This window comes from Miniopterus natalensis, chromosome 2 (assembly GCF_054644295.1).
Source record: "Miniopterus natalensis isolate mMinNat1 chromosome 2, mMinNat1.hap1, whole genome shotgun sequence".
Lineage (NCBI taxonomy): Eukaryota > Metazoa > Chordata > Mammalia > Chiroptera > Miniopteridae > Miniopterus > Miniopterus natalensis.
This window is the reverse complement of record NC_142082.1, coordinates 142,565,830-142,619,279: the sequence shown is the minus strand read 5'-3', so window position 1 is coordinate 142,619,279 and position 53,450 is coordinate 142,565,830. Positions and strand designations below refer to the sequence as shown.

The 53,450-nt window shown below is 49.7% G+C and overlaps 1 protein-coding gene across 2 annotated transcripts; it reads right to left on the bottom strand.

Moving 5' to 3' along the window:
- Positions 1–15,762: 15,762 nt before the first annotated feature.
- Positions 15,763–44,500, bottom strand: FAIM2 (Fas apoptotic inhibitory molecule 2). 2 transcript variants are annotated; one of them, XM_016201258.2, is made up of 12 exons: positions 44,410–44,500; positions 41,050–41,242; positions 38,260–38,363; positions 37,772–37,836; positions 37,312–37,365; positions 31,545–31,595; positions 31,177–31,216; positions 30,409–30,446; positions 29,058–29,145; positions 28,755–28,850; positions 27,054–27,107; positions 15,763–15,947 (listed from the first exon to the last, which is right to left on the bottom strand). In XM_016201258.2, exons 1-12 carry the CDS (start codon positions 44,422–44,424, stop codon positions 15,798–15,800), a joined length of 948 nt encoding a protein of 315 aa, XP_016056744.1. In that variant the 5' UTR covers positions 44,425–44,500; the 3' UTR covers positions 15,763–15,797. The 2 variants fall into 2 exon arrangements, with proteins under 2 accessions (XP_016056744.1, XP_016056745.1); XM_016201259.2 differs by having other exon boundaries at positions 38,260–38,327.
- Between the last annotated feature and the right edge of the window lie 8,950 nt (positions 44,501–53,450).

The window sequence follows — 53,450 nt, the reverse complement described above, 5'->3', positions numbered from 1 at the left end:
ATAAATATTTGTTGAATGAAAACTCAATGTCAACAAATGCTACTGGGAAAACTGGTTATTCATATGCAAAAGAATGAACGTAGACCCTTATTGAAAGGTTAAGGTGGGTGGTTTGAGGGCAGGCTAAATAGCCTCTCAGATTGTGGATAAATAAAAATGGAATTTATTTAAGGAAAGGGGATGGGGTGGGGGATGGGGATGTCCAAAGGGAAGGGTTACACAGCACTGAGTCAAAGGGTATTGGGTCCATGATGGCAGCAAAAATATACATGAGATGGCGAAACAAGGAAGGTACAGAGAAGAAGTAACAGGAGAACCTTCTTGGTGTAAAGGATGATGCTCCAATCAACTGAACCACCTGGCCAGGGCTGAATATTACTTTTTTTCTTACATTTTTGGCTATTTACTCTTTGATTCTATCTTCATATGACAGTAATTTGATAGTACTCCTTTACAGAGAGGATGACTAAGAATTTAGTCTTTTCTTAGCATGGCAGACCAAATTTATTTTATTTTTTGATTGTTTAGAAAAGTTTCATGTTCACAATTTGTTATTGGCAATATCATGTAAATATTTAGTTTCGTTATCAAAATGGGGAAAGACCTTGATCAAAATTTCTTTCATCTATGAGCTGTAAGATTCCAGAGCATTTCAAATTTTCTTGTGCAGGGACTAATCTTAGATGTATTCTCTGAATTGATTACATCTACTAGCCAATTTGTCTTTGAAAACCTCATTATAAGTAATGTATTATGACTTTTTAATTATCTGTGTCAATATCAGTAATGTATATCATCAAAAATGTAAAAAAGATTGGAATTCTGATAAATTGTATTCTGAACAGTTCTCATCAAAAAAGAAAAAAATGAATGATACATTTAAAATGATACACACTGTGTTACTGAGTATATTGCCAACAAGACAAAACTTCTTTGGATTGGATGTCAATAAGGACAGAGACTTCTGCTTATATTTTTGTACAGCTGATGATGGGAAGAATTTTCTTCAGATTAGCTTCTGGCTTTATACATTTTCAAACTTGATTTTCCTCCAGTACCTTACACTTCTGGTGCCAGGTGCTGTAGGAAATGTTTAGATCTTGATTTGAACTTTGGCCTTGCACCTACAAGTCACAATTCCAGGTGAGTTAGCAAATAAGTAGGTAGATAAGGCTCCTGGAGCTATCCCTCCATCTGGGCGGTGGGTCATAGCTCAACTATGCGTGCAAGTAATTGTAAACCAGGTGAATAAATCCCAAATGGAATGTATCCCAACTAAACTTCCCCTTAGCTGGATTCCAAAAATGCCTGTGGCTATTCCAGTGCCATCTAACACAAAGGGGAATGTGAAGGAGGGCAAGTTGAAGTGGAAATAGACAGCAGTCTTAACCAACTACAGTTAAAATATCTTACTTTTTCAAACTTTATAAAAACCTTGTGAACATAATTCTAGGGCCTTGGAAGGGTCTTGTGTGTAAGTGAGGACCCTGAAGCTTGGACTTCATTAGCTCCACAGTAAATCCATCTCTGTTTTGCACACAGCATGTACCCAAGCACTGTTAAGAAGTGGAATTGAAAATATCCAAGATAGAAATAATTCACATGTATAGTGGCTCCTATGACCTTGCAAGGAGGCTTGTGCGACTGACATCCTGACCCATGGTCCACCCCATCCTACTCTCCCATTCTGTCCCTCTCTAATCATGCCTCAGAGATTCTGCTCAGTTTCTGACCTCCTGCCTCCCTCATTGCCTACAGTTGGGGCTCAGGGGGCCTTGGAACTGAGGATTAAGCACTGAGGATATACTTTAAAATATTGAATGTATTTTCTGACATAAGCAGTGTTCCAACAAGGAACTCATACCTGGACTTTCAGAACACAGCCCATCTATAAATGGAGAATTTACTCTTTAATATAATTGAAAAATTCTGCAATTAGTCCCTGTAGAGTTTGAAATCACTTGGAATAATAACCATACAATTTATAAATGGAGTGTTATAGCTGAAAGGCAACCAAGAGAGTACCATTCTAAACCCTTCATTTTCAGATGAGGAAACAGACCCAGGAAGTAAAGGCGCTTTCTCCAAAGGTGGAGTAGAATTAGGCAGGGTAGACTAAGTGCTATAACAACCAACCTCCAAATCTCAATAAAGGTTTATTTCTCCCTTATGTCACAGTTCAGTGTGGGTCAGTGGGGGAGAAGGGAAGGATCCTCTGCTTCTCAGAGACTTCATGGACTCATCTAGAAGTTCTGCCTTTCCCAGGGGCCCTGAAGTCCTCAAGTAGTCTTCTATATCTGGCTCAGAAGAGGGAGGAGAGAGCCTGGAGAATCTCAAGTGATGATTTTGGGGCCAGGTCCAGAAGAGGCATTCCTTACTTTCACACACATTTCATTGGCCAGAACTCAGTTCCATGGCCCCCACCTGGATACTAGAGGGATGGGGAATATAGCCTAGCCATGTGTCCAGGAAGAACAAAACATGGATTTGGAAGAAAACTAGTCTCTGTCCAGGAAGAGAGGGAGATGAGGAAGAGAGTGAATATTTGTAGAATATTGGCCTGAAGATTGGAGCTGGATTTTTGTACATTAATTCATTAAATCTGACATAGGCTTCAGATTCTCCTTGTTCACATGTTGGTGTTTTTATTTGTCTCAATCCCAAATGGAAGGTAAAATGGAAACAAGGATATTTTTCATCTTCCATCTCTCCCTTAAGACACATTTTAGACTCCAACGGATGCATAAAGCCAACAATCTACCTTCACTAACTACTGATGAGATGGAGAATGTATATGGAGACCGTTTGGAAGACTCTCTAGCTCACCCTCCACAACCTAAACTATTTTCTTGTCCTTTTTGAAATCCCATAGGACCTGCAGGTTATTAACGGCCAATTCCTTCATTTATTTTCAGAATCTCCTCTTTTCCCCTCTGAAATAAACTTTTATTTATTTATTTTAAAAAATATATCTTTATTGATTTCAGAGAGAGGAAAGGAGAGGGAGAGAGAGAGATAGAAACATCAATGATGAGAGAGTCACTGATCGGCTGCAGCCTGCAACCCGGGCATGTGCCCTGACCGGGAATGGAACCCCGATCGCCTGGATCCTAGGTTGACGCTTAACCACTGAGTCATGCCCGGCCGGGCTGAAGTAAACTTTTATTATATCAGTCAGGGTTCTTGGTTGACAATACTCTAGTTGACAAACAGAAAAGGAGCAAAAAGGCAGAGATGGAAAAGAGAAGACAGAAAATAGGGTCCAGCTTAGAAGATCTGATATCCAAATAATAGGACTTCCATAAAGAGAAAGCACAGGGAACTATCAAATTATTAAAGAACTTTCAAAGAAATAATTCACAAAAATTTCACAGAACTGAAGGGTCTATCAAGTTTCAGGTATAATGGATTTATTAAAATAGTTCCAGAGCAAGACATTGCATGGTAAAATTTCAGAACATTGAGGATAAAGAGGAAATCCGACATGTTTCCAGAAAGATTCAAAACAAAATATTGCATACAGAAGATCAAGAACCATAATAGCACTGAATTGTGCACAGCAGCCACACTGGCAGCTAGAAGGCAAGGAAACAATGCCTTGAAAATTCTGAAGGAAAATTGTTTCCAATCTTTCATTCTATACACAGCCAAATGATTAAGTGTAAAGACAGAATGAAGACATTTTCAGACATGCAAGAAGCCAAAAACATTATCTTCCATGAACTCTTTCTGGAAAGTATTTCCCACTAAAATGAGGTAGAAAACCAAAAAAAAAAAAAAAAAAAAAAAAAAAAAAGGGAGGTTCATGGAATCCAGAATGCAGCTTTACGACAGAGGAGAGTGGTGAGGGAAACCCAGGGGGGAGATGAAGGAAGATTCCTGGACAAGAGGTTCTAGCAGAGCTTGAGAGTGAACACAGGTGAGAGAAGTCAGGAGATTCTGGGAAGACGGCGTCAACATGAAGAAATTGATAGACCGTCTAATGCATTGGAATACATCGAGAGGAGGGTTAAGAAAAACAGTTATTAGTAAAAACATAGAAAATTAAGGTAATGAACAGATAACAACAAAGATGATTAACCTCCAGAAGAGCAAAACGTGTAAGAAAGGAAAAGTAACCATTGTATATTACATAGCTTAATGCAGTAGGGTTTGTAGTCTTCATTATGTAAACATTGAATATTGATCAATCTGCAATTATGGATTAACCGAATCAGAAGGACCCAGGGGTTGGGAGGAAGAGGAATGTGTGTGTGTGTGTGTGTGTGTGTGTGTGTGCATGCGCGAGCACACACATACACTTGATTTCCATCTCTGTTCCATTTTGTTTTTAATCCTTTCTGATTTTTTTTTTCTCTGAATGCCCTTTTATTTTCTTTTTCAAACTAATTTATTTCCCAAACTTTCAATAATGCACATGTATTAGTTTTATAGTCAGAAAAAAATCCCCATTCATGTTATTATAAAGAAAAGGTCAGGAGCCATGTCTGCAGGCATCTTCGGCTTCTCTTAATTCACCACGGACTTAGCACCCGTGAATTTTTCTAAATGTTATTTGGGCCGACTTCCATTTTCAGCACGTACCACTGGTTAGGCATAATGAGTTCCACAGCGTCACCTTTCTGTACAGTTTTCTTTCATAGAATCATAGAATCTCACATTTTCACTTACCATCTTTCAAACCCAAGGGTCTTCCTGAATTCAAGAATTTTGTCAAGTGTTTAGGACAATGTGGCTGAGGCAAGGTCTGTGAAGGGAAGCAGTGGGCGGGGACCTGGAGTGCTTTGGGTTCCTGGGAGGCAGTTGTTGGTGATGAAACCGGGAAGGAGGGGACTGGGAGGAGGAGTTGAAGAACCTTTTCCTGCTAAGGATGCCAAGGGAGGATGAATCTGTTATCAGGCTCCCTTGAGCCTACGGAATAAAGTCCAAAGTCCTTAAATCAGAGCTTCTTGAACGCAAATGAATCACCCAAACCTCTTCTTAAAATGCAGATTCTGATTCAGGAGCTCTGGGATGAGCCCGGAGTCAGCATTTCTGACAAGCGCTCAGGAGGCGCCAAGGCTGCTGCCCGCAGACCATGCCTTAAGGGTCCAAGGTGACCCATGAAGTCCCTTAAAACTGACTGCTGGTCTGTTTCTTCAGCTTCACCCCCTCTGCCCACTCTCCATCCCATTCCAATGTCTCTATTTCAGCCATGCTGAGCCACTCAAGTCCCCCGAATAAGCCTGGTGGGAGCTCCATATCCTTGCACATGCCGGTCCCTGTGCCTCGAATCTACCTGCCCTCCCCGCGCCCACAGCTGCTCTCCTGAAACCCAGCTCATGTGTGTCCTCTTTTGTGAAGACGTCACCACCCACCGTCCTTCAGAAAGAGTGAATATTTCCCTCTTCCTACCTAGATGGGTGTCAGTTACTCCCTTTATCATACAATATTGCAATTTTACTATGAACTCGTTGAAGGAAGTAACCATTTCTCATCTTTGTATCCCCAGCATCTGGCACAGCGCCGGCAGCTGAATAAATGCCTCCTAAATGAATGAGTGCTTGTTTTATACAGAAGGGGTAGTGCTCAGCAATTTGTAGTTTTACATGGAGGACAAAGCAATGAAATTAAGACTCAGGAAAGGGTACTTGATGTGCCAGGTAGGTGATGCCCGGAAACTGCCACTACTGCCAGCTTCCTTTCCCTCCTCCTCCCCTTTCTCCTTCCTAACTTTTTTCTCTACTTATTTATTTTTTGAATTTCCTTTACAGTCTATCTTATTACATGGGTTATGTATTTTTTTCAGTTGTGAACAATTAGTAAATCTAGATAAACCACAAGAAAAGACCTAACATTTTACCACCTGGAGATAACTATAATTAACAATTTAATGTATATCCATCTAGATTTTTTCTAAGTATACAAAAAATTTATGTATGTATCTATATACTTAATTATCATTAAACAAATTAATGTTTTAAATACTACTCACACAAACCCAACTGGTGAGTATAACTTACTTTGGTGATAGATCCAAAAGCATACATTTCAGAACATTTTTGAGGAACACAGGCCAATTAATGTGTAGAATATCTTTTAATCTGTTTTTATCTAATTTTTCCTTATGATTAGACTCAAGCTTTGCATTTTTTGGTAGAAATTATATAAGTAGAGTGTGTCCTTGTCAGTGCATCACATCAGATGGCACATAGTGCCAATTATTTGTGATGTAAACTGATTCAAGGTTAAGGTGGAATCTGCTGTAAAGTTACTATATTACCCTTTGGAATTAAAAAGTAATCTGTGTTGTGGTCAGTGTGGCTCAGTTGGTTGGGTGTCTTTCCAGAGTGCACCGAAAGGTTGCTGGTTTGATTTCCAGTCAGGGCACATGCCTGGGTTTCGGGCTCCATCCCTAGTGGGCTGTGTGCAGGAAGCAGCTGATCAATGTTTCGCTCTCAGGTCAATGTTTCTCTTTCTCTCCCTCTCTCTCTAAAAATCAATAAAAAAGTAGTCTGTGAAAAAAAATCTGTGCATATGAAAAGATACTAAATATTATTAACCATTAGTGAAATACAAATCAAAACCACAATGAGATACTACTTCACACCCACAAGGATGGCTAAAATATAAAAAACAGACAATAACAAGTATTGGTGACAATGTAGAGAAATTTGAAGCTTCATACATTGCTGGTAAAAATGTAAAACAGTGCAGCTCCTCCAGAAAACAGTTCTCAAAAGGTTAAACCTTTTTGAGGTCATAAGGGTACATAAAAATGAGTGAAGTGCTGCCCTGGCCAGTGTGGCTCAGTAGTTAGAGGGTCAGCCTTAGCACCAAAGGGTATTGGGTTTGATTTCTGGTTAAGGACACGTACCTGGGTAATAGGTTCATCCCCAGCCCTGGACTGGGCATGTGTGGGAGGCAACCAATTGATGTGTCTCTCTCATATTGATGTTTCTCTCTCTCCCCCTTCCTCCCTCCCTTCCACTCTCTCTAAAAGTCAATGGGAAAAATATCCTCGGTGAGGATTAACAAAACAAAATATAACAAACAAACAAAGTACTGATGCATGCTTCATCATGATGTCCCTTGAAAACATTATACTAAGTGAAAGAAGTCACAAAAAACCCACATATTTGTATTATTCTATTTATATGAAATGTCCAGAATAGGCACATTTCTAGAGATAGAAAGTAGATTAGTGGCTGTCAGGGGGTCTGGGGAAGGAAGGAATGGGGACTGACTGCTAATGGAGGGAAGGGGCAAAAATGTTCTACAAACAGATTGTGATGATGGTTGTACAACTCTTGGAATATACTAAAAAAACCATTGAATTGTGTATTTGAAATTACATTCCAATAAAACTGTTTAAAAGAAAAGAGGAAGTAATGTGTGTGGTGATAAGGTGGAACTACATAAATATTTCACTCCTTATCAAACTTTCACCTGAAAGTTTGGCATCCATTGATTCTTGCCTGAATCAATTATTATTTTGGTTATAGCAAAATTTTAATTTTCTAATTCTTTCATTGTTTCTATATTTATTAGTTGGGCATTTTACTTAAGGAAGAGCCATAAAATACATTAAAAAAATTTAAAATATGATTGTACTCTACATAATACTTTATAATTTGCTTTTTGATGTAACTTATGCAATATCTTGGCTCTATGTAAATATTTACCCATATCACCATTTTTAATGGCCAGTTAGCATGTCATAGAATAAACATATCACAATTTGTTAAACAGTCCCTTATTGTTTAATATTTATGTTTATGTCAACGGATATGCTTGTGTTCTTTTGGCATTTGTCCAATTATTTATTTAGGATAAGTATCTAGTATCTATTCTGGGCCAAAGGGCCTCTACTTCTAGGTCACTTGGTACTTTTCCCAACTTGTCTTCCACAGTTGTTTCCCAAAAACAGATCTAATCTTGTCACCTCTCTCCTTAATCATCTTCAGTGTCCTCACTGCCTATGGAATCTAGTTCCATTTCCTTGGCAGGGCATTACTTGGTCCCTCATAACTTGACTTCTCTCTACGTTTCAACATCTTCTCTCTCTACTCCCATCTCCCTATACTCCAGCTACACCAGACAACTTGCCTTCTCTTAACAAATATGACATCCCATGCCACCAGACCTTTGTTCGGGCTGTTTCCTTTGTCTGAAAGACCCTCTTCTCTCTTGTCTGTGTGACTGAACTGTGCTCATCCTTTAAAGACCCAGCTCAAAGGCCTCTGGGAAGCCTTTTCTAACTCCCCATATACCTATACTAGCATGGCACTTACCACATTACAGTTACTTACTTCCCTGTCATCTCCATACTACTACGCTGAGTTCCTTAAGGACAGGGCCTCTGTCTTATGGTAATAGACAGGTGTTGTTTTTGCCTGCTTGACATTCAACTTTCTTTTGGGAACCATACTCTGATTTTTCCTTTGGAGAAACATCCCTCACCTCCCTCATCCTTGTCAATGAATGTGGCTCCAGGGTGAATATATTACCTAAGTCCAGTCCGTCAATGCATCCCACTCCAAAACCATCATGACTGGTCCAGCGGAGAGCTTCTGAACCAAGGAGGACCAATCAGGGTCAACCAGTAATTCTCCTGGAATTGCTGAGCCAGAGAACTCTTAGAACTTACACAACAGCACTTTCATCACATTCCATTGGTCACAGAACTTGTGGCCATTATATTAAACTGCTTCATTCTACCCTCTGGCCTCATGAAAAATATATTCAGCCTCTTCCCAAGGCCCCCAAAAGTCTCATCCCATTATAACATCAGGCTCAGCTTGATGTCCAGAATTACATCTAAACCAAGTCTGGGCATTTGAGACTCTTCAGGTTTGGTTCTTTGGCTGTTCTCAATCTAAAGACTTCAGAACTAGAAAGACAAGTTATTTACTCCCACTCCCCTGCACACGCACGTGCACGCACGCGCGCGCGCGCACATACACACACACACACACACACGGTACACAGTGGTGGGACAGGCATAGGACAACTACAATAGAGGTTCTGGTTCAAAAGGGAGGAAATGAGAGGCCCACAGCAGACACTGGTTAGAGCACTTCTGAACTCCAGCTGGCCACATGTTGACAGTTCCTTGACTAGGGCCCAATATTGCTCCTTAGCAATGATTCTGTGGCTTTTAACTCCACTCTCTGGCCTCTTGGTTTTGCCTGAGTCATCTTTTTTCCCATAGGAAATAGCCCATCTTGCCTCTGAGTAGTTTTCTCAGCCTGTGTACACTCATAGAAGTCAAGGAGTCCAAAGACCTCTTCATTTTGCACTGTCTCTGTTTCTGCCCCTTTTTGTTCGAGGTGGTGGTGCTTCTACCAATACAACTGTCTAGAAAACTCTGTGGGTTTTCTGTGACTTATTGGGGAGCACTCCATCAGACAAAAGTCACACATATGAATCTCTTTAAGACAAGGACTTCTCTATTGGGACCCCCAGTGAAGCTGCTGAGGGGTAGTATCTTTATAGCAGCCCTCTTGTTGAACAGGATGGCTCTGCAACAATTGCCTTCTAGAGCCTTAGGAGTACTCTGTCTGTCTGAAATCTTAGATTAATCTTTGACCTTCCTGAGGTCTGAACAAAGGGTTTTACAATCACACCTTTGCCGTCATCTTTACCAGAAGACCATTTTCCCCCGACAGCACCCTTGATTTGATCTTTGCGCTGAGGTCTTTATTATTTTGAAAATTCTTTGCTGCCTGAAAGATTGCCTTGGGGTTTTTACATCTCCTCCAAATTCTGCCTAAAAACAAAATGATTCCATCTTTAACTCTTCTCTCACTCTCTATTTTTTATGATACCAAACCAAAATAAACCAGTTGACATTTTCAACATTCTGCCGGAAATCTTCTTAGCTAGCTCCATCACTTCATTAGGTAGTTTTGCTATTTTTCACATTAGTGTAGATAGGAGTTTTGCTAAACTTTCTCCTATCATGTAACAAGAATTTCTATTCCTCCAATTTCCAATTACATTTTCCTCAACTTTCCTTTGAACCTTCACCTGCAGTCTTTTCAAGTACCTTCCAGCTTTCCTTAACAGTATCATCGAGGCCTTTCTGGGATCTCCTACCACCTGGTCCCAAGACCAATGCCACAGTTTCATATGGCAGATGGCAATGTCTTGCTGCCAGGTGCCAAATTCTGTTCCACTTATCTGTGGCTGCATAACAAACTACTTCAAACTTAGTGGCATAAAACAGCAACCATTTTATTATGCTCACAGATTCTGTGGATTAAGAACATGGACAGGGCACATAAGGGATGGTCTTTCTATGCTTCATGATGTCTTGGGCCTCAACTGGGAAGACTCAAATGGCTGGAGTATGGAATAGGCGAAGTTTGAGAATCTACTTCCAAAATGGCTTGTTCCTGTGTATGAATGCCACTTGATGGGCATGGCTGGAAGACTGCACTGAGCTGAGTCTCGTGGCTAGAGCACCTACACATAGCCTCCCTAGCATGGAGAAAAAGGAGCTAACAAAGGAGCATAGAGCTATTGAGGGACAGGATGGGGCTCACTCCTTTTGGTAGGGTTTTCTTAGGAAAGAAAGCAGAGACCTTGGAAAGGGGTTAGGGACAGTAGGCCAAGAAGAATGTTCCTCATGCACCTGTGTGTCGGGTCCACTAGCCAGACTGGAGTGAGGCATAAGACATCTGTGAGCTGGATCAGGTCAGCTCAGCTCTGGAATTTCTCCAGCCTCACTTGGGAGCCTGAGAATGAGAATGAAGAGACTTGGTGTGAAGACCACCCCAGGGGGGCAGGGAGGGAAATGTGCACAGGGATCGCCACTCGAAATAGTAGCTACCAGTAGGGAGTGGATGGTGTAGTGGGTTGAATAGTGGTCCCCCCAAAAGATGTTCAAATTCTAAGCCCTGGTATCTGTGAATCTGACCTTTTTGGGAAATAAGGTCTTTACAGCTGTAATGAAGGATCTCAAGAAGAGATCATCATCCTGGATTTATGGTGGACCCTAAGTCCAATGACAGGTGTCCTGATAGGAGAAAGGAGAGGGAGATTCAAGACAGAGAGACTCAGAGGAAAAGGTCATGTGAAGACAGAGGCAGAGGTTAGAGGGCAGCCGCGGGCCAAGGAACGCCAAGGGCTGCCAGCTGCCACAAGCCAGGAGGGAGGCATAGGGCCATTCTCCCTTCTAGCCTAGGAGGAACCAATCTCACTGACTCCTCCATTTCAGGCTTCTTGCTTCCACAGCTGTGGGAGAATAAATTGCTTTTATGGGCCATCCAGCTTGTAGTACTTTGTTACAGCAGCCCTAGGAAACTAATGAAGACAAAATGGATACGTGATAGATATAGTGAGGCCGAAAGAGTGGTCGGAGGCAGGGGAGGTGAGGGAGCCAGCGTTACCAGTCCTGCCCACCCCACTGCTGACTGGACTGCCACCCCATCTCTCCTACCAGTTCATGCCCCTCAGCCTTTCATACCCTTCAGGTCCTGATCCACATCTCCTCAGCCCGTTCTTCCCTGCCGGGGTGACTTCAAAGAGCATTTACTTGGGACTCAGCGGAGTGATCTCAAGCTGTTGTGTATGTTTTCTCTCTTTCAATACAGTTAGTGTTTTTTCTCCCTCTCCTATCTCTTGCTGTCTTTGGAAGTGCTTTGCACACAGTGGGCACTTAATAAATGTTACTTATTCTCTCTTCAAAGTCCCCTAACTGTTGCCCCGCACCTTTCCCTGTTCCAGGTTAATTTATACCAAAACCTGCCAGAAGCTAGGATAATGTCTCCCATTGCTCCACTGTGATGTGTTCCCTTCCCACACCCCACCCTCAGAAACAAGTCCTTCAAAGGAACTTGGTAATCTAATCATCACTCCATGTGTCTTCTAAACCTACTCCCAGTCACTAACTTGTGTATAAACTTGGATAAGTCACTGTATCTTCCACTCCTTAGTACCCTTTTAGGTTCAATAAAAGGGTTGCTGTGGATTCATTCATTCATTCCTCCATTCATTCACAATGTGTTTATTAAGAGAGTGCCACAAGCCCTGTGAATTCAAAGGTGAACAAGACACAGTTCATGCCTTCAAGGAGTTCAAGTTTTATCGAAGGAGGCAGGAGTGGTTAAAACCCAGCTAGAGTGGCACAGGGCAGGGGGCCTCCCAGGTGGGAGTGGCCAGGACACCTGGGGGAAGGGCTGAGAAAAGCTACACAGGAGAGTTGACTTAAAGCTGCTGTTCTTGGGGACCCTTCCAAGTACAACAAGGCTTTCTTTCTAGAGAAACAAATTTTGGGTCAAAATAATAACCTTCTAAGGAACTGTGCACAAAGGAGCCTCTAGCAGGACTGTGACAGGTGCCAGCTCTCTGGGATTCCTTCCAACGCTAGGATCGCAAGAGTCTCCGCAAAGGGGAGCAGTGTCTTTCTTCCACATAAATGTGGAGAGTTAATTCACACTTACATACACTGGGAGAAGCAGCTCTGGTGTGAACCTTTCACCCCAAATCCAGTTGAACCTCACGCACAGACTCCCCGAGCCATCTGAGGCGACAAGCAAAAGGCAGACAAAGAGCTCAGGTGTCATAATTACTTTTATTCTTATCTTCTGTCAGTCACGGACAGGGAAGGTGAGGCCGGGGCAGGGTAGCACTTGCGACTGAGGGTGTGCGTCCTCAGACACTGGGAGGAAGCTCCAGGGTGGGATGCGCACAATGGTTTACAGCAGAAAGGTAAACAATGTCCGAGAGATGGGACGATGGTTGGACTAAAGGGAAAGCTGGAGGCTGACCAGAGGCCTGGGGAGGTGGGAGGAGAGCCAGGAATGGAAGCCTGCCCACAACAACTCCTGCCCTTGGGCCCTCTGTCTCCGCTGCAGAACCAGGCCCTGCTTTTCCTCAGGCAGCCACCGAGGGGCAGCAAAGTGCTTGTGTGAAATCCCAGCCCAGCAGAGCGCTGACAGCCTTGGGGCTTGTGCCAGGTGGGCCGAGGGACGAGAGGTGGAGCCTTTCAGCGTAAGGGTGTCTGTCTGATCCTGACTCCCCTGGTAGGAAGAGCAGAGGATGGAAGAACCAAGATTCCTGGGGCTTCCCCAGGTGATACAGGAGGAGGCAAGCATGCACCTTGGAATCGGGGTGGAAGTCAAGGAACTTGCATGTGCCTCTGGGGTCCCCAATCTGCAATCTCCGGGAGAGGATCTCTTGGTCTGTCTTCCCCTCAGCAGGAGACCTCTGACTTCACATCACAGATGGTCAGATTCCTGGCTGCCTCTAGCTTTATGAAACCCAACCTGTCCCTTCCTGGGCCCAGTCCCACCCCTGCCAAAAATGGAGGGACAAGCAGGTCCCCTCCTCCTCTGCAGCTTGTGACACCTGCCCATTTTAGGTTTCTCAGGTTTCTCATAATCCTGCATTCCTGTTCCCCTGCCCTTCCTCCTTCCAAGACCCATCCAGGTGTTCCTGGGGCTCCTTGGGGCTTGGATGCAGGTGGAATGCTAGGTCTCAGCACTGGCTCTGCTGCCAGCTTAGTGCCCCCTGGACCCTCTCAGGACCCAGAGGAGGAGACTGCAGCATAATCTGCTTTGCCATGGCCCTGAACTGTTCTTCACATTGTTTATTGCCAAGGGCTTGACCCCCGCCCACCCCCTTCTGCCTCAGCTTTTGGAGCTCAGCGTCTCAAGTCCTGGTTTCTGCATAAACTGTCCTGTGAAGAGGAGGACTTGGGGGAGTGGATTCGGAGAAGTGAGGCCAAGGCCTGGCTGAGTAGCAGGGCAAAGGGGGAGTTCTGATCCCTCAGAACCGAGTCAGGAGATTAGGAGATGAACGAAGGGGCAACTGGATAAGAGTGTTTGTGGAAATAAGTGTTCTGGTGCCTCTCTTGTGCCACTTGGTCATGGTCTTCCTTCTCGCTGATAGCAGAAGTGAACCACAGACAGCAAGAAACGTTTGCTTAATACCATGAGGCAGCGAGGCTGGGAATCAGACACCAGAACCTGGCTGCCTAGCTTGTGTCCTGAAGGTGGAAACCAGGGAGTGAAAAACTGGTGGTGGTAGTGGGAGGGGAGATGGAAGGCCAGTGCTGTCACCAAGGACAACAAATCTCTAGTGATGCAGAGCCTGACCACCATGCAGCCTCATTGCAGCCCCACCCAGTCTGTTATACTATCCTGGGCTCATTACCAAGCCCCTCGGTCTCCTTTGCCATGGGGATATGCAGAGTCCCACCTTTGTAGGATGGCTGAAATGGATTAATTTAGGACAATACACAGTAGGCATCTCACCCATGCTCGCAATTGCCTTTATCTCACAAACAACCACCGCCATCACGTCTTGGTTCCCTGTCCCCTCAAATACCCAAGATGTAACAAAACTTCAGATGCTTCTGTAATATTTCTTGAAAGCTGAAAATAGGAAGTGTGGGAAGGGAGGGTTTGGGAACACAGATAGTACGCCTAGTCACTCTCCCCAGGGGCAAACAGGTTCCTCAGCATAGGGGTAAGAGAGGTATCTGGAGGGACAGGAATCCACTCTGAACCTCTCTGACCCCACCCAGTAACTTTCCACTGGCCTGGAGCCGGCTGCTCGCACACACATGCTGGCCGCACTGACTGCACGGCTTCCCCCAGGCGTGGCCCCCGGCCCCCCCCAGGGCCTGCGGGGGGCTGGGTGGCTGACGCACTCCCTGCTTGAGATCTCACCCGCCTAGAGGCTGATAAGGAGGCCTGGCCTCATCACATGGGGCCAGCTGGAGGGACCGGCCCTGGCTGGATAGCTTCCAAATTACAGAGATGAGGCGATAAGGAGCGGAGGGGGCTCAGGGACTCTGTGCTGAGTGGCAGGAGAAGCTAGGGAAAGGGACACAGGCACAGCCAACTGAGGCCTCAGGAGGCCTGACTAGGGATAAGCCAGCAAATGGCATTAGATGGGGGAGGGTTTAAGAAATAAATGTGCGGAAAACCGCCTGTGGAAGGGCTGGGGGCAGGGTGAGGCTGAGACAAGAGGGTGAGAGGAATAGGTCTCAGTCCCGCCAACCCCACAAGCTTCCTGGGTGGATGCAGGTCGGGTGACCTGGTGGGACTGCAGAGCCCAGACCTCCCAGTTCGCTGCCCTGCACCCACCTCCCTTGGAGCCCCAGGACAGGCCCCCACTTAGGAGCAGGGCCTCCTGCTCCCGCCTCCTGCCCCAACAGTGCTCTGTCATGACCCAGGAGGGTAGAGGGCTCTCCCTTCCTATGCCTCTCTGGGTGCTCTTGGCCTCAGGGCTCCAGTCCCTAGAAATGGGACAGCCATACTGTCTACCCATCTCCCCCTCCAGCACCCTATAGACCACCCTCACCTCATCTCCCAGTCATCCCAAGCCCCTTCCTTACAAAGCCTGACCTGGAAGGAAAGAACAGAGGATGTATTGGACACAAGATAGTGTGGCCCAAGGTCACACGGCTGTGACAGCTTTAGGGGGGATCTTGGTGGGGGTGCAGGGCTCAGCCAGGCTTCCTGGGGTCTCTTTCCTATATCTGAAATCCTGTTGATCTTCTCTCACTTGCCCCTTGGGTCCTCAGACCCAGAGGACCCTCCAGCCTGGACTGTCCCAGTTTGGGAGATGTAACTTGGGGGAAAGGGTGGCACAGGTCATGGTGTGACCTCAGCCCCGCAGGGCCCCTCATGGCACAAGTACAAGCTACAGGGAGTGAGAATGAGGGATAGGCTGAGGGAGTGAGCAGGCTGGCCACGGGCTGGGCTGGCAGCTAGTTTATGTGTGGGCTTAGAGGAGCACAGGGAGGGTCAGAGGACAGCAGGGGAGCATTCTCTGATGGAAGGGGTGGCGGGAAGGGCTCCTCAATCCCGGCTGGTGCCAAAAAGCTGCAGGAAAAAGGTGAAGATGTAGATGATGTCTAGGTAAATGTTGAGGGCTCCAAAAATATACTCCTCGGGGCTCAGCGTGTGGCGTCGGTTACCCATCAGCAACTGAGTGTCAAATGCCAGGAACTGAGGGAAGGGGAAGAGAAAGGAGAAATCGGAAGGTTCAGTCACTGTGACACTGATCAAGGGGACCCAGTGTTCCCACCCAGGTCCACTCCTGATTTTGTTACTATCACATGCTACCCGACTGTTCGGTGACCCTCCTGTGACAGCCCAGAATCTGGAACTTCCCCAACACCTTCTGTCTTAACTGAACACCTACTATGTGCCACGCACAGGGATACAGCAAAGAACAAAAAAAGACAAGATCCCTTACCTCATAGAGCTTCAAGTCTAGCGGGAAGTAATTGTTAGTATGAATGTAACCAAAACACAGGGTGCTGATCACAAGGAACCTGACCCTGTGTGAGTGTGGCAGGGAGTTAGGGAAGGCTTCCTGGAGGAGGGGACCTTAAGGGACCTTCAAGCTGAGTCCTAGTCTTCTTGCCATTCCCTCAGGGCCCTGCTCTTAGAAGATAAACGAATGCTTCAAGCAATGGCGAGCAGGGAATGGGCACCCATTAATGCTTCACAGACATTAGCCTGCTTAGTCCTGATAATCTCCTTACTGAGTAGAGATTCTAGTAGTCTTAGAGAAAACGGAGATGTTAAGTACATGCCTAAGGTTACACAACTGGGAAATGGCAAAGCCAGGATTTGAACCTGAGCAGGCCTCCTCCAGAGCCCCCATGATAACCATTCTGCTCTGCTGCTTACAGACAGCACCAGGGGTTTGTGCCTCCTGCCAGGAAACAGGTTCTCAGCTCTCCCCAGGACACCTTGGCCTCCTGGACTATGAACAGTTATTCCCTTAGAGAAGGCTCCTCTCTTCCACCCTGCTGCCACCTATCAGGCCTTCCCACTGTCTACAGCACCTCCTCCAAATAGCTTTTCTCTGGGGTCCCAGCACAAAGAACAGAACCCCTCAAGAAGCAGCATATGAAACTTGACAGGCATGCTGTGCTTTTCTGGGAGAAAGAAGCCAAAAAGTTCCACCAATGTCTTCAAGGTTATGAACCACTGATCCACATTGGATTGGAATTCTTTAAATTGACTCACATTCCTGTTAACTGGGCTGTGCCCGGCTCTTCCGTCATTGTGCGTGGCCCTGTATTCCTTGGGCCCTCTGGAATATTCATTATATTATAAATATGTATGGGGCAAGGGCTGGTGCCAGCAACTGGCCGAGAGCTGCAGACAATGGGGAACGCAAATGCCCGCCTTTGGGGGGCTCACCACTTAATAGGGACTCTGAGATGAGTACAATAAAACCCAGTGAATGCCATAATTAGGGCTGACTGGGTAGGAGAAAAGTGTTCCAGGAGAGGTGACACTTAACCTGGGCTTTGAAGGATGCGTAGGAGTTTGCTAGACTGAGAAGGCATGGTGTGATGAATGAGGAATTTAGTGTGGCAGGAGCAAGGAGGAAGGAGTGGAGAGAGAGGCCTGGGGCCTGCCCCTGAACCTTGCACTTTACCCTGGAAGCTGGGGTTCAGCTCCCTTTCCTTCACCCTAGACACCAACTCCCTGAACTCTAGGACCCAGGCTTCTTGGAGTTGCTTTAGGTGCAGCCCCATGGATCCCTGCCTTGGTGCCAATGCCCCCGGTGCACAGGGGGCAGCTCCAGCAAGTGGGACATGGAGGCACATAACCCTCAAAGGTGAAGAGTAGGAGTTGATTATGAACGCGGGCTTGAAAGTCAGCCTGACTGGATTCTAGTCTTAGCTCCGCTACTCACTAGCGATGGGCAAGGCATTTAGTCTTTGAGTCTGTGAGTCCATGTTGGTAAAAGGGAGATGAGTACTTTTCTGAGGTGGTTGTGACAGAGAGATAATGCGTGCAAAGCACCTGACACAGTGCCTGACACGCATTAAGCGCTTAATAAATGGTAGCTCTTAATGCGGTTTTATTGTTATCTGCAGAAGGAGAAATGCCTTCTTGAGAACATGTGTCCGCTGCTGCTGAGCCTCCAGTGTCTCCCGTGGCTCATCGAGGAGACAGAAATGTTACTAGGGAAGTTGTGTGGCCTTAACAGAAGGGCAATGGGGAGCCATGGCCAGGGCTGTGAAGGCCCTGTGCGGGGTATGCCAGCCTCTCTGAGCTCAGGGGCACTGAGAAAAGGGCATATGAGAGCGCAGGGCTGGAGCTGGAACACCTGGGTTTGAGTGCTGGTTCCATCCCTCAGTAGCCATCATCCAATTGACCCCAGTGTCCTCATCTTCAAAATGGGACAGTAGCAATGACCCCACCACAGTGTGGTTTTGAGGGTGACTATATGGCAGTGTATGTGGCATCAACTATTATTATTTCTTAGCATCGTCTCACTCCATTCTATGCTCCTTCTGAATCTGACTTGGATTCCAAAATACATTTTCCTTCTGTAGGGAGAGCAGGCAAGGAGAGGGGCCAACTCCAATGCTCCAGGCTGCTTAACAGTCACAGCTGCTGGCAGAAGTTAATAAATTGCTGATCTGGCTTATCAATCAGTAGTTTGCTTGGTTGATTGCCCAGAGCCTGGTCACCCCTGGGTGAGCTAATAAAAATAAATCTCTCAACTTAGAAGGCTGGGACCTGACCAGGTTTGGGGGTGGCCCTCCAAGAAGCACTCACCCCGGAGGCCTCTTAGAGCAGCCAGCTGGCTCTTCTCTTGGAGAAAACAGGAATGAAATGGCTTCTGCACCTGCCCTTGGCCTATGGCCATGGATACTTATCTATGTGGTGCTCCCTGGGATAGCCTGCCCCAAATTCAATCCCACTGCCTGGTCGACCCATTATGCAACCTCATGCCTGTGAATCAACTGAAGGCTTTTCATTTATTCCCAGCAATATTTATTGAGCATCTATCATGTTCTAGGGAAATTGCCTTCAGAGAACGAACAGTCTAATGAGAGCAAAAGACATCACCAGAGATTATATTATGGGCAAGCATTCATTACAGGGGAAAGTTACCTACTAATAATCTCCCTGGGTGACGGTAAGCATTGCTAACTAACGTCTTGGTTGAGAGCAGATCTCGGTTATAGTTAACATCTTAGTTGGCAGCTAAGATCTCAGTTGAGAGCTAAAAACTGGGTTAACCACTAACACCCAAAAGGACAGCATGTACTTGAGTTGGTAGCCAGCTGAAGACAAGACCCTGTTGGAGGAACATGTGGGATAGGAGCAAGAGGCAGGAGTGGGACTAGATGCTATAAACTGGTGTCCGAATAGTCCTTTTACACGCTTTTTTTTTTTTTAATCTCATCTCACTCACCCAATTTGTCCTAGGAAGTTGGTGTTGTCACACTATTTTTCATATGAGGAAAGGAGTGTCAGAGCAGGTGACTGATTGATATCTAATGCTGGAGCCAGATGACCTGCCTCATTCTGATGGAGACGGGGAAGAGGGGGCTTGCAGAGAGGGAGGGGACATGCACAGAGGCAGGGGAGCCAAAGCAATTTTCCTGGTTCACCCTACGGGCTGGTGTTGGATCTGGCCAGGGCCCCTGGCTACACACTGGGGCTGACCCTGCTGTGCCCAGGGCTTAGGCTTAGGCCTGTTGTTCCCCCAGAGATGAGGCTATGAGACAGCGTGCCAGGGAAAGGTCAGCTCAAAGCCACCAACAAACAGGCACTGAATACAAAAAGCTGGGGTTGCAACGCGTTGAATCAGCATAAAGAGTAACACATGGACCCTGCCTATCCTACGGCGATGCCAGCAGGAGCGCGCAAAGCAGCACTGGTTCTAGCGGTGAAACACTGAAAACTGCCCCAACTCCATCAGTGGGGGCCGGGTGAAAGGAACTGTGGGCAGAAACCTCTCTAACATAGGCTATCACAAGAAAAAAGCAAGTTTCAGAAAAATCCATATCAGATGATCCCCTTTTATGTTAACAGAAAAACCTCATAGGAGCCTAGTATCTAGCAAATATCTATAAAACGCAGATAGAAAGGTCTGGAAGGATAATGACCACAGCGGTTATCACTGGGGAAGTCAGTGAGGGACATGGTCAAAACAGTGCTCAGTGGCTGAACATCGACCTAGGATCCAGGAGATCGCTGTTCGACTCCCGGTCAGGGCACATGCCCAGGTTGTGGGCTTGATCCCTCGGTAGGGGCATTCAGGAGGCAGCTGATCAGTGACTCTCTCATCATTGATGCTTCTATCACTCTCTCTCCCTCTGCCTTCCTCTCTCTGAAATCAACAAAGACATTTTTTAAAAAAAACTAAAAAATACAATGTTGGCATCATCTGCATTATTTAAGATTAAAAAAATGGAAATATATCAATAATGTATTCATATATTATGTAGTTAGAAAATTTTAAAAGAAAGGTTAAAGTTACGCAAAAGAAGAGTTGGTGACCTCTCAGCATAAGCCCATGTGGCAGGTGTTGAGTGATCATGTCTGTCGTGTAGCCGAGGAGACTGAGGCACAGGGAGCATAAATGATGTGCCCACTTCACAAAGCCAAGAGGGCGGCTCAAGTCTTCTGACCCCAAATTCCACTCTCTTTCTACTATGTGACACTGCTTCAGGATGTGGTGTGTGTGTGCGTGTAAGGTGTGTAAGGATAGAAGAGGTGGGAAGAAATGTGCAAACAGAGCTCATGGCCAAGAGCACTGCAGGCTTCCTGGGGGGTGCAGGGAGCTCAGCATAGCTGACCCTGCCACCACCTTCTGGGCTAGAGAGTGGACCTGGGCTTTGGGGATTCTTTAGAAAGAAATGACCAGCCTTGGGCCTTGGGGCCTGGATTGAGATGCAGGTCAGGGTGAGGAAGGGGAGGTGCCGAGTGGAGACTTGGAGTCCATTAGTTGCCTGGGGCCAATGGAACATATTTCTCTTGTCTTCACTGCCCTGAGAGTCAAAAATTTAAACAACATGGACAACTGCACGTAGCCCTGGGTCCTGGTATGCGTCTCCAGACGGGCCACTGCAGGAACGGGGTCTGGCAGGCATCTGAGCCAGAAAGCCTGGCCCAGGATAAAAGGGAGCAGTGTACGAAGTATGTGAGAGAGCCCGTGGGTGGTCCTGTGAGGACGAGCGTGAGTGTAATACGGTGCTCAAGCACACGGACAGGGAGTTACACAGACCTGGGTTCAAGTATTGCCTCTGACCTCAGGCAACTGACTCCTACTAATAGGTAATACTTATTGATCATTGATGATGTGCTGGGCACTTTCTAAGTGCTTTGCACGTATTAATTCGTTTTAAAGTTACAAGGACCTACGAGGTGGGTACTATTATCATCTGCATTTTACAGATTAAAAAAAAAGGAAGCATAGAGAGGTTACATGATTGGATCAGTCTGCACAGCTAAAATGTGGGAGAGAATGGATCTGAGCCCAGGTACCCTGGCTCCAAAGTCTGGTGCTCTGAATGACACGGTTAACATTGACGGTGGCGTTACAGCTACCATAGTAGTTGAGAAACTACCATGCTCGAGTGCTAGACCGTCTTCTTTTTCCTTTGTGCATATTATCCCATGTAATCACTACCCGGCCTTGTGAGAGAGCTCTTATTAGCCCTGTTTTAAAGATGAGGCAACTGAGGCAGAGAGGTCAAGTAACTCACCCAAGGTCCCCATGGTAAGATGAGCTAGCCTTGCATGTGGTTTGGGTAGGATGTATGCGGCCGCCTGGAGAGCTTCCTCCCACTCTACGTGCTCCTTGTGCCCTCTGACAGTGCCTCTTCCTGGCTCTGCTCTGGAGAACCCCCACCCCGCTTATGAGAGCAGTGACCCCTCCCTCCCTGCTCTGCCCCTGCCATTGCACATACTCCTCTGCTCTGTTCCCAACTGGGCCTCTGAATCACCATCTCCCTCAGTCCCTAACCCCAGGGATGGGGAGGGGGGCTCTGGGTCTGGGTGGCATAAAGGCTTGGTTTGAACAGCAGGTTGGTTCCTGAGAATGAGCACTTCAGGAAGCAAGAGTGAGGTGAGGCCTGTGAAGGGGGCACCTTTGACCTTACTTTCCCCCAAAGGAACAAAGGAATAATTACCAGTGAATCCACCCTCCCTGCTGCCCTGGAGGAATCTATTGCACTTCCAGAGGATTCGGGTGAGGCATGAGGGCTGCTTTAGTAGCAGAGGGTGGCTGACAGAACAGAGAAGGTTCTCACTGGATCTTTCAGGCTCATGTAAACCACTGAGGCAAAAGGGCCCAATGAAACAGGTAAGTCTAAAATAAAATCACACCCTGCCGTGGGTCTGTATAGCCATTTTTACTTTTCAGTATTTCTCTAATTTGAAGATAGGACATATATCACGGTCCCCACTAGAAAAGCAAGGTAAGGGGGTGGGGTGGGGCAGACCGAAGCCTCCTTCCCGATCCCTCAGGTGCTGTCAGGTCTGGGGGGCAGAGTCCCTGTGGGCCTGGATGGAAGTAACTGTAAAAGCCTAGCCTCGGCGGGACAAGGCCTCTCTGGGTCCTCCTGTTGTAGAGGAAGTCAATCTGGATAACGACTCTGGGCCCTATTATCCCATCTGTGAAATGAGCAGCAAGGTAATTGTGGAAAGAACGCTGGGCTGAGAGTCAGAAAAATGGGGCTTGCGTCCCACTTGGCAGTTAACTCTGCATGTGTGTGTGTGTGTGTGTGTGTGTGTGTGTGTGTGTGTGTGGTATGTGGTGTAGTATGTGTTTATGGTATGTGGTATTTGTGTGATGTGTGTGTCTGGCATGTGTGTAGCGTGTGTGTGTCTGGGCGTGCTCTCCCTGGGCCTCAGTGCAGGGAGTCTTCTGCCAGCTCTGAGGGCTTAGCCTTGAAACCTCTTTTTCTTCCAGGGACTGAGGGCCACGGTGACTTTGCGAGTCCCCAATGGTTAGGGTGAACACCCAGCACTGGAGGCCCAGCACCTTTACAAACAAATCATCTTCCTATCTAAGCTCCACTCATCCAAACACCATTGGGGTCTGAGGCATCTAATGCTAACCACACCTTCTCCCTGCCGCTTGTCCTTGACTTTAGGACATTGCAGTGTCCTAGCCGGTCTCCCAGCCTCTGGCCTATCTGTGCAACTTTCCCTTAATCTTCCTTAAAGCATGGAGGCTGGGACGTTTCCCCAGGGCCTCAAACTGGCCAGGCTGGGCAGCTGGACAGAGTTCTAGTCCCATTGGGTCCATCACTGAATTTCTAAAATCCTATGCTGAGTTTCTTCCTTAGGCCTCCAGGCTTGGCTTCCAATTTAGGTGGTTAGAGACCCTAAATAGCTTTTGGGAGTCCCCAAAGAACTAATTCTGAGGTAGAACAACCTGCCCAAAGTCATGTGGCCATGGAAGCTCAGCCACGCTGGAAACCTGTTGGCCAGGCCCTCAGCCCCACCTGGTCTCTCTTCCTGTCTAGCTCTTCTGCTTTCTTAGCCCCTCCACCTTGCCCCATCAGCTCAGCCCAGCCCTCAAGCTGCCCTGCCTGATTTTCCATGAGCTTCTATGAAAAAGCACCTGAGAGGGCACTAAAGGGGAGAGGAGGATGGGGCCACCCTGAGGTCAGTTCGTTTGGCTGACTCACCCATTTCTACTGGCATTTGGGTCTGCGCCCAGTGGGTGTGGGGTGGGGTGAGGCAGAAAACCCAAGGCCTCTTGAGAATGCACCAAAGCTAGATGGGGTGAGGCCTTGGAAGGACCTGTTCCTCAAAGCTGGACCAGGACCCTAAAACCTGGGCTCCCAACCCCCCAGTCTCAGCCTAGTCCAGCTGGTGGCCCTGCCCTCAGAAATAGCAGTGTCTTTCAGGGGAGGGGCTTCGGTCTCTAGGAGAGAGAATCAATCCTTTGATTCTCAAAGCTCTTCCAAGGCTCAAGCTGGTGGTAGTGGTGGTGGTGGTGGGGGGGGGTTGGTTCTCACCAGGGGTCTGGACCTCCTCTGACACTTCACCCCTTCCTCAACACCCTCCTGGAGGCAGTGAGCAGGGCAGGAACATGATAAGAGCTACTTTGTAATATTTCTAGCTGCGGTGCAGGGAGAGTCCCTCATGGTGCTGAGAACTCCCCACACTAGGGTAGAGGATGCCAGGATGGGCAGCTGGAGAGAGCAGGGGTGCTGGGCACTGGTTCTGGGGATGGGTTGGAGCTAGGCAACCACAGATTCCACAGGACAGAACTGAAGCTGGATAGAGGGTCAGATTGAGGTCAAGGACTTTCTGAGTTAGGGGTTAATGGAAAGGCCCAGGGACCTTTGTTCTTGTGGGGCTAGGCTTCTGAGGGCCTCTGTCCACCTGAAACTGAGGGGAAGGAGGGGAATGAGTCCAGTGGCCCCCCCCTCAACTCTCCCCTACCCCATGGAACCCAGGGGACCTGCTGTATGTCCTCCCTCCTTTGACCCACGTGAACTAAGGGCAGGACAAGGGGGGGGGGCACTCACATCACCCTGTTCCTGACCATTGTTTACATAGCCTGAAGGATGAGCCCAATTAGGGCCTTTTGGTGTGTTGGTCTCTCAAGGAGACATTAACAGCTAATTAATTAGGTGCTGCGGTTCCTCCTCCCCTGTGACTCACAGGAGACTGAGCAGCACTTAAGTCAACTGTGCAGCCGCTTCCTGTGCCCCACTGACAGCACCTCAACCATGCCTCTCAGGCACCCCTTCATTCCTCAACATCAAGGGGTGCCTACTGTGTGCCAGGTACTGTTCTAGGCACTCGGGATACAGCCATAAGCCAGACACAAGTCCCTGCCAACGAGGAATTTACATTCTGCTGGAAGGAGACAAATGAGAAACAAACAAATCATAAAAACATTGACTCTGTCAGAGGATGAGAAGTGCTACGGAGAGAAATAAAGCAGAGTGAGGAGTAGGGGACAGTGTGGGGTGGGGGGGAAGGAGAGAGAGGAGAGAACCTGTTTCTATGCTGATGGGAATAATCCAGTAAAGAGAACAATACCACTGATGAGGCAAGGTGGGGGGCAGTTACCAGAGAGACCTCCCAGCCTCCCCCAACTCCTAGACAATAGGAGTTGTCCTCTTTGAGGAGGACCACAGAATGCTGCAAATGGCACCAGGCAGGTCACCTGGGTCCTGTCCTAAATCTGCTTATTTCTGCCAGTGGGACTCTGTGCCAGCCCTTTAACACCCAGGCTCCAGATGTGGAAATCAGGTCTTATAACATCAGCACTGCCTCTCTCCCTGGGTTGAGGTGAAAAGCCAATGACGTAATAGGTGTGAAAGTGCTTTGTTAAAAGGTAAAGGGCGGAACTGATGGTTGGGATTATTTTGATTATTCTAATAACACAAGGGATTATTAAACAAATTTAACAGATTACTGTTCACCCAACCTTACTTGTATAGCCTCCCTCCCCACATAGCTGACACACTTGTTGTGACCTGATCCGCAAGAAGCCAAGTGAACTCCCCAACCCTCTACCCATTATTCTCGCCCTCCCCCCACTCTGCCCTGCACTGATCCCCCCCCTTCTTCCATTTGTCTCTGGCAAACCCTGGCTACCCGCTGAGGCCTGAGCAGGCTCACTCCTCCCAGTGTGACTCTCCCTCTTTCTCTCCTCTTTGCAGATTCCCCACCCCATTTTCCTAGTCCAAACTTGTCTTTAGAATGTACTGCCTGAAGGAGAGAGCCCTGGTCTGGGAGCCAACAGAAGTTAGTGTCGTAGGGTGACCAACCATCCTGGTTTGCCCATGATTTATGAGGTCCCCCAAGAAGTGTGACTTTCAGTGCTAAAACTGAGAAAGTTCTTGGTAAACTGGGATAAGTTGGTCACCTTAGTCTTGATCAAAACCACACTTAGTTGACATGCCATCATCTTGCCAGGAAACTTGGGACAAATCACTTAACTTCTTTAGGGTTCAGTTTTCTCATCTGTAAAAAGAGGGGCTTGGAGTTTCATTAGATCCCTTTTTAGTCTCTTCCAACCCTTAAGTTCTGAGCCTAGGGGTCATTTACTTATTCCACAGATATTTACTGAGTGCTGCTGTGTGCCACACACTGTGCTCTTCCCATTGACTGTGGCATCCTGGGCACACAGCACAGCACATCACACATAGTGTGCTCAATGAAATGAAGACCTGTGGGAATGAATGAAAGAACTGACCACACCCTCATTCCTGGCTTGATCCCAATTCAAAACCTCTGCTCATAGGTTCGACCCCTTAACTCCTCCCATTTCTGCTTCCCCAATCTATCACCCACAAGCCTCTGGAGCCTGTGACTAAGCCCAGAACTCTGGCCAGATTGAGTTGAACTGAACACTCCAATGAGGGAGAGGACAGTCTGGTGACTGCTTCTGCTGGCAGTGGGTGTTTACCTTGGATCTCCCCCTGCCCCAGCCTGCCCAGGAGCTGTCACCAAAATGAGTTTATCCCCCTGGTAGATCCTAGAGCACCATCACATTCATGCTTGGAGCCCATCTGAGCAAAGGGTCTGTGTTGGGTTGCTCCAGGTGGATGTCTGCCCCTGGTCACTTTCTACCCCCTGGGCATCTGCTTCCAGCTACCCACCTGCTCCCTTCCCCAGCTAGCGATGGGGCTCTGGAGCCAGACCATCCAGTTCCCAATCTGGCTCTACCACTTCCTTGAATGCTGGAAGATCTTGGACAAGTTATTTAACATCTCTGAGCTTCAGGCTCCTCACCTTAATTTGATAACAATAGAACTTATTTCACAGAGTTATGGTGAGGACAAAGTGCTCACGGAGAGCTTTCAGAGGAGAGAAGAGCAAGTGCTCAATCAATTTTAGCTGTTACTGTTATCAACAATCATTGTCATCAACACTCTGTTTGTTGGAACAGTCAAGAACAAGCTCGGTGTAAGTGCATCTCTCTCATAGGGTGCTTAGAATCTCCTTTGCTCCAAGAAGCCTTCCCAGGTTACCCCTAGGAGAGCAACAACCAACTTAGTCCATGTGGCTTGGACACCTTCACTCTCCCACCCACACAAGCAGCCCTGGCTCTTCCCAGGAGTGAGGGGTACCTCCTCCCAGTTCTGTCTAATGCTTTAATCCTGCTGTTGCAATTTTCCTTCCCCCTTTGCGCAGATCAACTGGTCTGTCTTAGAGACCAGAGAGAATTCCTTGACCTTAGCACCGGCCCTGCCCTGCCCCAGATGCTTCCCACGGGTTCAGGGAGGAGGCCTATGAGGAAGGCAAAGATGGTGAAGGGCCTGGGGAAATGATCAGAGCTGAGAAGGCAGAACCCTAGGGAGCCACACTTACCAATGTAAACACGCCTGCTCCCAGCACTGCATACACCGTGTGGAGCCAGGGCACCTATGGGGCAGACAGCAAATGGGCTTAGGGATAGTAGATGGGAGTGGGGCAGAGGGGCAGGGAGGAGGGCTCAGTCCAGAGAATGGAGGATGTGGGACAAACCTTCCCAGTGGCACCCTTCCTCACTGCCCCCAATCCTCTCCAGAAGTCCCTAAGAAACTCCAGATCCTTGATTCTCTGTGTGTTCAGGGTGGGGGAACCCCAGGATAACAGTGATCATGGAGGGCTTGTCAGGGAGCCCCAACCTGACTGGCACAGGTTCCTCACACAGCCCCAGGCTCAGGCAGCACCAGAGTGGCTCTTCCTGTCGGGTTCCTGTCATTTTCCCAGCCTGGGCTGGCCTGAGGCTGCTCCCTCCTCCTTGTCCTGTCTGTCCCTCTGTGGTAAGTTCCCAGGTTCTGCCTGTCCTAGTAAGGGGCTCAGGTGGAAGGGAACAAAGACTTGAACTCAGGGATGAGGTGGGGTCCATCTGGAATTCCTGCCAGCTGTGCACAATGAGATTCCCTACAGAGGCTGGAACAGCATTCCTTCAGTCTCAGCCCCCCAAGGTTGCAGGGGCACCCAGCTGTGTGTGGAAACCTTATGAGAGGTACCACCTCACTGTGCCCACTGTGGGATCTTCCCACAGAAGATTTCTGGAAACAAAGGCATCCCAGCAACTTGACCTGGCTTCCCACGGTCAATAAAGGGTTCTTTGACTCTCTGGGGCCCCTCCCTGTACCCCCATCTTAGATACACAGAGGGCCCCAGACCAGCTCCGGCCCCTCCCTTCGTCAACCGGATCCTGGGAAGAGCCAAGGAAATGCCAGAACCAATCCCGCTGTCCCGGACTGGGAGCAATGCCCTGGAGGCGGGGGCTGAGTGGGATGGGAAGGGGGTGAAGAATGCTGCTCCCAACCTGGAAGAAAAGGGGTGGGGGGTGACCAAGTACCAAGAGGAGCAGGGGCAGATATAAGCACTGAGCCTCCAGCAGGGGTCCAATAATTCAGCTTCATCTCTTGGGTTCCCAGCATCGGAACCTCAAACCCACCTGTGATGCCCTCAATATGCTAACTTTTCCGTCTGCAGAGGCCTTAGTACCTAAAATGGGTCACTGAGTCCTGGGAAATCCTAGTTGGGTTTCCCAGGGCAGGCTGGACACTTGTGAAAGAGTTGAGACTTGGCTGGTCCTATGGATGATCCAATGGGGTGGGGGTAAGATCAGGGCCTACTGTCCTACCCCTACCTGCCTGGCTGCCTAGAGTCTGCCCCTCTGGACTTGGCTGATTCCCCAAGAGCCCCAGAAGGTCCTTCCTCAGGACCTCTCTGAGCCTGGTGGCCCCATGGAGCTCCAGAGCTCCCTTGTGCCAAGGGTTTAAATGCTCCGTGGCACACTCCCCTCCCCACTAATGGGAGGATGGGAAAGGTGAAGCCGGATGTGGCCCGTGGGGCAGGCAGGTGTCCAGGCCTGCTGAGAAAGGCCTCCTTGTTGGTTTGCTTACACTGCCAATAAGCCCAAGGCAGGTGCCAGGAGGGGCTGGACAGGATGGCAGGCTGTGAGCCTTTGGCTCTAGGCCTTCTTTGGAGGGTGTGGGAGGAAATAGCACCCTCTGGCCAGCAGGCCCTCCTCCTTCCCCATGGGGCTCGCTGAGATTCCCCGAGACTCACATATTGAAAGGGCAGGAGGACGGCCAGGATGAGTCCACTGAAGAAGAGAGTCATGAGCAGCACGAAGAGCACACCCTGGCAGGAGGTGAAGTCAAACTGCAAGGACGGGGCGGGGTCAGCAGCTGGGCTGAGGCTGTACAGCAGGCCATCACCTAGTGCTCGCCCAGAACCCAGCATTCCTTCCCCACCACTTCTCCCAGGTGGCGTCCCCAGGCCCCGCTCACCCCCTTTACCTCTCATCAGTTGGGGATCTAAGCTTGGAGGCCCCCACCCATTTCCCTGCCCACAGACCCAGGAGCTGACCTTGGTCTGGAAGCTGAAGATGGTGACAGAGAGGCAGACGAGGGCCGTGATGCTCAGGCACAGCAGCACCGACGTGGTGTTGTAGTAACTGCAGGAGTGCAGGCCATGGCTCAGCGGCCAGCGGGGCTTCTGGTCTCCCAGTGCCCTCTTCCCAGGCCCACCCTCCTCTGCCCCGACCAGATCTCATGACCTCTCGTTGCCACCCTCTCCCCTTTCCCAGGGTCTTCCCTCTTCCTGCTTCCCTGGCCTTTCTCCTGGGCCCTGACCTCCCCAATATGTTAGACTGGTATACTGTTAGAAGGATCTTGGAGAGGTGGGAATGGGGGTGTGGAGGGGTTTGTGCTGTTGCCTAGAGGTGGAAACTTCCATAATTTCAAGTCTGGGGCCTTTTAGTTGCAGTCTGACAGGGGCCACCTTGGACTCCCCCACCCTGCCCCATCAACCTAGCCAGGTCCTAGGGGTGCTGTCCAGCAGAGTGTGTGGGGAGAGGGTTCTAGGCCAAAGTTTCCTGCATGCCTGAATCCCCTCACCTACTCAAATGCTCCCAGGAATGCAGACTGGTGCAACCACTATGGAAAACAGTATGGAGGTTCCTCAAAAAATTAAAAATAGAGCTGCCTTTTGACGCAGTGATCCCACTTCTAGGAATACATCCTAAGAATCTTGAAACACTAATCAGAAAGAATATATGCAGCCCTATGTTCATAGCAGTGCAGTTTACAATAGCCAAGATCTGGAAACAGCCCAAGTGCCCATCAGGAGATGAGTGGATAAAAAAGCTGTGGGACATTTACACCATGGAATACTACGCAGCTGTAAAGAAGAAAGTTCTTCTACCCTTTGGGACAGCATGGATGGACCTGGAGAATATTATGCTGAGTGAAATAAGCCAGGCAGAGAAAGGCAAACATCACATGATCTCACTTATATGTGGAATCTAAAGAACTTAATAAACTGATGAACGGAACAGATTCAATGACATGGAAGCATAGATGAGACTGACGAATGTCAGAGGGAGGGAGGAGGGTGGGTGAGTAGAGGAGGAGAGAGTAACCAAAGAATTTATATGCATATATGCACAACCCAAGGACACGGACAATGGTGGGGAGAGGGACTGGGGAGGGGGGTGGGATGGGGTGGAACGGGTCATTGGGGAGATAAAGCGACATTTGTAATATTTTAAATAAAAATAAAAATTAAAAGAACAAAACAGAACAAAACCAAAAAACCCACAAATGCTCCCAGGAGGATGGAGTTTGGGGGGAAGTTCCGCCCATGGTGCGGCTGTCCCTGGCTCTATGCCTGGCCTATGGCCCCCTAAAACCCCTCCCTAACCACCTGCCCCCTTTACCTGGACAACATCCCAGTGAGGTAGGCCATGGACAGGGTCTGAAAGGAAAAGGAGAAATGCTCCAGGATTCAGACTCTGGGGCCCAGACAACTTCCAGGTCCAGCTCACACACAATCGGCTTCACTCACACACATTTCTAGGAGTCGGGCTTGGTGAAGTTGCATCCCAACAGGCCTCACGCCCGCTGTGCCTGTCTTTCATTTGCAGCCCTGCTCTGCCCCCTTTCTAAGACCTTCCACCCTTCATTATCTATAATTCTTGGATGCCCCATGCAAACCTCTTAAAAACAAAATCACAATGAAAAAAGGCAGTGGATTGGGGGTGGGGGGGACTAAGCCCATTTGGAAAGAGGGTGGGAAAGCCCAGCTGGGCGTGGCTCAACTGTTGAGCATGGACCTAGGATCCAGGAGATCGCTGTTTGATTCCCGGTCAGGGCACATGCCCAGGTTGCAGGCTCAACCCCTAGTCGGGGGGCGTGCAGGAGGCAGTCGATCAATGACTCTCTCATCATTGATGTTTCTCTCTCTCTCTCTCCCTCTCCCTTCCTCTCTCTGAAATCAATAAAGATATATTTAAAAAAAGAAAGAAAGAATGAATGAAAAAGGGTGGGATGTCTTTGTGCAAGAAGTGGGCTGAAAGTACCCCTCTCCCCCAGTGACCTCACATTAGACATCCCAACCTAGACTTCCTAGCCCTTGAAGTCCACCCCCTTTCCTCCCTCCCTCCATCCCACTCAGCATCTGTCCTCAGTCTTGCCAGATCACTTACAAAGATGGTCAGGAGAATCAGGTTCCAGGGGAAATGTCTCCTGTAAGGCAAGTCACTGTGTTCAGAAGAGTGTGGGGGGTGCCAGCAGCTGCAGGCTGGGTCACCCCTGCAGGGAGAAGGGGTCTCTGCCCAACCCCTTCTCCACTTTTTGTAAGCTCTTTTTTTAGTCATGTTTCATGTGCCCCATCTGTCTGTTCACCTCCTCCTATCTCAGAGGTATTAAGTAAAGGAAGGAGGGGCAGGCCTACATGATGGAGCCCACAGAGGGATGGGGCCCTCTTAGGGGTGCACAGCACACTGGTGGCAGGCAGGACCAGGGTGAGGATGTCCAAGATCCTGCTCATGTTCCCCCAAGTTGCTCCTCATACCTAGGTCCAGAACAGCAGGCCAGGGTCAGGTAGGTCACAAAGAATACAACACTGTAAAGACGGATGAACAGTGAGTTAATTATTATCCCCCAAGGCCTCTCCACCCAGTCCCCTGCTCACCCCACAATCCACCCCCACAGGGCACCAGACAAAGTGACAGAGACTGGGGTAAGGCTACAGTCATTCTAGAACTTAGCAATGGGCAGGGTGGTGGTCCAATTCTAAAAGAGAGGAAAGGGAATAGAATGAACCTACTTCTAGAAATACTTGGGTGCCATAGGACAGCTGACCATCCCACCTAATCAATCCACAGTGGCCTCCCTGGATACTATCTTATTGCTTCAAAGAAAAAGCTCATATACATTGTTTTTTATGTGCCAGGCAGAGTGCTAAGTGCTTTATGGATATTAACTAATGTAATCCTCATATCTTCTCTATGAAGCATGTTTTTCACTTAACAGCTGAGGCACAGTGAGGTCAGATGACTTGTCCAAGGTCATGCAGCTACCACGTGGCAAAGGCGGAATTAAAACCCAGGCACTCTGGCTCCAGAGTCCCAGCCCCACACTGCCTCCTTCAGGCCCTTCCCAGCCTGGAACTTCCCCACAACGATCTTGTTAGGTACTTTATTGTTGGTCTACCTTACGGGCAGGGGCAGGGGCAGGGGCAGGGGCAGGGCTCTTGTCTGTCCTGCCAGTGCCTGGCACAAGCAGGAAGTACCTGTGGCATGGATTTCTGGAACAGGTGGCTATGTCCAGTGGGAGACTGGCGGGGAGCTCAGGTGCAACTCAGAGATAGGGATTGAGGATTGAGGATTTTCTGAAGAGCAGTGGAAGTGGAGGCCAGTCCAGGAGATAGAAGAAGGGGGCTGAGGACCCAAGGGTAGAGCATGCTCACACCGGTGCATGGTCTCCAGCACCCAGAAGGCTCTCAACATGGCACCTGCCATCCTTCCCAATCTCCCTCCTCTGTTCTCTCACTCATACACCACAGCAGCAATTCCAACCGTCCTCCCCATCCGCAAACCTCCCAGACTCCCTCACTCTCCTGCATGGTCTGGCCTGATGTGTCCCAGAAAGATCTGAGATGGGGTAGGGCTCCCTTGGCTCCCTGCCTGCCACCTGCAACCATCATGTCATGCATCTACGTGTCCTTCCTCCTGTCCCTCCTCCCATGCCAGGCCAATACCCCTGGCCTGGGGTCTGTGCCCCACACCCTCAACTGCTACCTCTCCACCCACACAAACCTCCTTAGCTGTTTTCCATCTTTAATCAACATCTTCCCTGGTTCTAGCTACTGCCATCTTGGCCAGCTCACAGCCAAGCTTCTTGAAAAAGTTACCTCCACTCACTGGCTTCTCCATCTCCCCAACTACTCCCCAACCCAACAACCTGACCCTAGCTTCACTTAATGAGAGCTGGCTTTGCTGTGTCTGTGTGACCTTGTTGAGTCCAACTGACATCTGTCAGTCTACATCTTACCTGACTTCTCCTCAACATCTGCTCTCTTCGTCGTCTCCCTGGTTCCATAATGATCCATGCTTGTTCCCCTCCTACCTCCCTGACCACTCCTCAGTCTCCTTCAGAGCATCTCTAAATATGCCTCCTTCCTTCCATGCATAGGGTCCTGTGGGGAAAGTCTACCTTCATGCTCTCCCTGGGTGGGCTCACTCATTCACAGGACTGCCTTTATTAGGCAAATGCTCATGACTTACACACCTGTATTTCTGATCTAGATTTTCCCTCTCAACCTAAGACCTGAATATCCAACTGCTTACCAGGCAGACATGGCTGCTCAGAAATGTGCCAGACTCAACAGGTTAGACCCAAATTTGTACTCTTCTCTGCAATTCTCTTGCATCCCTATTGCAGAAGACATGCACCCTTCAAGTTACCCAACCAGAGGCCTCGGCATCATCCCTGACTCTCACTGCCATGCCTGACTAATCACCTAGACCTGTCGACCCTCCTACCCAGGCAGCTCTCAAATCCGTCCCCTCTTCTCCATTCCCACTACCATCCCTTTTGGTGGGCCACCTCTCTCCCTCTGGTCCTCCTGCCCCCTGCCCTACTTTCCACCCTCCAAGCTGCTGGCAGATCCGATCATGGGACTCCCGTTTAAAATTCTCAAAGACCTGGCGATGCCCTGCATGATCCACCCCAGCCCATCCTTCACCACACTCCACCCCTCCCTTTTCCCCTCTCATTGCCCTCTGCACCTCACACTCTGCTCCTGCCAGAAAGGACCGACTGGCAAGGATGCCCGAGGTCTGGGTTGGAGGGGCCTCCTCTGTGCGTGTGCCATGGGTATACCTCAACTGAAGCCTGCACCCCCACATCGCACAGACCTGCTCATTGTGTATTCCTAACTTCTAACCCAGGGCCGGGTACTGCTTAGGGGATCTTTAAATACTTCTGGATGAAATGAAGGACAGGGATTGTAGAGTTGAAACAAGCCTATTTGGTTTGGTGAACAGGAGCCCTCCATCACCACCCTTTCCTATTCTTCAGTGGCTCTCAAATGATGTGGAACTTGTCACAGTGACTGGGGGCTCTTAGCACCAGGGCCAGGGCTGCTGCACATGCTGCTCCATGCGGGACAGTAGAATCTCCTGCCCTGGTTGAGAAACCGCCCAGCATCTGCTCTCTTTGGGACTCGCTTCAGTCATTAGTCAGTTGCTTCATCAACAATAATGCCTTGTCTTCATGTGTCCTGGGTGTGGGTCCTGTCTCCCTGACCAGAATGGAAGCCTCCTGAGGTCAAGGGTCCAGTCTCCTTTTCTCTCTGGTCCATAGCTCCTCAGCCCTCAAGACAAGTAGTCAGGAAGAAAGACGGAGGGACCAACAACCTGGGGTTATGGCGCAGCTCTGGAGCCTGACATAGTCACATCCCAGCTCTGCCGCTACTATCACGCACCCTTGAACAAATTACTTCATTGCAGAGCCCCAGTTTCCTCCTTTGGAAACAGGAATATCGGTACCAACTCACTGGGCTGCGAGAAGGTTCGAATGAGAGAATGCACATCAAGCATTTAGCACTGGGCCTGGCACGAGTAAGGGCTTGAGGGTGGGAGTTGTTATTATCGTGGTAAGACTGACAGCTTCCTGGAGAGGCTCTGAGCCTCTGCCAACCCAAGCTCTGGTCTCTGCCTTTTCCTCCTCTGCCTGGTTCCCCCACCCCACCCCCATCCCCACCCCATAGCTCTTATTTATTCCCACTGCAGGGAAGCCCACAGTTCCCACTGCCGTGGCTCAGAGGGAGCAATCAGACAATAAGGCAAGAGCTCACCGAGGGAGATGACTAGGGCCTTGAGAAAGCTGGGGGGGGGGGGCCTAGAAGGCTGCCCTCCCAGGGGGCAGAAAATGAGTCACAGCAGAAGTGAGAGAAAGACTGACTTGTGTGGCAGAGCCGGGCCCCAGGGCCTGGACTGGAGCCATGGTCTGTTTACAGAGTGTCAGGACAGAGGAGTGCGGCTCAGGTGGAGGCCAGCGTCTAATGCCAGTGTCCTCCCTGCCTGCCACGGGGGTGGCAGCAGAGCACCAAGGGCAAGCGCTAGAGTTTTGCCATCAGAAAAACATGGCTATGTGGCTTCAGAAGCAATAACTTCTCTCTGAGCCTCGATTTCCTCATCTGTAAAATGTAGGTAATGATACTGTTTGCCTTGGTAGGGTTGGTGTAAGAATCAAATGAAAATATCTGTAAAGCACTTAGCACAATGCCTCACACATTAAAAAAAAAAAAAAGGAGATGTTTTACTCTTATTTCTCTTAAGGGCTTAATATGTTGGAGGACGTGAGACTACTAGAGGCCTCAGACCAGGAGGCAGATTCAGGGGGCAGGGTGAATGGTGTTGAGGGTGAGGAGGGGCAGGACAGGCAGAGCCACAGGCTGCTTTTCTGGATAAAAGGGCAGCATCGTGGTGGTGGGATTCTCAAGCATCTTGAAGGCTTTGTGACACCCCATGAAAAGCACGTGGTCCGGGACCGCTTCCTACTTCTCTCCGCCCCTCCCACCCCTGAGCCAGGGAGGGCATCCCTGTTTTCTGCCTTGAGATGTAGAGGAGGCATTGATAAAGCTCACCATTCAGAGGCCAGATACTCTTGCCCACTCTCAGTGGGGTGGACTCTGCCTCCACTTCCAAGCTTGCTCATATCTGGGCTGTCCCCCTGCCACCATCTGCTCGGGACATGGTGTCCTGCAGACCCTCCCATAGAAGGGCCTGGCGAAGGGCCTGGGGACTCCATTCCCGAGTTCTCAAGACACCTGAGGCTGCCAGGCAGTGCTGACGTGCTGGGAGCCATGCCAACCTGCTGCGTGAGCTGGCCTGGGTGGCAGTCCCTGGGGCCTCATTAGCTTTACCACACAGTGCCTCCCAGTTCCCCAAGACGCATGCCTCCTGCCTTGTCTGCAGACAAGCCCTGTCTCCTGTGCCCTAAGAAAGGCTCTGGGTGTGACATCTCCTCCCTTGAGACCCCCAACTTGACCAAGACATCCCTTCACTTCCCTGTTTCTCTGAGGAGCCCCAGAGGCAGAAGGAGTCTCCTTCCCATCAGCCTTTGGCTGGCTTGTGTGAACTCTAGGCCACTCTAGGATTGTTCTGGGACTGGGTGGTCCAGCAGGCTTTGAGGTGAGCCCACGTTCTCACCTGATCCTTTTCTGTGAACAGGCCTGGGACAGCCCCAGTGTGCAAGCTCCTTGGCCAGGCATTCAAAGTCTCTACCCCATAAGTCCCCATGTTCTCTGAGATATCCTGGATTCCCTGCATGGAGCCTCTGGCCCTCTGACAATCTAGTCTTAATTTACTAAATGTACCAATGCAGTCTGGTTGCCATGCTGTTGCTTAAGCCACTCCAGTCTCCATCCTTTGAGGTGCAGCCCCAATGTGGACTGAGGGCTTGGTGTAGCAGGCTCACGAACCTTCCCTCGTCTCCTCCTTTGAACCCCAGTCTTTCACATGCTGCTTTATGTACTCATGACCCTCCCCTGCAGAGGTCTCCTCCCCAGCAGCCCCAGTAGAGAGCTGGGCTCACAGTAGGTGCTGAAGGAGACTCTGGTGAGAGCAGAATTGTCCAGGATGACCCTTTCATTGCCCAGATAGGAGGGTCAGAATCACTTACACCATCAAACCTCTTCTTTCCAGTTACCTGCCACATTCCTTAAAGAGTATAGAACAATCAGGAGCTGAGTGGGTTGAGAGGAAGGGAGTCTGACAGGCAGAGGGATTAAGAGCACAAGCCTCAACCTAAATTCTGGGTTTGAATCCCAGCTCCCACCACTAACTAGCTGAGTGACCTTGGGCAAATTACTTAACCTCTCTGGTAGTAATCATACCCTGTAGATTTGAGAAATGAATTCAGTACCATACATCAAGCACATAGAACAATGCCCAGCCCTTATTAGGCACTCTGTAATTAATAATTCAATTAGTAAGCATTAATAACAACGTTAATAAGAGTAGCAACATTATTATTAGTGTGAGCCACTGTGTCTCCCACTTCCCCTTCTCTTCAGGGCCAAGGTCTGAGTCTCTCCAGCCATGGCCCCAGCCCCACCCTTCCCTCCTTATGCAGGCACCAGAACCTACACCCACTTCCTCCCTTCCTAAGACCTAAACACCTCAGAAGGGCCCTTCTGGTCTCACACTTGTGAGAACAGTTCCTGTTGAGTGGGGAGAGGCCATGGGCTTGTATTCTTTCAACAGAGATTTCCCACCCTGTGTGGCTGAGGGTTCTCTGGGAAGGGGCCTGGGGGCCTGGGATATACTCACTAGGATGCCCAGTACCAGCCTGGGTTAGCCTGGATATAGTCCTTAACAGGGTCACTGCAGAGAAGGGAGGGAGAAAGAACAAAAATTTACCCTCTGTTTCTATTTCTGGTTCAACATCTGCACCTCCCCCCACCCCAGTTCATAGGACTTGAGAGAAAGAAAGAAGGGGTGCACCCCTGGGGGCTTAGGAAGCCCAGCCACAGTCCCAGGCTACACCTCAAAATGCTGGGTGTGGGGCTGGAGGATCTGAGAGAGGCCCAGAGGCAGCAGGTCCACCCTACACTGGTTGCAGGACTCCTATGTGTGCACTGTCTAAGGTTCTCCCCAGGCACGAGGAGGCCCACTGCCCCACACAAATCTCTTCAGGCAAATGTTCCAAGAGAAGTCTGGTTCTGGGACCCCCACCCCAGGCCTGGCCACAGCCAGCCCCCGAAGGTGCTGGTCTACAATGCCAACTCACCAGAAGGTAAAGAGAGCCACAACAGCCAAAGTCACCAGCAGCTGGATCAGCAGGATAGTATACACCTGGGGGTGGGAGGGAGTTCCTTGTTTGAGGTCAGGGAAGATCAGGTCCCCAGCGAAGCTCAGGGAGGCCCCAGCTTCCCTATGACTCAATCTCCTCTCCAGACCCGCATCCTATGCCCTCCACCCTCCTTCCTGAGGGTCAGTGGAACAGATCCAGGACAAAGTAAAAGGGGAGTAAAGACGGCCCAGAGCCCACACCCATAGGTGAAGGGGCCCCCCAGATCTGGAGGGGAGATGGTGTATTTAGGAGTTGCAGGGGCAGTGGTGGGACCTAAGGAGGTACTTCCCCGCAGGTGCCGTCAGCTGGAATCACGAGAGAAGGCGAAACTGTGGCCTCTGCAGCAGAGGGCTGGGCCAGGGGCTTTTCAAGGGGCTCCCCACACCCAGCTCCTCAGTTCTAGAGAGTTGGGGAGAGGCAGTTACCTTTCTGATGAAGACTCGGCGAACTTTCTGGTCATCCCAACTGAAGGTGGTGAAGAGCTCATGGTGTCCTGTGGAGAAACCACTCTCATAACTGGAGCTGCTGCCTGGGTGGGTATGGGGAAGGCCGTTAGAGCTGCAACACCTGTAAACGCTGCTCAGAGCTGCCTTTGTCAAACTGGCTCTCTGCACCAGCCGAAGCCTTTCCCTTCGGCCCCATTCTCAGCCCCACGCTCCATCTCTAGATCTCTCCCCGCAGTGCTGCTCATCTTGCCTGTTCTGAGTCCTGAGAGTGAACCGCCATCCCCCTTCCTCTTCCCTCCACCCTAGCTGGGGCTACCTGGGGACTACGCTCTGACACACAAATGCGACCCTTCCCTTCTGTCTCCCCCACCGCCTCCCTGCACATTTGGTCTTCCTTGTGGCAAAGAATCAGAGAGGGACAGATGTAATTCCAGGACAACCTAGCACATCCCAGGGTCAAAGGTCCTGATCCCAGCTTGCTCTAAGGCCCTTGGGATGGAAACCGGGACGAGTTGGATGGGTGGACCTGCTGGTGCTCCAGCTGGGAACCAGGGCAGGGGGAAACTGGAGGGGAAATAAAGCCAGGGCAGGGCAAGAAGTGGGTTGTGGGTGGGAATGAAGTTTTAGGGGTTGGTCCCAGAGCTCAGGCTTTCAGAAGAGCATGGGCTCCAGAGTCAAACAGACCCATATTTGCCTCCTCCTCTGAGACCAACTGTGTGAACGTGAACAAATGACCAGCCCTCTCGGAGTCCTGTCTATGAAATGGGTCAGTGAACCCACCTCCTGGGGATGAAACGAGATAAAAGTGAAAGCCTGTGGTTCTCTGTGCCCGACAGCGACTATGTGCCCTCCCCCTTGTGCCCCTTGTCTGGGCCATTCCTGAGGCCTCACATGTGTCCACTCTGCTCTCCTTCACTGTCTCCATCAGTTTTCCATGTACTTCTTCCCTCCACAGTAATAGCCTCAGTCTTGGTCTTTCAAAGCTGACCACGGCACTGCCCTGCTTCAGGCTCTTCCATAGCTCCCCACTGCTTTTCACTCAAGTTCAAGTTCTTTAAGAAAGCCTCCACAGCCTCTCATGAGCCCTCCAGCATCACTTCCCATTATCCCTTCCTACTTTCTTCAGCCATTTTTCTCGGCCACGTGTTCTCTTAATACTGGGCCTTTGTACAGTGCATTATTTCAGCCTCGAACACTCATTTCCCTACCTCTTTACCGGGATAACTCATGCCATCCTTCAGGGCTCAAGGCAGATACCCTTTCCTCCAGGAAGTCTTCCCTGACTGTCAGGCAGGTTAGGTAAGTTGCCCAGGCCTTTATCACTACATCTGTTTCACTGTATGGAAGTTGTCTGTTTACTTGTCTATACAGTCAGCTCTGTGAGGGCAGGTCTTGCAAATAGATGCATCCTCAGAAATGAGCTCAGTGCCAAACACAGTGCCTGGGACACACTTAGTAAATGTTTGCCACATGTTGACCGAAATGACCTGACTTCCTGTCCTGACAGTTCCTCGGAAAACATTCTTTAAGGCAGCCAGTTCTGGCAACCAGGATATGGGCAAAGAGGGAGGGGAGAGAGGAGGACCTATTGTAAACCTGGGGCCTGGACACCCTCACTCTCTTATCCTTCACTTCTTGTTCATGTTCTTTCTGTCTGCATCCCCCCACCAAGGTCTGAACGGCCAGGCCATGGAGGGGAAGAAAAGAGGAGAGAAACCAGTCCTGTGGGCATCTGAGGCAACGAGAAGGGCTCCCACAAATACCAGACCTTCATTGGCCCTCCAGTTGTTCACGGTGGCATAGTTCGGCTTAGGTCTAGGACGAGAGGTTTTGTGGTGAGTAGTGTTGACCATGGTGACTACTCCTTGTGGGTAGAGTCTGGCTAAGGCATTGTCCCTGGGATCCCTTCTAGAATTCTGCTGTGGGTGGGGGTGGAGGTTGACAATGTGGGGGAGGGGCCTTGAGGGGCTCCTGAGGAAGCTGAAGGGGCTGAGGAAGATTTGAGAGGGGGCCCTTCTGTACAGCTTGTGGGGAGCTATATGTTCCCAGCCCTGAGGCAAAGCTCCCACAAGCTGCTCAACTTAACACAGGGGCTCCTACTAGCTACATTTCTGGGTCTGCAAGGGACTGGCATCAGCCTGGGTGAGTCTGCCTATGAATGATGCCTAGTTGTGACGGACACTGAAGCTGGCACCCCCATGCCTTCCCACATCATGCCCCCAACAAGGGCCTGGGGAAGGGAAGAGAGACAGGAGAGTGATGGGTGCAGTGGATCCTCAGGCCTCTGGCCCCCAACACTCCTGGGGCCTCCATGGTGATGTGTCCCCACTGAGGTTTCAAATCAAGTAAACACACTGCACCCCACTCACGCGGAGCCTGGCCAGCTGCAGCACAACAGCACCCCTTCCTGCATCCACTCTGTCCTCCCCCTCATTCCTTTTCTGCACCCCTTTCTTCTAGGAGAGTCTTTCTAGACTAGCCCCTGGTTTTCCTCCCTGGATCTGTCCCCTCTGCCCTAGCATGGTGAGTTGAAAAAGTCCCCTGGTCCCCATCCAAAAGCACTCTGCAGACATTGTGTTTCTCCCTTTTCATGGAGTCCTCCTTGACCTACCTTCCGAACAGTCCTCCAAATCTCAAACCTCTGACAACAGAGCCTCATACAACAACCATACAGTGCATCTATTTCTGGGCAACTTCCTTCTACCCAGTTTTCCATGCGAGCCCACCTCTCCCCTTGATCCCACAGCCTCCAGGAGCTGAGAGACTTACTAGGGTCCACATAGGCCCAGCTGGGGTGGAGAGGCACAGCTGAAGGGGCTTCAGGGAAGGCCCCTGCCTTCAGCCCCTCCCCAGAGGTGGCCTCCTCATAGGAAGGCGGGGCTGAGGGCACTGCTGGAGCCTCCTTCTCATCGTTGGCCTGCTGCTGCCCCTCGGTCCCAGGGGCCTTGTTAGCCACGGAGAGCTGTGGGATAGAGGCAGAGAGAGGCAGTTACTAGGGAAAGGTGCCTTCCAAGCCCTCCTCACCAAGCCTTCTGTTCAATTTTGGAAGTTTTATAGGTACTTTGTCACCTGTACAAGGAAGGAGGGGGTGCAGACAAGAATCTCCCTATTTTTGTGGTTTATGTATGTAATGAAATATTATTCCACCTTAAAAAAAGAAGGAAATCCTTCCAGATGTGACCACATGGATGAACCTGGAAGACATTATGCCAAGTGAAATAAGCCAGTCACAGAAAGACAAATACTGCATGATCTCACTACATGTGGACTCTAAAAAGTCAAACTCATAGAAGCACAGAGAACAGTAGTTGCCAGAGGTTGGGAGATGGGGGAAATGGGGAGGTGTTGGTCAAGGGGTACAAAGTTTCAGTTTTGCAGGATGAAGAAGTTCTGAGGATCTAATGTACAGCATGGTGACTATAGTTAGCAATACTGTCTGGTGAACTTAAAATCTGCTGAGGGTAGATCTAAGTGTTCTTGCCACAAAAAAAGAGGGAACTATGTGGAGTGATGGATATGTTAAATAGCTTGATTGTGGTGATAATTTCACAATGTATATCAAAACATCAAGTTGTAAACCTTAAATATATACAATCTCTACTTGTCTCTTATACCCCAATAAAGCGGGGGGGGGGGGGAATCTCCCTATTTTATAGATGGGAGAACTGGGCTCCAGGAGGGCCAGGGCTGGCCAGGCACACACTGGAACTGGGATGAGAACTGAGAAAGGAGAAAATTCTTAGGGAACCCCGCTCATTGGTGGTGACTGTTCCCAGGGCAGGGATTGGGTTTGTATGGTTCCACTGTTTCTCTGGGGTCCAATGAGGGGTCTGGCACACAGTAAGCCCTCAAAAATATTATTGAATGAAAAGTTCTCTCATTTAATCTCCCTGCTACCTTGCTAGTTGTAGGTTGACCTCTGTTTTAAAATGAGGGAACTGAGGATCAGAGAGAAGAATGACCCGTCCAAGGTCACAGAGCCACATGTGGCCACTGGGCTGCAGAGCCCAGGCACCATCCACTGGGACTGGCCTCCTTTGGCTGGGCTGAAGACAACCAAGGACAGTGAGGATGGGAAAGCGGGGAAGTTGAAGGCGGGGGAGAACAGGGAGAAAAGAGGAAGGGGAATGGGGACTGCAGAGCGGAGGAAGGACAAGAGGCCCCACTGAGAGTTTTGTTCTGACCTTGTCTACTGGAATCTCAGACTAAATCAGAAGAGAATCACAGAATGTCACTACTGGAAGGATCTCGGAAGGCATCTAATTTAGCCCCTTCTTTCATTTTACAGATGAGGAAATAGGTCCAGGGAGAAGCGTGACCGTGGCAGGTTGAAAACTCAAGTCCATTTACATTCAGATGTGCCCCCTGTCCCACAATGTACGTATTTAGCTTTGGAGAAAGGATGTGAGCTCTGGGGGCCTGAATGATGTTACCAGAGGAGGGCAGATTGAGGTGGAGGGGTGGTATGAAAACTGAAACAGTAACAAAAGGACTGAGCCTTAGAAAGCAGGACTTAGGTCTGACTCCAAAATGAATGTGTTAAACCTGAAGGGCTACTGAGGAAGGCCGCAGAGGCCCTTTTTGCAGGGTGCATCCAGCTGAGGCAGCCCAGAGTAGGACAAGCACCAGATCTCTGCTCTCATCCAGCCCTGAAGACCATTGAACTGGAAGGGTCTATTCCATCACTAGAAAGCCTGTGAGTAAGCTGGGGGCGAGAGGCAGAGGAGGCAGGGGTAATACATTCAGCCCAGAACAGGAAGCAGGGTCAGCAAAGTGCCTGGTGGAGGTGGAGGTAGGGAGTGGACGGGGAGGATCAGGAGAGAGGGGAGCTTTAATTTTCACAAAGGTGAACACCTCCCTCCCCCACTCCAGGCTCCTTGGGGAAGGGCCTCCAAGCTTAGGCTTGTGGGAATGGGGCCTTGGCTCATCTGCTTCCTTCCCACTTCCCAACCTCCATGATCACCCAGACCACAAGGGTAATGCCCAGAACCAAGGGTCAGCCCCCGGAACAAGGTCCTCTGAGCCCAGACCCAGGGCTCATGCCTGGGAAAAGGATGATCACTTCTGATTTCAGCCCTGTCCAAGCTGGTCCCTTCACCAGCCCCCACCCTGATACTCAGTCACCTAGAGTCTCCTGGGCTTTGCCCCCCATACACACACACACACACACACACACACACACACACACACACACCTGGCATTCCCAGTGAGGTCTGCCCAATGGCAGGAGGTGGTATCACCCAGTGACATCATTTTGAGGCCTGATGAGCTTAAAAACAGGGAGAGGAGGGTCTGAGAGCCCAGGCAAGGCTGCCATTGGCTCTGAGCTCATCTCAGAAAAAAGAAGGGGAGTGTAAGGGAGGTCCCTGTCTGTTTTCTCAGCTCAATCCTTAGCACCCCCAAACAGAAGGCCAGAGGACCCTCCCCCTTCACCCCAGGCCCTGGTGGTTGTATAATTCCACAGGCTGTTGATGTTACATAACCCTACTAGGCCAGCCAACTCTCTGCCCCAACGCTTCCCCTACATTTTAGGCCTAGAACTGGAAAAAAAGAGAAGACATTTTATCTGGTCCCATCCAGTCCTTGACTGGCCAAAACCAAAACAAAAATTAGAGCATCCTGATGCAGAGTTGCCATAGTAACCCCTTAACCCAGGTGATGTATCCAGATGTGGAATAATAACAGGGAGTTGGGTGGGGGGTGTTTCTGTGGAGGGCACGAAAGATGAGCTAACGTTAGGGTTGGAATTGGACCAGAAGGGGATGCTGGATAAGGAGTGCCCCTCAGGGCTCACCCTGGCGAACACACATACTCACACACGCATACACACACGGACACCCAGGCTGACTCTTCAAGGGGGGCTGGGCGTCTGTGCAGGGCGCTGGGATGTGAAAGCAAGGGGTGGAAGGGAGACAGGGGAGGAGAGGTGAGCCTGGTGGGCAGGAAGAGGCCCGGACCCTTTCCATGAAATGGGTCTTTTGGTTCTCTGACTTCAGCAAGGACCACAGAGTACCTTTCCACCAGGGCCAGGGGAGGATGCTTATAATGGTTCAGAGAGCTTGCCGAGGATGACAGGGAGCCGGGAAGCCCGAGGATGGAGGATGGTGCAGGCGGGGGAGATGCCGGTACCTTTCCCTGGGTCATGGTGCCGTCTCTTGGGGAAGGGGTCCCGGCAGCCTGCCTGCGTCTCTTCCTTTCTCCGCGTGGGTTCTAGCAACATCCACTGCAGCTGGGCCAGGCGGACCGGAACGTACCATCCGGGCGCGGGGGGAGGAGGGGACGGGGGCGGGTCCGAAGGCTGCAGAGGAGGCCTCTGCGGACTCGAGAGCCGGCGGAGGAGGCGGTGCACCGCCCCCTCCTCCAGGCCCCTCTTCCCTCTTCCCTCACCCCACCCCCGGACCCGGGGCGCGCGCCGCGCAGCAGCCCAAATGGATAGGTCCGTGCGGGCGGGAGGAGGCGCGGGGACCCGGTGACACCCCTGGCGGCTGATGCTGCCTGCGGGTAACTGGAGCTGAGTGTCGGGGCCTCATTTCTCCACCATCTCTGCCACTAACAGGCTCTGCCCGTGCCCCTGCCTCTTTTCCCCGCCCCCTTTGGATGCAGCCCTTATTTCTGCCTCCATCTCCATTTCCCCTCTTATCTCTATTTCATCATCCGCGGTAGATTGGGAAAAGTCTCCGACGACGGCTTGTCTACCCTCCCCGGCTTCTAACAAGGCGCCAAGTTCCTATGGACCTTTAGGCAAGCCAGGTGGACACCTCTCCTTGCCTCTGTTTTCTCATCTGTGAAATGGGAGCGAGAGGCCCCTTAATGCCTTGTCACAGAGACATGGTGTGGGAAGATCAGTTTCTGTTCTTTATACTCCTGCTGGGACATTTTACCAGGTGCTTCTGGGGACACCTCTAATTCTGTTTCAAAGGCTCTCCAAACCCCTGTGCTGCTCCTTTTCTGCCTCCACTGTCAGCATCAATCACCCCATCTCCATCATACCCCCATCCCAGGGCCTGCCCATTGCCTTTTCCAGGCTTGTCCTTGGGGCTCGGCCATCACCAGGCCCTGGTTTCCGCAGCTACCGCAGTGTTACTGTGGGGCTTGCGATCTCAAAAGCTGGGCTTAAGTCCCAATTTAGATACCTACTGGCCGCGTGACTTTGGCAAGGCCTTAACCTCTCTGAGCTGCAGCATCTCCAACAGAAAGGAGGGTGACAGCGGAGCTCTGTCCATCCTAGATTGACTATAAGACACACGGGTTATGGCAGTGGGCACACAGTTTATGCCTCCTCCCAGAGCGTCCGAGGCTGCCCCAGCATGAAGACTCAGAGAACTGCCTAAAAGAAGGATCTGAACCTCACAGGATGGACTGGTGCAGGTGGGGGTGTCCCCTTACCTTCTGCTTCCCTGTTAACAACCAGCTGGACCACCTAATGACCTGTGAGAAAGCAGGGCCCTGGGTAGGCAGGTAAATTACTGAAGGCTTTATTCCACCTCTACTTGCCTTTTGTCCCAGACTCCATAACCACCAACTTCCCCACACACACTTAAGCCTGGGCCTCCCATTCCAGAGGCTTTCTAAGCCCCTATAAACCTGTCCCCCTCCCTGTCCCCTCTCTCCTCCCAGCCCTGCTCCTGGAGCTCTTCCTCCCACAAGCTGTCCCTGCACAGCCCCCCCCCCCCCCCGCCCCCCCGCACTGCTATTTGAGCTCTGCCTGGCCATTCCAGATTCTGGCCTGCCCCTCCCTCTCCACACCTGTGTTTTGGAATGTTTTCCTTCTCCTGTTTGATAGATCAAGTGCCATCTCCTTCAGGAAACCTCCTTGGCCCCTAATCTGGGTTAGATGCTTTTTCCTGTAGTTTCACCCTGGCATAACACCTGTCACATAGCACTGTGGAGCTTCTTTATCTGCCTCCCCATTAGACTCCAAGGAAGCCTGTCTCTAGCAGGTATTATGTCAACAGTACTGAGTACCAGGCATGTGAAACACACTCAATAAACCCCAGCTATTACTATTACCCAGACACAGAGCCTGACTTTATGTAGGCCTCAGCATTTTCAGATGTTTGTGTAATCTCACCTGCTCCTTTTCTCCTCCTGCCACACATTCATTCTGCTCCTGCCACACATTCCTCTTGACTATTCTTTGACTGGGCCAAGCATACTCTTAGTTCAGGGTCTTTGCACTTGCTGTGTCCTCTGCCTGGAATATCTATAGATTTTTGCATGGCTCAGTCCCTCACTTCATGTCTCTGTTCAGACATCACCTTATTGGGAAGGGCTTCCTGATCTTATACAAGTAGCCCTTAACCTCCCCCCACCAGCTCATTGGACAGTCCCCTTTTCCTAACCTAGCTTAATTTTTTTCCATGGCAGTTGTCACTTCTGACATATATTTTTTGTTTAGTCCATCCCCCCACCCCCCACCCCCGTCTCTCACTAGCATATCAGCTACATGAGAGGAGGAGTTTTGGGGAGATTTGTCATTGTTCTACATTCATGGGCTAAAATAGTAGTAGGCGCTTAATAAATGTTTGAATGACTAAAGTACATTATACAATATCTTTATATTCCTCAGACCTTTTGACATAGTCAGTGCTATGATGTTTCTCAGGTGTTGGACTCTGTTACCTTGACATCACTGATAGGCCTCCATTACGTGGTCTTTGGACATTGCCTAGATATTAGAACGTTTGTGTAACACTCCTCTGGCCGCTGGTGGCAGCAAGGTGTGGTCCATAGCACGCCTCAGAGTCAGGCAGCCTTGGTTCGAATCCCAGCCTCTCTACTTCAAAGCTCCATGACTCTGGACAAGTTAGTTCCCATCTCTGAGCCCCAGTTTTCTCATTTGTAAAATGAGGGACAGAGAGAGTACTGACTTCTTAAGGTTGTAGAGTGGATTAAATGATGATGTATGTAAAGTGCTTCACATAGTGCCAATGTGAGCTGTTTGATTGGCCGTAAGAGTTCTGCAAATGCTCTAGTGAAATAATTGATCTCCACCCTCACGGGCGGCTCAGTCTCACTTATTCATTCATCGCATGTGCCGCGCCTCCCTCTGTGTGCCACTGTGGTAGACGCTTTGGTGGTTGCAAGAGGAATCAGGCTTTGCGGCCTCTGTTCGAGGAAGAAAGGTCCACTCAGAGCTCACCCCATGTGCTGGGGTGGGGGCAGGTGATGCAGGACAGGTAGAGGGAGGGGTGCCTGAGGGCAACAGCGAGGGCTTCCCCAGGGGAACTTGTTGGGGTCACACCCTTGAATTTCTAGTCTAGGGATGGGCTCTCTTCTGTTTGCACGAGGTGGGGCAGTGGGGGGAATTTCAAGGTGTATTAATTTTTTTTTTTTAAATCCTCACTGAAGGATATTTTTTCCATTGCTTTTCAGAGAGAGTGGAGAGTGGAAGGGGGGTGGAGAGAGAGAGAGAAACATCTATGTGAGAGAGACACATCAATTGGCTCCCTCCGGCTCATGCGCCAACCAGGGCCGGGGATGGAGCCTGCAGCTGAGGTATGTATCCTTGGCCAGAATTGAACCTGGGACCCTTCAGTCCTTAGGCCGATTCTCTAACCACTGAACCAAACCGGCCAGGGCAAATTTCAAGGTGTTTTGAGCAGGAAATAACGTGCTCCAAGTCATGCTTCAGAAAGACCGAACTGCTGTAGTAATTTTTGCCATTCAAGTGTTTCCTTAAACAAGAAGGGAAGAAGGACCAGCCTGTGAGCAGCACGTGGCAGGGACTGAATAAGGGCACCACTGAGGGTGCGGGGACGAGTGTGCAGATTTTGTACAAGGACAGAGGCTGGCAGCCCGGACTTTGGAGCAGGCTGCCTGGGCTCTAATCCTGGCCCTCCTGGCCCTCCAGATGCTGCACTTATCTGTGCCTCAGTTCCCTCATCTGTAACATGAAGGTGGTGAGTTCATATTGCTAAAGAACTTAGAATGTAGCCAGGCACACACGTGTTCTATATGTGTTTGACAGTTTAAAAATAAGACAGATGATCCAGGGGCAGAAAAGATGGGGAGAGGCAGACAGCTTAGGGCAGGACTGACAGGACTCAGGAAGAGGCTGAACATGGGACAAAGAAGAGGAGTCAGAAGGGATGGAGGTTTGGAGGCTGAGTCTCTGGGAGAATGGTGCCCTTGTTAAAAGGAAGGATGGAGTTGACATGTTGGTGGGCTCAGGCTGAGTTTGCGGTGCCTTTGAGACACCCAGGTGGAGATGTCCTGTAGGCAATCGGATAGAGGCTCCTGATGTCCAGGAGAGAGGTCCCAGCAGGCCTTCTACAGCTCTAGGCACCACACACTGTGTTTTAGGGGAATTTCACTTCTCTTCCTACCCTGCAGCGAAACCCTGGTCTCAGGGAGTTGAGCAGTGTGGCTGTGGAGGACTGGACTGGATTTGGGGGTTTGGGACTCTTTGGTCATCAGTATGTAACCACAAGTAAATGGCGCTAAGGAGAGAAAAGTGGGGAGAGCAGGCCCACGGCAGCATCTGAGGGTTGGGGAAGACAGGAGGAAGTTCTTTCCTCCTCCAGAACTTCCCTTCATCACCTCCACCGGACTGTGGTGAGTAGAGGGATTCAAAGATCCTAAGTGAGTGTTTTCAGGGCTGCTTCTGGGGGGCTGGGAGGTGTGGGCCCAGCTGTTTCCTCTCTCTTCCTTTCAGGCCTACGCCATGAGGGCCCATCCTGCTCCACTGTTCTGCTCTGGTTGCCGGCCAGTTCTGTTAGGGACAAGTGCCAGGGAGAGGAGGGGCTGAAGGTGTGGACAGAGGCAATGCTTCTCATTTTATAGCCATAGAAATAAAAAGCCAAAGATGATGACATACCCAAAGTTACATGACATTTTGGAGGCCAAGCCAAGGTAAGAAGAGTCCATTAGCCCAAGAGTGTGTCAATGGAACTTAGACTGAGCATGGGGGAGGAGCTGGGAGTCCTAAGTGGGCAGAATCAGAGCTACCCAGGCACCTCTTCCCAGATCCTCACTGATAACCCCTAACCATGGACCTGCACGCCCAGCTTGCACCAGCCTCTGCCCCCCACCTCTGCCTCCCCAGGGTGAAGAGAGAACCTGTCCCTTTGAGGCCAGTGATGGGGTGGGGCAGAGGCAGGCCCTAGAGCCCAGGTTGCTCACAGTAGGCAGGTTTCTGCAAGAAGTGGTGGCCCAGCTGAGCTCTGGCATCCCAACCCGCCGTGCCATGCTGAGTGTACCTGTGCCTCAGCCATGGCTAACTCCACAAATTTCAAAGCCTGTCATTGCCGGGCAGGTCCAAGACCCCTATGACTCTCGCTGCTATCCATACAGGCCTTTCCTACTTCCCCCTCCCCCCAGCAGCCCTATAGCAAAGAACCAGACATCCTGCTGGCCAGCCACAGCCCCGTTGCACAACTCCTCTTTTGGAGGTTTCCATTCCTGCCTCCTCACCCTCCTCACGTCATGACGCACTGCCTGCCCAGATACAGTCTCCAAGGCACGGACAGGAGGCCTTGGCAAGCATCAACACCCTTCTTCTCGGCTGCAGGATTGCTTAAGGTGTGGAGCCACATTCCTGCCTCTCCCTTTCCCCTCTTCCAGCCCATCATTCCGGGGCTCTTGTTAGGAACTGGGTCAGAGGAGCAAAGTGTAGAGTCGATTTCTGATCTCCTCATGCCCAGCCCCCCCTGCTCTGCTGCCCTCCACAGTATCCCGGCCCTCCAGAAGTCATTTCCCTCCTCGGGGTCTTGGTGTTGGGGCCTGCCCTCCCTGATTCCTGAAACAGTCACAGGTTCTGCTACAGTCACATGCTGTGCTATATATAGGTGCCCTTCTGCTTCTCCAGCAGATGGAGAGCTCCTTAAAGTGAGGACTGCGTATCTCGATCCTTCTAGCCCCACCCCATCTCCTCCTCCTGGTAGAGTTCAGTGGTGAAGAGCACGGGTTTTGGAATCAGGTCCATCTGGGTGCAAAGAGGTGACCTTGTCACTTACTAGATGAGTAACCTAGGCAAGTCATTAAACCTCTCTGAGCTCAGTTTCCTCATCTGTAAAATGGATACTTATTAACCAATATTCAACCAATATTTAGTGAGAGCCTACTATATCTCAAGCATTGATGTATGTATAGCAGCAAACACCAAAGACACAAATCCCAACCCTGTGGGGAATATTCATGCCTGACTCAGAGGGCGATTGTGAAGACCTGATGTGCTCACATATGGACACAGTGCCTGACATGGTAGGCCTGAGAGCTATTGTTGTGAACACCCATTCAGAACCCTTTACTGAGAACTTACTATGTGCCAGTACTGTGGTAAATGCTAGGAAGACAAAGATGCGGAACACCCATCCACGCCCTCAAGGAACTAACAGTCTAATGCACCCACTGTGTGTTGAATGGACACCATCTTCTTCATCGTTCAGAAGCTTATAACCAGCACTGACTTGTATTGCAGGCTCCAAAGAACCATAAAATTCTGGAATGTCAGGTGTAGCAGAGATATAGCTCTTTGTCCCCCAATGCCCCTCAGGCAAACGCATGATAATCAGTCATACATGATTTTTGGGAGGTTCAAAAAAAGGGTGGTCCTATTTGATTGGGAGATCAGAAGGGACTGGGGAAGGTGGCTTTTGAACTGCATCTGGAAGGAAAAAATAGGATTCAGCAAAGACAGTGTTAGAGATAGGAAGGGAGGCCCTTCAGGGAACCAGAATGGCACACAAATAAAGGCATGGCAAAAGGAAAACATGAGGAACCAATTTTATGCTTATCCCAAGATGGCCTAGACCAGTGTGTGGTGGGGGCTGATCCAGGCAAGAGCTGTATTTGCAGGCACATGAGACAACTGCCCAAGAGGTACGGTTTGAGGGACCCCCTTTCCAGCCCTCTACCCTTGGCCAACACCATACCAGGTTCAAGGATTCACCATTAGAAATGTATTTCCTTGGGTAAGCATTCAGCCTCCAGGAGGTCGTTGGCAGGGGGGCAAGCCATCCCCAGAGGATGGTTCTTGGCCAAGGAGGCAGTGGTGGGGAAAGGGACCTGGGAACAGTGGAGAGCAGGGATGTGACTGGGCAATAATAGTAAAAGCTAACATTTATTGAGCTAACATATGTTAGACGCTGAGCTAAGTGTGCTACATGGATTGTTTCATTTAGTCTTGACAGCAAAGGTAGGTCCTCTTATGATCTTCATGGTACAGATGAGGAAACTGAGACTTAGTGAGGTTAAGTGACTTGTCCAACATCTCCCACAGCTGGTAGTCTGCAGCCCAACCCCAGAGCCCAGCTCAGCCACCATGCAGTCCTGCCTCAGACACTCAATTTTCTAACCACTTACGTGGGGTTAATGTCAGCTCCTTCATTGAGCCTGAGGCTTCGATGATGAAAGTAAAACTCCCTGAGCGGTGTGATATGTTGTAGGTTCCTTACACGTGCAATGTCCCTTTCCTTTCTCCTGAGCGGAAAGCTCTGTTTCATGAGCCAAGTACCTCGTAAATATTTCAGTGGTGTGTGTGACCAAGGCCCTGAAGCCTGTTCTCTGTGACACTTTGACAGTGAAGTCTGGAGGACGTCTCAGGCCCATTTCTAGTGTTTGCTTAGCCTCATTTAAGAAGAAGAAAAAAAAATCATTTCCTTGAACAGTTGATAGTCACAGGCATGAGACAGATCTGCAGACTTTCTGGAGACAGGCATGAGCTGGCCCAGGGTCCAATTTCCCAAACAAGGCCACCACCAAAGCCCAGCAACCATCCGTGGGCTCCTCCACCCCACATACTCACACCTGACTTGCAGGCTGTGCCAAGGGCTCTGTCACACTGGGGGTCCCAAAAGGGCTGGAGGGAGCCCAGAAAAGAAAGCAAGAGAAACAGTCTGCACCCCTACAGCAGGGACTGAAGCTAGAATTGAGGGCAAATGTACCGGGGTCAGTGCCTCTGGAGAACTTTCAATTCTTTCTTTTTAATGTTTTGTTGTGGTAAGAACATTTAACATGAGATCTACCCTCTTAAATTTTTAAGTGTACAATACAGCATTGTTAACTATAGGCACCGTGTTGTACAGCAGATCTCTAGAACTTATTCATCTTGCGTAACTGAAACTTTATACCCATTAAATAGCAACTCTCCACCCCCACCCCCAGTTCCTGGCAACAAACATTGGACTCTGCTTCCCTGAGTTTGACTGTTTTTACCTCGTAAGAGTAGAATCATGCAGCTTAACATAAAGTGCTCAGAGTTCATCCATGTGGTTATATATGGCAGGATTTCCTTCTTTTTTAAGGCTGAATAATATGCCGGATGTATACACCACATTTCTTTATGTAATTATCCATTGATGAACAATTAGGTTGTTTCCACATCTCGGCTATTATGAATAATGCTTCAACGAACATGGAAGCCTAAATATCTCTTTGAGATCCTGGTTTCAATTCTTTTGGATAAATACCCAGAAGTAGGTCTGCCGGATCATAGGGTAGTTCTAGTTTTAACTTTTTGAGAAACTGTCACTGCCACACTGTTTTTCACAATGGCAACCATTTTATATTTCCAGCAACTGTGTACAAGGGTTCCGAGTTCTTCACATGCGAAACTAACAGATGTGATGTGGTATCTCATCATAGTTTGGATTTGCATTTCCCTGGTGATTAGTAACATTGAGCACGTTTTCATAATACAGGCAGACCTTGTTTTATTGTGCTTTGCTTTATGGAGCTTCACAGATGTTGCATTTTTTACAAATTGAAGGCAAGGCTCTCTACCAGCACAATGATTACAGCTTGCTTTATTGTGATACTGGCTTTAATTGCAACGATCTGGAATCACACCTGCAGTTCTCTGAGGTGTGCCTATACCTGTTGGCCATTTGTCTGTCTTTTTTTGGAGAAATGTCTGTTCAAATCCTATGTTTGTTTTTTATTATTTTTAAACTAATTTTTTAAAAATATTTTCATTGCCCGGCCGGGCGTGGCTCAGTGGTTGAGCGTCAACCTAGGATCCAGGCGATCCGGGTTTGATTCCTGGTCGGGGCACATGCCCGGGTTGCAGGCTGCAGCTGATCAATGACTCTCTCATCATTGATGTTTCTATCTCTCTCTCTCCCTCTCCTTTCCTCTCTCTGATATCAATAAAGATATATATTTTTTAAAAAATTTCATTGATTTCAGAGAGAGGAAGGGAGAAGGAGAGAGAGATAGGAACATCAATG

Excerpts from the sequence above, each read along its gene's own strand:
- FAIM2 (XM_016201258.2), bottom strand. Across the intron at positions 37,837-38,259 it reads GCCGAGTCTTCATCAGAAAG|GTGTATACTATCCTGCTGAT; the intron begins GTAACTGCCTCT and ends TCCCACCCCCAG. Across the intron at positions 15,948-27,053 it reads GAGCAGGCGTGTTTACATTG|TTCCTGGCATTTGACACTCA; the intron begins GTAAGTGTGGCT and ends CCCTTCCCTCAG.